Source organism: Phalacrocorax carbo, chromosome 5 (genome assembly GCF_963921805.1).
Source record: "Phalacrocorax carbo chromosome 5, bPhaCar2.1, whole genome shotgun sequence".
Classification (NCBI taxonomy): domain Eukaryota; kingdom Metazoa; phylum Chordata; class Aves; order Suliformes; family Phalacrocoracidae; genus Phalacrocorax; species Phalacrocorax carbo.
The window spans coordinates 51,220,654-51,290,886 of record NC_087517.1 but is presented as its reverse complement, the minus strand read 5'-3'; the positions used below and the strand labels follow the sequence as shown (position 1 = coordinate 51,290,886).

Below are 70,233 nucleotides of genomic sequence, written 5' to 3'. Positions count from 1 at the left end.
GCATCAGTCAGTATGATTTAAAGTAGTAACAGAAGCATTCCCACCAGCCTCCCTGAAACGTGTCTTCTTTCCTCAAGACACTTCTGCAAGAGGTGGTCTACATCCAGGTTGAATCCATCTGCTCTTCATCAGCCACTTTACATAAAGTCCCATAGGTCAAGGCTCGCATTGAAGTAAAAGTTGCTCAAGTTGTTTCTTCTTTAGCTTCCGATTTGACTGAGAAGACTTAAAAATACAAATCCCAGCATACTATTTCAGAGCTGCTGGAGCTGGCCTGAAGAAAGGCAGCCAGACAGCCTGAGTGCCCAAGACCTGCACTGCACATCCTACAACCACTCTGCATGCAAGTCGGAGTGCATTAAAATAAAAGTTACCTTCAGGGAGCTCTCCACTTATGATGTATATTTAACATCTGGAAAAAGAAACAATACTGTCTCAGCACATAGCCTGCAACGTATGTATTTAAAAAGTAATAAGCAGCATGATGAAATCATATTTTAGGAGGGAATAAAAAAATAATGAAGACTTGAGTGGCTCAGAGCTAATTCATCACTCAAGCAATAATCTTGCTCAGTTAGTGCCGGTGGTAAGACCTTTGGACACATTCTGTTATCAGTGTGAAGGTACTTTCTTTCTGAATAAAGCTTTAGTAAGTGAATAGTCTATGCAAATCAGTTGACAGATTAGTTTATACCGTATTCCACCGGTGGTCACACTGCACAAAAAGTTTGAGATTAATCTTCTGTAAGTGATGAGAGCCAAAGAATAAGTAAATATGTCCCACAGAGATTCAAAATTTCACCCACTTTTAAAATTATTATATACAAGGCAGTGTCAATTGTTGCAAAGATGGGACATTATTTAAAAAGTCCTCTCTCTCACTGCAAACTTAGTTTTGCTTTAGTGTTGCTCTAATTAACCTTTCCTGCCACATGTACAACCTTCTCACCCTGCACAAATACTGCCCTTAACCTAGCCTTGCTGCCTTTATCTGGGGCTTAAGGCTCTTGCCTTAAGCCTCCCACCTTGTTATGAGGAAGCTGGGTAAGTCACCTGAATACTGGTCTCTCTCCTGCACCTTCCCCAATTTCTCCTGCATGCCCAAAGGTCTTGCAGGCTCTCTCCATTCACTAGGATAACAACATTGGAGTGCAGCTCAGTTTTCTGAGACACTAAAAGATGCAGTGTCGCCCTGCACAGGTGAGCACAGTCTTAGGTCAAGTTTACAACAGTGCTGCTCATTCACAGGCTATTCTAACCCATGGACTCAGGACTAAGTGACACTCCAAAGCTGCAGAGAAGAAAAACTCTACATTTTTGGTCTTCAAAGTATTTTTAGTATCCACCATTTAGAAGCATTTCCAGAGTCCAGCTAAGAAAAGGACAATAAAACCAGACTTTTTTTTTCCACCTACTGCTACATTTCTTTTATGAGCCCTTTGAAATCCAAACTTCTATGCAGGATGAAAATACATCAAATATGGCATTTCTGAGTTTCAAAGTGCCTTGTCGTCCCCAAACAATTTCCAGTCCATTTTATTAGATAATTAAGCTGATTGAAGCAAGAGATTCCATGGCTCGAAAAGCCATGTGAAGAGTCATTTTCAACACTGGGATGTTTCTGATTTCCAATGTGTTGTTCACATGGGATACATTTTATAAAGAGAGATGAAGTCTAGCCGAACTCATAGGAAAATACTGAACAGTGAAAGATGGCGCAAGAGCTGATTTAGTAACAAACACTCCCAAAATTTTAGCAAGGACAGGAAACTACCAGTGGAAAGGACTTTGCAAAATCAATTTAGGCTACTAATGAGATTGCATTATAACTGTTCTGCTGGGTCAAGGCAGATGTCCAGCTAGCTACTGTAGTCAGAAACAGATGTTTAAAAAAACAGAAGCAGAGGTAGTCCGAAGAGATCCTTCCCCTGACATACTGTTTTAATTTCTGTCAATCAGCTGCTCAGTAACTTCCCAAGCCAAAAGGTGCATTGTATTCGACAACCAGGGAGATGTATAGGTAAGCAATTATTTGTCATGTCTCAAGACGTGACAAATAGTCATCCAACGACTAAAGAAACCACAGGAATTTGATCCAGAAACAGTTTTTAAAAAGGAGAAAGTTCATTTTTGCATCTTATTTGTTTAAATTGTGGAAGACACTGGCATAGGTTGTTGTGGAGGCTAAAATTATAAATGAGATCAAAAGCAGTTAGATAGAATTATGGAGGATTCATCCATCTGTCCACCATTCTTTAATTTATAGCTTTCTTTTGCATCATCTTCTTTTTCATCTCCCCTTCTAGCTGAAAGGTCTCATTTATTTTGTCTGTTTTCTATTTCTCATCTTTGTTGTATTTCATGGAAACAATTTCAGTACTGCCATTTACCCTCCAGGGTGATCAGAACTGCATGTAAGATTCAAGATATGGCCACAGAGACAGTACATGAATTTATACTGTTTTGAATACCCCTTCTTAGAGGTTTTAATATTGTTTGTCTTTTGACTAGCTGCAACATGATATTTTCATAGGACTATCAGAGTAGCTTAATGCTCTTTCCCAAGTAGTGATAATTTACCCAAAGCCCTTCATTCTACATATGTTTCTTTCCCCTATGTTCACCACTTTGAACTTGGGTGGATACTCTATTCAAATAAAATAAAAACACACCCAAGCACTATTTATGTTAGTAACATGAAAAAAAAAAAAAAGAAACCAAAGTAGTATTAGAACTACACTCTAAAAAATTAAATTAAAACTCAAGATGCAAAAAATTTAAGACAAACAGATGTGTTATGCTATTCTTCAAATACTGCTTCCTGATGTGAGACACTACAATCAAAGGAATGAGTGCTTTCTGAAATATTTTTTTTTCTTAAAAAAAAAATATCTAAAAATCAGATAATGTTTCTTTGAACTGGCCAGGGTCCACAATCTTTTCCTTTTAATAGAGATACATTAGCCTTTATTATATCTGCTATGGCAAATCTGGTCTTCTGATTTGTATTATAGCAAGTTCCTGTGGCCCTACTGATATAAAATAGGTTTTGCTCCCAATTGTTTTTCAAGCCAACGTATGGACCTACAGAAGGTATAAAAACATTAATCATTTTACTAACAAAATTATACAGATGTACCTAAATTAATTTCTGTGAAAACCTCATGAATTTTCTGATTTAAAAAATAGCCTCTTCCTAATTCCTCCCAAATAAATATCAAGCTATTCCCATTAGTGACAAATGTGGCAATCCCAGATTAAATTAAATTTTATACTACTTCAAACTTAGTTAAAGAAACCACGTTTTTTAAATCTATGTCCCCTAAGGAGCTTCAGCTAGATAAGCACATGCATCATCATCATAATCAATAACAACATCACTCCAGTCCAGGGCTAAACTCACATCTGGTCTCACCCTGAATCTGAATCCTGCTTTCATATAGGATCAGGTCCCTCAAGTTGTGTAGGAACAGGCTGATGGCATCCCAGGCCACGAGCAGAGACTGTTCTCTCTTCTGCTGATGGTAGCGTATGATTAAACTAACGAACTGAACTGCCCATACGTGGATGTATCCACATATCAATCTCTTGAGAGGTCAGACCTACAGGAGCATAGTAATTCTCAGTGTTAAAGCCAAGGGAGAGAACACAAAGGCCAGAAACGTCCCTCTCCCCACCCTCAACAAAGCCTGTTAATGAGAGAAACTCTGAGATCTGACATGCCCAAATGCTCCATTTTTAATCCAAGTTCTTTCAGGCAAATTCAAATCAGACAAAATAACACAAAGCAGAGAAATAAAATTAAATGGGAGAGTAATATAAACAAAGTTCTGAAACATTTTCAGTCTTTTGTACATGTGAAATTACTTTACCTTTGCTTCCAATGCCACTGCCGTTCTGCGTCTTTCATTTCCCATCCCTCTCCTACAGAGATTTTCTTTTACTAATCACAGCCATTCATCTCCATTTATCTTGAATGACGCAGATGCTCATAGTGCAACTTCTTAAACATTTGATTGCGCCATATCCTGCTAAAACAACAGTAGGCACACAATCTTTAAGAGAAAAAAATACAAACCCAAAACAAACCCAGAGACTCTGAGCATTCCCCAAGGAATAAATAAGAGTACTTTATCCACTGTAGCAGCAGACGTCCATGCTCAATAGGTCTTAACAGCGTAACAGGACGTGAAGCAGCACAGCCTAGAAGAGCTTAATGAAAGTATAACTGAAAACAGTTTCCCAAGAAGATCATGAGAAGGTGAAGGATTTGGTACAAAAAAAAGTTATTTACTAAACAATCATTTACTCAAAGAACAGTCATTTCCTAGGCTGTAGGGGTAAGTTGAGCCTGTGTTAGAGAAAACACTGCCATCAGGCTAGCACAGGGTAAAAGGCTGAAGTCACTATTAAATAAATTTTCACTGTATCACTCATCAGAAAATTTTGCCTTGTAAAAGCAGTCAGAATGGAAAATAATAGGTAAACAGGAACATTTATATCAGGAAACAATGACTATAGAAGATGGGTGTAGAGCCAGAATAGCGCAGGCCTCACCAACAGGCCAAAGGGAGAGCTTAAGTTATCCAATGAAATAATACTGTCTGCTAAAAAGTATGGGTGAGTATTGCAAGTCTCTTGCCTATAGCAGGTCCATCCCCAAACCATTATCTCTACCACAAAGGGGCAGTAAATCAGACAGGGACCATACGTAAGCCCCTTTCTGCAAGAAGCTGAACAAAGCTTAAAGCCACTGGCAAATCTCTTCAGTCATTCAAGAGAAGCTGAGGAGACCTGTGGAGGAGCCACGTTCTCTCAACATCTCAGGGATGCTTCTACAACTTGCAAGTGCCCAGGAGTATTTATTAGAAGCATTTTTCTCCTTAGAGCTCTACCAACACATAAGATTTAAACACATCATTAAACATACCAGATTTATTATCAACACCAATGTAAACTGAGACCTTCAGGTGCTTCCACCTCCGGGTAGTTCTTGCTACAGAACTGCACACTCTTGGGGCCTTAAAGCCCCAGGACGCTTTAGATGTGTACCACACCAGTCACCGTGGTCACCAGAAAGGCCTTTTTTAAAGGGCCTTAAACGTACACGTGCAAATATTGGGTAACACGGAGGGAATCACCCCTCCGCCAGTCCCCACGCACACAAAGCCGCCCCCAGGCTGCCGCCCCTGCCCTCTCCCTCCCTCCTACGGACGAGAAGCAGAACGCCTCCTCCCCACGGGCCTAGTGGCGGGGGTAGGCCGGCTCCTACCTGTAGGCCGGGCTGGGCCAGGGGCGCTAAGCCGCGCCCAGGCTGGCCGTCGCCAGGCAACCGCCGCCGCCACCGCGCGCCGCCTCGGCACCTGACCCAGCGCTCCAGGCTCCGCCCGCGGCCCACGAGTCTCCGCCCCCGGGACCCGATGCTCCGCCCGACGCGCCGACGCTCCGCCCACTGCCGCGCCCGCATCCGTGCAGCTCGGGGATCATTCGGAGGCAGGAAGGGATCCTGGCTGGAGAAAGCAGAGAAGCATGCTTGCGGGGGGAAGAGTGGGAATGTAAACAGCAGGAGCAAAGTGGGGGGAGCACGGCATTAAGGCCAGGGACGGGATGGGAGATGCAGTGGGACCCTGCACATGGGATTTGGGTGACCACGCAGCTGAATAAGTTGGGGTCACAGTAAGAGGTGGGTTGAGGGCATCTCATTCCCAGCAGCATCTGAAACCTTCTTTGCGGCCTGATGGATAACTAATAACACCATCATGCACAAAGGTGATTCCACACATGCCTGCGGTTAGCCTGTGTACAGGGAACAGCTTCCCTGAGGCAATCACACCATCAGCTCAAGTGGTGAGTGGCTGTGTTGAGGACACAAAAACATGACTTGTGATGCATAACAAGGCTGGTTTCACCAAATCATTTTGCATTAAAAAAAAAAACCAAAAAACCAAGAAACAATAGATTAAAAGACTGACTTTCCAGCCCAGAGTGGTCAAAAGATTAGACATGGCAGAATTAAGTTTGTCATAAGCTGGATCCAATGGATGTGGTTCAGCTTTTGCTGGGGACACAATCAAACATCTCTGTTGGTGCAGGATTGTGACTCTGGTGCAGCTCTGTGAGCAGCAGTGTGCTATTCTTTCCCTATTCACCATCTCTTGGGTGGAGATTGCCATGGCATCATCATATTCCTTTTTTGCTATTCAACCCTGATAAGAATAAAGAATGCTTGTTAATTTTGGGGAGCGGGGGAGGGGGTGGTTCTGGGGCATCAGAAAATCACAGTGCTGTCAGTGCCAAGTGCACACCTAGGGCACAGAAAGGCTGGAATCCAGCATGAACTTCCTGTGATTTAACAAGTTACCGTGCATCTGCAGAGCTATCTTAACTGACCATGCTAATAGCCCTTCCACTCCCTAAACCAGACATGTTTGCTTTCCCTTAATATGATTTATTTTAAAAAGCAAGGGACTAAAGCACAATGCAGTCAGTTTTCACAGCTCCACTGAGAGGCAGTAATTCATTAAACCAGGTTAATTCAGTCATCCAGACTCATCTGTCCATAAATTAAATTTGTCTGTTCGAACACACGCATTACCTGATCTTTTAGACTCATCACAATACATTTACTCAGAACATTGCTCTTACCATTCTCATTCACACTTAGGAGGGATGAACATTTCCACACTGTTGATAAAGAATTCATAAAGCAGGCACCTAGGAAAATGCAATCACACCCTTGATGGTCCTGCATGAAAAGCCTGCTTTTTGAGGGGTTTTCTTTCAGGATGGTACTTAGTGTTGTTTCTCTTGGGGGCAGGAAGGTTGAAGGTCTGGAGGGAAGATGGAGAGTCCTGCCTGCCATTTAGAAGAGGCTGGTGTTTTGAATACCCTAGTTGCATGCTCTTACTCCCTCACACCTCCAATACATACTGTACCTTTGTGAGGTTGTTGGAGAGCAACAGCTGCTGGCGGATTGCATCAGCATTTCCTCTGCAACAACATTAAATTTACTCTAGGGTTTGGAAAATACTATCTTAGACCATAGGTCAGGAAATGTGTTGACTCCCTCTTGCAGGGTCTCACGGTCAATTAACGTCAGAGAAAATCACCAGGGGCCTGATTTTCCAAGGTGATGAGTGCACTCAGCTCCACCTGGTGTCATTGCAGTCCAGCTGCCCATCTTCACAGGAAGGAAGGCAACGGGCCTTGACGTGCTCCAGGAAGGTAGTGTGATTCAGTGAAAACAACACTGAATCAAGCATCTGCCCCTTGAATTTTATTCCGAACTCTGCCATTTATCCTCCAGGTAATGAGCCCAAGTCACCATGACTCAGTTTCCCCCTACACCTCTTCTTGGGACACACTTCCTGAAGGTTATCTATGGAGTAAGTGTACCATGTATGCACACCTCTGCATGGTAGTTTACTTCTTTTCCTTTTGCTGGTAATAATCGTGTTATGGTCAAGTCAGCCTGAACTATTTGAAACCAGTCAAAGAAGAAATGCATCTTTCCATCACTGAGCAAGAGAAAAATCTGGCACAATTTCAGGGTAGACAGGAGCTTTATGTCTGCACTGTTCAGAGTTTCTGTAATTGTGCTGGCACCATTCCCAGAGCTGAGCTAAGGTCACTGAGAAACCTGTAAATTAATGTCTGTGGAGCGGATGTGATCTCTATCCAGGAATCACGGTGTACTTTCGTGAAGCTTTATAGGAGAGAAAAGTTATGTTTCTGTTCTGCCAAAGAATATTTAAAATTTCTTAATATTGACAGTCAACATACGCTGCACCTACTCGGAGATGCTGGACATCGTTCTGATCTACCATCACAGTAACTCCACAAAACAGGTTAGTCTGGATTAATTATATTGGTGCTACCCAAATTAACAGGAATCATGTAAAACTTTCTCTGAAAACCAAGCCTAGATGGACATGCTTTTCCTTTGGGGTCTTATCTTACAAAGAAGATATTCATCCATCCTCCTGGTTTTATCCAGGCACAGGCAAGATCCAGTCACCCCAGTCACTAATTAATATTATTGATTAATAGCTAATTGCTGTTGCCATTTGCATTATTAACATTTAGGAATTCCACTGTACTACAACCGACAGGACCAGAAGGGGCTTTCTGGTCAGAGGAACCAGTTTTCTGCTACATCATAGTCATTTAGATACCTGTCAGTCTCTTCCTCCTCCTTCTGAAAGATTGGTCCAAAGCCTCTCTCTGAAGATCACTGACCTTCTAATTTATAGGCTAAAATTATTTATTGCCAAGTTATACCTACTTGTTCTTTTGCCAAATTATTTTTCAGCTTAAAATAACTCTTCACCTCTGATGTTTGCTTTCCTAATATATTTATAGGGTCCACTGTCATCTCTTCTCAACATTTATTTTGCTAAGTCATACAAGCCAAGCTCAAAACCTCCTGTCATTAAAGACAGCGTCACAATTCTTTTTATCATCTTGGTTTTTCTTTTCCAGCTTTTCTTTCTTGAAGATGGGTGACCAGAACAGTATAATTTACTCCAGATGTCTTGTGCAGTAGAATAAACACTCTACTTTCTGTACTGTAAATGTCTGGTACATCCTGGGGTCACGTTATTTAGGTCATATCAAATTGGTTGCTCATAATCATTGGCTATTAAGGTGGGGTTCCTCTCTTTCTTTGTCGTCCCAGTTGCAAACGCAAGTGGAATGCAAGTCCCCGCTGTAGTAAAAGGTTTTTGCAAGCACGTGACCCTGCACTGTGTACCACTACATTTTATTCTATTCCTATTACCCCATCCTGTTCCTCCTGTCTTCCTTGGATGATACCCCTTAATCATTAGCAAATGTCATTAGCATGCTTCTGTCTTTTCCAAATGGCACTAGCAGAAACTAAGATGAGTATTGTCCATAAGAACCTCCACAACAAACCATCTTTCAGGCTGATAGTTCGCCTTGCAGCACGATCTCTTCTCCCTATTAGCCAACCCCATAATCACCTTTTTGTCTTGTGAGAATCACTTTTCCAGCATAACTACCAACTTCTGTTGGGACCCAGTCCTGAAGGCTGTCCGAAAATCCCAAACCAGTAGTAATTTTTTCATCTAGAAGATTAGTCCTTTTACAGAGGTAAGTATAATCCACTTTGGTTAAACTCTTGCCACATTTTTCCATGTCTTTCTTGCCTCTCAGCTTCTTCAGAACTGGCGTGCATTTGCAGTGTGAGAATTTTGTTTAAGATGTTCTTTCATTACAGCAAGGCAGAAATTACTCAGTCCCCAAGTAGAGTGTATTAAACTCCTGATATTTTGCTTTCCCCCTGGATAACTTCCATTTCTGTGCAGTTTTCATTAGCCATTCTACCACCGCCACAGTGTTATACATCTCTATTGAAAGCAGAGGAACAGGAATTACTTTAGATGTAAGTCCACACCTAGATGATCTTCAGGCTTGCCCCATTTGGGTTTGATTTTCAACTATTCTTAATCTTTACACAAAAACGTGTCAATAGAGCTAATGCTACCAGAAGAATACCATGCATGGTAAAAAATGTGCCCCTGGAAGCTTATTATTCCAAGTAAATAATACAACACAAGGATATTCATCCCCACTTTATACAATGAGACAAAAATCAAAACTAATCTGAGATTAAGTGAGGAATTCATACCATGGTACTGCCACGCCCTTCCAGACTGCTGTTCTGCTGGAAAAACTCTCCCATCTGCTTGTACTGCATGATAAGCAGAACACTGACTACCTTTGGCAATTCCTCTATCAGTTAAGAACTAGCAACTACCATGGCATTTTCAAAAAAATCAGCTCAGGTCTGCAGAAAGAGCTCTGGGTGAAGTCTTGACTATAACATTAACTTCATGATTTCAGGTGCTTGAAGTCATTGCGTTCACAAGGCGGTGTACGAACAGTTTTGACCACAGCAGGTGTTTACAACTTCATTCGCAGAAGCGATGAATGAGGCCAGGAGGGAGTAAGAACTGATCCAGAGATCCAGAGGATGACAGGAGTCTGTGAAATTATTTTGCTGTCACTGCACCTGGCATGAAAAGAAAGGGCAATGAGAGGATTCAGTTAAAAAACATCTCTGACTCACTGAATCCAGGCATTTGTTTTTGCTCCTTTTCACAGGCTTATGTGAATTCATAAACTGCAATCTGAAAGGAAAGCTTTGTCAGGCAACATATGGCATTTTGTACAAAGCTGTATCGTTTCAAGCTGAATTAGATCTAGAAAAACTTTTGCTAACAGTGTTTGTAGAGTATTTTAACTCATGCTGAAAATGATGGGCAAATATGATGGGTGATTATAGTTTTTCTTTATCCTCGCTTCTGTGAACAAGTAAACCAAACTACTGATGTCACCAAAGTCGTACAGAAAGCATGTGTCATGTCTGAAGATGACCATGCACTCCAGAGGTCCTAAGCTAGATCCTGAGTGACAAAGCCTGTCTCCTCTCACTGCTGCACACTTGCTCAAGGAAAATGAACCCCGTCCTTGGCTTGGTAGAGTTTCGAGGTACATTTTCAGGGTACTAGGAGGGAATAAAAACAGCAAACGGGACCTTCTCATGGTGAAGAGTCTCTTAGAGAAAAGGAAAGCTTAAGACAGGTTTCAGGTATGTTGGGATATCTCATTAGCTTAAGCCCTGATCAGATTCAGTTCTGCTGTGAGGTAAGAACTCCAGTGGAATCCCACTTACTTTAAAGCAATAACCAGAGGGCTCTTTCCTTCCTTTGTACTATGGCTTTAGAAAGTAAAGTTTTGGTTCATGCAAAATTATTCTACCCAGAAGTGATTGCATTACAGTGCAGTCAAGAATATTGATTGGGATGAAAGACATCAAGTAGCAAAGGTGAGATAGGGCAGTCTACTGAGCCACTGAGCCAGGATTTTCTAATTCTAGAAGGGCTTATCTCCTAATTCTGCCTTAATTTTAAGGAAGAGTTGTAAATCAATGAACAAATAAATACATGTAAGATTTCTCTCCCTTCCCATTTTTACAGGGAAAAGGGAAACAAAAGCTTTCTTATCTGAAATAATATCGAAAGCCAGAAAAGCATGCTTGTACTCCCTTGTTTATACCATTCCTGACTCAAGATGAATCAATGGTAACTTGAAATGCCTGTTTATAAAATAAAGATTGTTGTTTTGTGTCTGTCTTCAAGACCTTTCTCAGTTTCTTTTGGGTCACACTGTTTCCAGGTTTTGGAAAGCTCAAGGATGGTATCTGCACACACCTGCTCTTCCATGGTATGCACCCTGTCCCACTGTACAGGAGAAATCTAAAGCCACCCTACAGATGGTTGTTTTTACTAAAGAACTGGTACATACAAAACCCAACGTTGTTACAACTGTAGTACTGCTATAGAGGTTTCACTCGGTGTAGGTGCATCCTAGCACTTGGTGTGGTAGAAATCCTCAGCAAGAGAAGGTCATGCTGAGAGGGCTTAAAAATGGCAGGCTTAAAAAAAATAAAACAAATAGCATTGGCTGCGGGATTAATGCCCCTGGGACACAGATGGCCTCTTGCAGATGCGATTTATAATTCACACCTGGTCTACATTGTTGGTGGTCCTTGCACCACTTCTGGGACAAATTGCATAGTCAATGGTTGAGTTACAACTTTGTTTTCAACATTAAACTAAGAGAAAAAATGAATTGATGTTGGAAAGGAGTTAAGGTCAACAACTGTTCCACCATAGTTTTTCAGGAGCATCACTTGTTCTTTGCAGTGTAAAGAAACCTGTGGCCTCACCTGCACTTTTAGGTCTGTATTGCCAAGCAGACGTTAGGTGTGAAATTCATCTAGCTGTCTTCAGGCAGGGGAACCAGCAGCTTTGCAATGTGTACCTGCTTTTTGTACCAATGCAAAGCCACCACAAAATGTTACCAAATCAGAAAGGTGTCAATTTATATTGACTTCCCAACAGCGTAAGTGACAATATACGGTGTGAAGCAGTGGAGAAATTGAGACTTTTAAAAAAATTAATCAGGGCAAAGCACCAGTTTGCATGCCATTACACCACTAGTTCGCATGCACTTTGCACAGTTCTAAGCTTACTCTGAATGCAACTCATGTACACCAAGGCTTTCAGCCATCAGTGCAACAGCACCACTGCGAGCCATGCTATAGACACCAGCTCTGGCAAAAGTGCTTCACAAATTCCTGTCCTACAGGGGAAGAAATAAGGAGGCTGGGGCACAGTCTGCAGTAGTGGAGGGAGGAGGTAAGCAGGTAGATAAGGGGCCAGGCAGTTCTGCAGACTGGAGCAAATGCTTCATACCCTGTACATCCTGATGCACACCTATGTAATCCTAGAGCCAGTATCTATAGCCTAGAAGACATGGCAAGTGCCTCGTCCCTTCCTGGTGCTTCCAGGGGTGTTCCATCTCCATGGTCTACTCAGTGATTTGTGCTTGCTTCTAGCTCAGCATCAGTGAATGAGCTGAGCAAAGGCAAAAATGGCCCTATTGGCTCTGTCAAAGGAACCCTTGACCCCACACATCTGCTTCTGCTGCATGCAGCCTGGATCCAAGTCAGCAAATACTACACAGGAGTGAAAAGTGATGCAACACACCACCATCCTGTACTGGGATTTTCCCCAGAATTTAAGGGGCTCAGGATGTCTTTTCCATGGATAGCCTCTTTGGAAAGCCTTGGGAATCATCTGTATTTGGGTCATCGTCATGTGTAACTTCCTCCAGACTACTAGAAGGAATCCTATCCTCATCGAGAGGGAAGGATATTTCTCTGTCCTGAAAGTGACAGGAGAGACCTGATTTCCAAATAGTCTCCTTCCAGCCCTGGCTCTGATTTTGCAAAATATGTGCTTAGAAAAAGGGCTATGTACATTGTTATTCCAGCAGCTAAGTTAGGTTAGTGATGGGAGAAGACTGATTATTGTATGCTTCTGTACCTTTTATGCACTGTCTAGAAGTTTCAGTAAAACTCAGCTCTGTTACCTAACACAGTATGCTGGGTGAGACCAAGACAAATGCTCAGATAGTATTTCAGAGCACTGAAAACCATAAAACACACCCCAGTCCACACAAATCTGACTTGCTTGACAGTTCGTTTTCAAGGCTGGATCTGTCAGCAGCCCCACTAGCCGGTGAAAGCGTGTGGCAGTGAACATGGCATGCTGTCTGCTACAAGGGACTCTAGCTGTGCTTGTAGATCATCTCTTTGGCCATGAAAACCTGCACTTTATCACTGCATGCTTGCACTTCTGGCTATGCACTCCATCCCAGTACCCTCTTTTCTTGAAACACCTTAGAAGAGACTCTGGGGTAAACCCTTATAGTGTTTTAATAGAAACTCCTAGTGCCTGAGCCAAGTGGTGTGCATTTGGCTGAGCAAATCCCTCCAGCAGAAGACAGAACTACAGGATGGGAATCCTCTCGTGACCACAATCTACTGTTATCTGTAGGAGTCATGATGCTCCTGTGGTACTATGACTCATCTCCACTCACTTCCCACAGTCTGAGGAAAGACCTTATATTTCCAGACTCACCCACCATGGTTAGCAATGAAGATGGACCTTTGACAATCTGTTTCACTTTGGATATGAACTTTTGGAAAACACAAAGGGGGCAAATCCAATGCTTGGATTTGTACCTGGCCTTTTCTAATACAATGGGATGTGGAGATTTGATCAGTTTAAAAGTACTGCTGTAATGAGATGAGCAGAATTTCATGCATTGCATTAGCATTGCACAAACACAACTCTGTGCAGTGCTTCATTCTTGCTGCTTTGTAGTGGAGGCCAATGTAGACAGATATGTCTAAAATACTACCAAGCAGTGTGGCGAAATGGGTGTCCCCCCCCAACAACTCCCAACACATCACCGCTGCCAGAACCTGTCTTCCTTGGAGTGCACACAAGCCTCCCCTGTCCTGCCCTACACTGGTCACTCCCTATGCTATGCTGTGGATATGCTAACACAAGGACATTCGTTAACAGAAGATTTGCAGTAATCTTGTGTATCAAACACTGGCAGCTGGCTCATTTCTAAGCTATTGGTTGATTACTCCATGCAGTAGCAGAGCAGGTTACAAGTAAACCTAGTGTTAAAAATACATTTCCTTCTCATTCTCTTTAAATGTCAGTGGTAACACAAGTGTGCAGCACTCAATTATGTATTCAGTGATTACCAGCTAGCTCCTGGATTGTGGAAGGCAGATTTTCCAGGTGCAGTTCACAACTTTCTTTTCTAGAGAACTGAGCAGCTGGATGTATGCCTACAGCTGTTTGCATAGGACAGTTCTTTCTCCTTTGAGATGTGTTGCCCCACAACACATCCAGCCCTTGGCAACCTGGAGTGTAAATATAAAAACTGGGGGGAAATAAAAAACTAACCAAACCATGGGTGTGATCCCAAACCTACTGAAGTTAAAGGAAGTGATTTTAGACCACATTCACCATCTAGCCTACAAAGAGGTGCTGAACTAACTTTAAGCTATTGGGCTTTCCAAAACTACTACCTCCACAAATACCATATTTATAAAATGTTTAGTGTTGACTGACAAACATTATGATAATTCCCGGTCAGTGAGCATTAAAATAAAATCCGTGTTCCAGCAGTGTGCTCGGCTGCAGCAAGAGTTCAGTGACACTGTGCCTGCTGCATGCAACAAGTACATTGTCTTAAAACGTAGAGTGAAAAACCCTGTTTGTCACAGAGTCAACATCCCAGCAAGGGCAGATCCCATACCAAACCACACACCTTTTTGTTTGTGATTGCATGCTTGAATTGCTTCCTCATCGTTTATACAGTAGCTATCTAGGAAATACGTTCACGGAGTACCCTAGCACTTGCAAGCACAACTTTGTGGTACGCCCATTTTTTAACCAAGATGTTATGCAAGCATCTTAGTTGCTGAGAAACAGAGGTCCCTGGGATCATCCTATCCTGCTGATAAGTCTGGAAGCCTTCCTGCTGTGTGGCCAAGTCCCAGATACATGGGAACCAGGACTGCTTCTTCTGGAGGTGGAACAGGTAGGGCCAGGGAGCAGAGGGGATTTGGTGCTTGGGGGCTCAAATAGCTGATCAAGATAGCCAGTGGCTAGGACTAATGACAAAGCTCTGTCTGCATGAGGAGAAAAAGGAGAGAAAATAAATAAAAAGCAGGAATTAATCTGAGGAATATTTCAACCATGGTCCCTGAAATGCCATACATCAGGAAAGATCTTAGGGTAGGAAATGTCTCCAACTTGGACACAGCAACATCTGAGTACCTTTCATCCAGCAAATTCGTAATGCTGTTTATGCAGGAATTTATATCATCTTCCTTGCTGCAGCAAAATATCTCCTTAAGCCTGACATTTTAAAATACCTCTGCAGATGGACAGGTGACCCAGTACAAACATGCAGACCTCAGCCTGGCCCTTTGATAGGTGCTGTCATATTGCAGTACAGCTTGTGAAATCAACAGCTATGATATGCTTCTGGAAAAAAGCATGCCACCCAGAGGGTAGATCTGCTTGCATATTCACTGCACTTGGCGTTACAGCTTATGTTACCATCTAGACTATCTACGGGTATCAACCCATCCACGGATGGAGCTGCTCAAGGGTCTGGGAAAGCCCTGAGGAACTGTGGGCTCGGGATGGGGTGTGCTGCTCAGTGCTGTACCAAAGCCAGCTGAACAACGCCTCAGAACAAGGTGCAATTTTTGTGTCAACAACAGGATTGTTAATATGAACATCAGCAGTCTTTAGATCAAATCCCTTTCTTGGAGCGACACAAGGGGAGTAAGGAGGTATTTTTTGTTGTACCTAATGCTGATGTCCCCTGCTCCGGACTGCAGCATACAGATAGTGGGAAGTGCATGCAGACAGAAAGGTCTCTGCTCTCTAAGCCTGCCTGGCTCCTTGCCTGAGCTTCAAATACAGCCTGCGAGGGTTTGACTTGAGACAATTTGATGGATACTGTGTGGGTGCTGGAGGCAAGAGAAGCCAAGAAAATGAGGGATCTGTCTGTCAGATGATCTATTTCCTCAGATTTTTAATGCAAACCCTTCATTTCTGTAAATATACTCTGCATGCTGCTACAGATAGGGTATGGTTGTAAGTGTGATACTGTGAGAGAAGAGTGCAATACATGAACCAAAACTGAAGATTTTTTCATCTACGGACCACATTCCTTATACATGGTAATAACATCCATGTTATAAATCCATTTATTTCTGCAAACAAGTCACAAATTACATGTCAGCATAGTAATCCCCATTTATCCCATTCTTTGACCTCCCCTGCAATACCCCTATGGAGTCTTCTCTACTTGCACTGCTTTTAACTCTACCAAGTACCTTAAGCCCTCTGAATTTTGCTTATCGATTGCCAACAACTGCAGTGATTAAACAGAAGCCTGACCCATCCCCATTAATAAAAGCTCACCACTTGCCTTTTCTGCAAATCAGATTTCAATATCACTCCTCTCCTCTTCCCTCTTGTCTGGCTGTGACCGAAAAAGATATGCAGGACCATTTGCCAAGGTTAATTTTTAATAGTCTCCTCACTGCTGCAGCGAATGAAGTCATTTATTATCCAGCAGGCAGCATGCTAACACGCTAGGCTGTAACAAATGCTAAAGGAGGTGACTCAGGCATAAGCAATCAGGCGGAGTTTTACATTCCCACCTGCCGGATGGCTCAGCACAAAGGGCTGAGCACAGTGTTTCGGTTCACCCTACTTTACCCTATGTTTGCACCTTCATCCAAGGGACACCTGGATTCAAGCCATGCAGCCATCGAGGTTTATGTGCATCGTAGTCATGTGCGACACTTAATGTAAACAGAATCTGTGTGGCCAGCCCTCCCCTCTGCCTGGGCAGCCTTTTCCTCTAACGAAGGAGGTTAATATTCCTCCTAGGCAGTCACCCCTGCTGTGGGAATGTGTCAACCCAGGCAGTTTGGCCCAAAATAATGCTTTGTGATCTCAGGCAGACTGGAGCTCAGCCTACCCACCTGTAAAACAGGTTTAATGGTAGTTGGCTTTTTTCTAGAAAAGCTAGGAGGATCCCTTCATGTCTGAGATCTCTAGATGAGAACTACTCAGTGGCACAGAACATTTTAAAAGAGCAGCTGGAAATCAGGGCCTGACCAGGCTGGCAGCCTCGTGAGCAGGTAAAGATGACTACAGAAACTGCACTGATCTCATCTCATTACCCAAGATCCTCAGAAAGGCTAGGATGCAGATGATTCACAAACCAGAAAGTGCTTCTGAATTACTTATTAAGTAGGATTCATGTTGATTTTACTGCTCTGGGGCGCAGAGGATTGGGCTGCAGAATCTCTTTTGCCATCTCTTCAGAGTGAAGTTAGTGGTAATGTAGAGTCCTCTCACCCATGTATCTACCACCGTTGTATATTTGCCTCGATGGAGTAATCCAAAGGCCACTGAAGAAGTCCATGAATCTTTCCCATATCTGCAGTAAGCTTTGGATCAGACCTCGGTAAACCAGCGAGAATGTGCTGCTGAACATGCTATAACAAGTTCACTGGCATGTGCTGATCACTGCAGGAGGGCTGGTATAAGTGTGCTCCTGAAAACGAGGAATATCTTGACTAAAGAGGCAGCAGTTTCCTGCTTAGTCCTCACTGGAGCACACCAGTGCTGCTTAAATGGGGGAACAGAGCAGCTCTGAACCCATTGTCTCCCCCGTGCGCTATCCCAGAGAGGCTAGAGGGAGGATATTGTATTACTCTTAATTTACTTTGTGATCGTGTAAGTCCCCCAAATCCCACTGCCAGTAAGCTCTGATGATTAAACAGCTTACTGAAAGGAAACTATAGCTAACACCTTCTACCCTTATGAAAGCATATTGCTAACGAGGACTGGGAAATCACTCAGTGTTAATATGACATCTGTAGATTAACATTAGCTTACTCATGTTTTCATAGTCACTGGCTGAAATTCCATCAATCACTTGGATTCACGTAACACGTAACACTTCTGATGGGGGTGTTTTGGTACATTAACCTCAGTATTTCCCCAACTGAGTTTGCTGACTGGAAGCCGATAAGGCAAAGTCAAGAGTCTGAGGCCAGAGAAGAAATTTGCGACATGTTGATCTGGACATCGCAACTTAGGAATCTTGCAGGAGGTTTGACCAGAAATGATTAGCATTGGCCCCCGAAAGCCATCAGACAGTATCTGGCTGATTTGCACACACATACACACTCTTACATTCCTGCTGAGCTCCTGAAAAGTTACCTAGAACCACATAAGGGCCCTTCACCAGTCCTGCAGAATGCAAGTGCCTGCAGGTCCTCTTCTGCATTTCACATTCCATGATGGAGAAGCAGCAGAAGAAAGAGGATGACTGAACTGCAGACAAAAAATGATGCTGGTGGTCCACTTTACGACTTCAACATGGGAAAGATCTTTAATAAGGTAGGAGGGGACTGCCAGCAAAAAGAGAATCTGTGTGAAACAGATGTAGAAGTAACCTGGAGAGATCAACTATCTCACCTCTCTGACTGAAGGGATGATTTCTACCCCTGTGCTGCTCTTGAAGGCGTTTGCATTGGAGGACTATGCCCTCACCATTAGTAGGGTCTCTCAGGACGGCCTAGATAGGATAGTGACACAAGAGCATAACCTAACTGTTCAGGAGATCTTTCAATATCTAGCCTGAATCTCACTTGATGTGGGAATACTGCTACCACCATAAGCTCACAGGGAGCTCTGTAACTCAGGATCTGATGGCAAGCAGCTGCACTGCAGGGGAGTCTACCTTTACTATAAATAACAGGAAGGCTGAGATCACCAATGGACTTTGTTACTACAGCAGTGCAGATTTTAGGTAATCACTGAAAGGGCTGGAAACGCTCCACAGGGGCATCAGGAGAAGGCTGCCAGAGGGGAAAACAGCTGTCTGTAATGGAAAGGGACCAGATAAGCAAGCTCTGCTAAGGTTGGGTGCAGGAGTAGAGCATACACTGGAGACTCAAGAACACCAAGAAGCAGAGATATGGTGGGAAGGCTGGTAGCTACATTTTATGTGAGTACTGCTCTGCATGAGTTTTACTTGCTCGCAAAGGTGGGAACCAATCATTGAATCATAGAATACCTCAAGCTGGAAGGGACCCATAAGGATCATCGAGTCCAACTGTCCAGGGCAGCTCCTTAGAGAAGGAAAAACAGAATTCAGTGAAGGACTTGACAGGAGGAAGAAAAGGCTCAGCAGCTTGAGTTTGATGATGAGAAGAAGGGCTGCGTGGCAGGGATAGAGACAACATGCAGCCAGTATATTAAAAAGCAATCAAAGGAAAAGAAACCAGTAGTTTAACTAGATAAACACAAATGTCTTCAATTCTATCTAATTCTACCATGTGTGCATGCCTGAATCATGCTGTGCAACACTGCTTTGAAATTTCTGCGAGAAACAGATGTAGTTAGCAATTGTTCCTCGATGCCGACAGGAAGAAAATCAGCATTAGCTGATGAAGAAGAAGATTCTTTTAAAAAGAATATGAATAATCTTAGTGTCTGCTCCAGGAGAACACGTGGGATGGTCTGAGATTTCAGTACAAACTCATCTGGTACAGAGAGGCCTTGAACCACGCAGATATATCTGTTGCACATCAGCGAATGCAGAAATGACACAGAGTGCAAGGCATCCCTTAGCAACTCATCTGGATTCCACTAGTGGAAAACTGGCTCCTGCCAGCAAAAGTGACACAGATGACCCAGAGCATGGTAAGTGATCCAAACCATCCCATAAAGAAACTGGTAGCGTGCAAGCTGCGAAGTGTTCAAACTTTCCTGTAGATTTTGAGAATTAAAATCACACAGGCCTAAATATCACGAGGGCTTGTTAACAAAAAATAAGGTAACAAAAAATAAGTTAAGAAGCCCTCGCGATATTTAGGCCTGTGTGATTTACAACTTCCAAAGACCTGAGGTGCTGCTATATGAAGACAAAGGCAAAAACCTCCTTCAGACTGCAGTGTTCTGAGATCAGGCTCCAAAGGAATGATTTACATTCCATTTAAGCTGACAGCTAACAAAAGCTCCTGTACATATGCCAGGAAAACACTGCCAGGAAAATCAGTGTGGCTCCCAACTTGCAGATTTCTGCATTATCAGAACTCCTACCCTAGGCGACCCTTGCTGATCTGCACTGGCAGGCTCAGCAGAGAGTGGAAGGAGACACACAACCTTACCAACCCTGGTCACTTTTGGCCAGGTGGGGGCATTTAATGATGAAGGAATCAGTGTAATTTCTAAGTAACTCAGGCTCTAGACTCACCATGTGATCAGCTCTAACTCGTGGGAAAAATCATGAAAAGTCAAAAACAACACTTAAGTGAACACCCACAGGAGCAAATGGGACACTTTCTGTAGAGGGCAGTGTGCTTCAGATCAGACTGAAGCTAGCAGGCAGTTGTAGAAAGCAACACTGTAAATAGAGTCTGAGATATCTAACCTGTATCTCATCTGTTCCCAGCTCCCAGCACAACCTGAAGTCCAAACATCCCACCATCCACTCACGTGAGGGCTTCATGCTACTAACTAGTGCGTATCATGAACAGAGAGATATGATTGTTGTTCATTCCTATGGTGTCTCTACAAGGAGGCTGGCTCAGTGGAAATGACCAGCCTTTGAATTACATCTTTTTTTGTGTGTGTGTTTGGGTTGTGTTTTTTTTTTCCTTTTAATAGAAAAAAGGAATCTGCAGTTGTCTATATTTTTAAACTGTGGAACACAGACCTTCTTCCACTTCCAAGCTGTCATTACAAAGCCCTTCCCTTCTGTGATTCCAGAGCATCTTGTCTCTGCAAGTTTCTATTTTCAGTTCATAATTGATCAAATCCAACTGGTAGCAGAATTCACTTCAGTTAACAGGAATCTTTCCTCTCTCTAGCTTTGGTGGAGCTTGGGCCAGGCACCTGGCAAGGCGCTGCCTGCTTTCCTTGCTTATTTCAAAAAGAAAATCCATTATGAGAAAGATCCTGTCCTGGATCGGATAATCTTCCAGGGCTGATGATTTTGTTCTGCCCACCCAGAATCTCCTGCAACGTTTCAAATGGTTTGGTTCAAAGAGGCCTGAGCACTCTATTTAGGAGAATTTAATACAAACTTAATGCCATTATTTTGGGATTAAAAACAAAGCAGTCCCACTCACTGGTTGGGTCATCTACAGCAATGTGATTTTTTGGGAGATGATATAGAAGATTTTTTTTTTGATTGATTGAGGATTGATTAATTAATTCAGGGTTTTGTTTTGTTAGTTGATTTCTGCATGAGATCTCTCTAGTTTAGTTCAGTGTCTGTCTTATAAAACCCTTTGAAACCAGGACTGACCAGTCTTCTTTTTCCTCTGTGTGGTCTCTCAGTTGGACTACCGCTTCCAAGTCTTAGGCATCTCTGAGAGTCCCAGGCCCTTGCGATGATGGTATATGCTTGCATAATTTCAGAGCTGCGATGTCTCTTGTGGCTATGTCTCTCTTGGTGCGATCTGTGGTAAGGATTAGCCCACAGACTTTTCCCAGTCTCTAGGAGACTGTGTTAAATTATAATGCTGAATAGTTTTATCATGGTTTCTTTGAGATTACTTTCATTTATCTCGTGGTTCCTTCATGCTGCAGAAGGCTCAGGTTTTCCCCATAGTGTTTTTATAGTCAGTCACTCACAGTGTAACAATTCATTGTCAGGAGTAAACTCCAGCCTTGCATCCCCACATAGATTTATTTGATACATTAAGAGCTTCTCTCAAAGGCTGCTTTCCAAGTCATGCTACAGTTGGGACTTGTGTTCTAGCAGTATTACCTCTACAGCCTCACCAGAAAGCTAGAAGGATTGTCCATGAGGCACAACAATTTTACCTGTAAATTCAACTAAGCCCCCAGACAGCTCAGAAGGCTGGCTACTGTTTCTCAAGCCTGATACTACTATATCAACAGCCTAAACTTTAAATGGGAGACAGTGTTTTTGAAATAGAAAGAGGGAGAACACACTTCATTCCATCACACATATGGAGCTGTGCTACTTTCAGCTTATATCAGTAGTCTAGGGATTAACAAACTTTCAGTTTTCCCTTCACTTTTCAAGACTATCCTGCAGAAGGCATCCTTTCCAGATCAGGAGTAAAGCTAACATTTTGTGTACACCCTAGACCCACTCCAGATTTACAAATGAGCCTATCTTAAGCACAGGGTAGTTCCACTGGCTTCTGTGACTACTTGCACAATACCAGTTTTCAAAATTGTCCTCCTCTAAGCTAACAAAGCTCAGTTTTGCCTTCTTCCCACAGCAATAATTATGAGTGTTTCCCCTCTCTGCCCTTAGCCAATCCCCTTTGCCATTTCTGAATTCTCTCACTAGCATAAGCTGTGTAATAATGAGTCTGCCCTTCCAAGAAGCATTCCTGTAAAGAGAATGGGTTTGAAGACAGACTCTGCGAGCCTTTTCCATCCTCTGTCCCAGGTAACGCCAAAATGTTCCCACATCTGCAGAAATTTACTCCACTTCAAAAAAAAAAAAAAAAAAGGAGGGCGTAGGGGGAAGAATGGAGACTGTCAGAGAATGGAAGCCAAATTAATTTCAGAAGAAATTGGTTCATCCCTTACTGGCATCTGCAGAGTTGCATCAGCTTGCTGCGGAAAAGGATTTGGCCCTGTATTTCTGAGAATCCAGCCTTGTTTCAATTCTTCTGAACACTTCTTTCTTTCCCTGACTGCACTTCAGTTTTGATCCAAGTATCAGACAGGCCCACGAGGCAGCTGACTTGCACTAAATCTAACATAAACTTCTACTGACAGGTTCTGCTACCTAGATGATGCATAGCCCGCCAGTGAATACAAAGAATAAGGTCTCAGCTTCTTTCCTTGCTATAGCAACAAAGCACCTTGTGACGATAATTTTTTTCCTGTTTCATAAGCTGGTTGCCATGGCAAGTTACTTGTGTTGCATTGTCAGATACCAAAAGGAAATAATTTATGTTCTCTAGAAAACTCAAAATTTTAAAAGTTGATTGTGTATTATTAGTTTGCTTTCTGCCATGACACCACTCATCCTCTAAGTTCCCATACACCGCAGTATGGGAAAAGTCCTTGCAGGTTTCCTGAGTCTGGTGTGTCTGCAGGAGGAATAAATTTAAAAATCATGAAGAATATGGTGCTGTGGGGAAGAAAAACTCATGGGGTTCTCTGCTTTTCTCAGCGTGCTCTCAGAGACAATGTTAAGGAGTGATACAGTCTTCCTTCCAAACACTTCAAGAAAGTTTTAGTTACACAGAAAACGTATCCACCCACAAAAACGGACTAGTGAGTGCAGGGAGAGCTCAAAAGTCATGGCAAGAACCAGGAAGCAGTCTGCATAATTAAAAGTCAGGTGAACTTGTAGGTATGGTGAAGTAACAGGAGACTCAGAACAATAAAAGTAACTGACAACACTAATCTACCCTGTGTGTCTGCTGGGAATTAATATACCCTTCAGTATATAAAAAGTATATGTCATATATCTGGATGTATTCAAGCACGTATCCTTGTGAAAGCTAAAAAAATTCTGTTATTTACTTTGTTGATTATTTTGATGATTACAAGAAGAACTTTTCATGTTCTTTTTTGGTTTTTTTTAGGGAGGAAGAAAGAACAATTCAACTTGGCCATTGCCAGAGTTATTTCTACTAGAAACAACTCTAAAAGAGATTAACATTTCAAAAACATTGGGGATAGCCCTTATCCATAGCTGATGAGCAAGTTCAGTTGATAACTCAGCTCTGACCTAAGTTTGTATGTCACACAGTGGAGAGCTAAGCTCACGCCTTGTCTGTGAATCCCCTCTTACAGAGGTTAAAGAGGGAATGAATACAATATCAAGGAGTTATTTTTTGGGTCACAGCACCTTCAAAAATCAGTGATGTACCTTCCCACACTGAATTTAGAGTGGTGTTGCAAAAGGCATGATGGGATAAGCATATCCATGAGATATGGCCCCCCACCTGCAACCTACATACAGTATATATTTATACACTAGGTAATACAATATGTACAGATCATGAAAAACTGAAGGCATGGGAATGATGGAACAGCTTTTCAACCCCACTGCAGATTTTGTTTTGGCTGCATTACTGCACCAGTAAGGATCTTCTGAAATTCTCTCCATTTCCTTTTGTTGCACTGCATGCCAGTAGGACCAGTATTTGACCAGTCTTCCTCTCCTGTCGAGCAAGGCTTGCAATAGTTAATAGCACTGCAGGATTTCTGAGGAGCTGCACACTTCTCTTCACCTGTCTTGAGGTTTGCCATAGAGCACAGGAGCTGCACTCATGCCTGGTGGGTAGCTGGAGGAGTTTGTTGCCAGTCCAGCTGGTGACACCATGGGATGAGTTGGCAGAGTAGTCAGTAGACTGCTTCTTGCAGTGGCATTTGCACTGCTGTTGCTGTGGCACTGCACATTCCATGTTTTAAAAAAAGGGTTGTGTCTTCCAGAGGCCTCAGACAGGCCAGACGTTTTCCTAGAATTAAATTCCACTTTAGAGAAAGGAAGGAATAATCTGTCCAGGCAGAATGACTTTTTACAAACAGAAAGGGCTATCACCTCAGCAAGTGCAAATCTGCCCAGCTTTGCCAAAAGCAATGGAGCTATGCTGCTTTGCAACAACTGAGGATCTTGTTCGAATATTTTGCTTTTTTTTACCCAACAATAGAAAGTGGGAGAAGACTTCTTTAAGCTATATCACTCTCTGCATCCTCACAAGTTTGTGCCATCACCCCTATGTGATTGTGTGGTTATGACTCACCAATAGGTGATTATGCCTCTGTCTTCCAGCAGTCTGAAAACAACAAGTGGTCTTCAGGTATCTTACATCCTGATGTGATCTGGCACTGAAGAATCAGCAAGAAAGGGGCAGTTTCAGTCCCATCTTCTGGTGTTTCTTGGTTCTTGTAGGTCTCTGAGAAGCCCAAGAAAAATGAATCTGAGGTTCACCCATAGCTGTGTCTATTACACTACCTATGTGGTCTTGCTCCCTGGTAAGTTCTGCTGGGCCACCTCCGTACTGAAAAATATGAGCCTGCTTTCAGGGTGCTTCAAAAAACAAGATTTCTGCATGCTCCAGTACCCTGCCCGCTTGCCAGAAATGGCTAAAACAAGATGAGACAGGTAGCGCAGAGAGGCGGCGCACCGTGCGTACGTGTGTCTGCCTGTGCAGAAACCCATCACCTTTGTGTGTGCTGCTGCTCCTGCTGTTGGCTTGCTCAGGAGAGATGCTGTGTTTCTGTGAGCTGCAGTCTTTGCTTCTGCAGAGAACTGAGAGGTTGTTCAGAATCAGGAGGGCTTGTTAGAAGCAAGCACAGAGTTCCAAGGTAGGTTAAAGCTTCAACATTTTTGTTTGGACCTGCCTGTTTGCATGCCGGCTTTTAGAAAGTGCTCTGGCAGGTTTGTTTGTGCTGGTGCAACACGTCTGTGAGACCTGAAAAAACCTGCACAACTCTGTCAGCGGGTACCCTCAGAACTCACCTGATCTACTTTCGCTACAAGCTCTGCAGGGCATGAGCTTTCTTTTTTTATGTGTCAAGTGTAGTATCTAGAACAATGGCTTCTAGATCCATTTTCAGATTACTAGATACTTTTCTAATGGAGACAATAAATCGTGGCAATGTGCTTGAAATGCACATCAGCCCAGTACCAGGAATGCATACTTTATTCGGCATCATATTCTGCATCAAAGCTTGATTGCTTCTGCATGCTCCTGGATAACAAGGTGACTGTGCAATCCACTATCCACTTTCCAAAGTAATAGGGTGCCTAATAGTAGGAAATGTCTGGTAACATAGGCATACTGGGACAGGAGTGGAAGTGCTGCGTTGACAGACCTGAATTCTTGGAATGAAGCTTGAGCCCATCAAGGTTTACTAGCTCCGATTTAGTGGTCCTCCTTGTGGCACCCAAATGGCATCAGAGCCCCTTGATACACTCGGATCTTTGCCTGTAATTGCAGTAATTCTGTTCATGCGTTGTGTAGCTCTGCTGCTAAGCCTAATTGGACCCCAGCTGTCCTATACAGAGCAGTTGCAGGTGTCTTGTAGCCTGTCTAAATCGCTCCTGAGTACTTTGGAGTCGTCTGTTTCTCTAGGCATTTCCAGGGGCTGGATATAAGCACCCGTTGAGCTGGGTTTAGCCCATGGCTTATCAACTAGGGACTGTGGCTGCTAATAAACGCTACATTTCAGCAGTCTCTGATCTTCCTTCCCCAAAACGCGCTGTTTGCCGGGCCTTCGCGGGGAGCTGAGAAACGCAGCTCAGCCCAGAGCTGTACCTGCGGCTCTGGGCCTTGCCTGGAGTGCGAGGGCAGGGCGCGGGCTCTCCCTGCCGCCTTACCCGGAGGGCCGTGCCCTTCGGCAGCAGTTCTCTTCCCGCGACCGGCCGGGGTCACGCAAGCGGCGGCTCGGCAGGCCCCGGGACAACCAGGAGGCTGACAGGATCTCCCGCCCCGCACGCCGTGTCCGGGCAGCGCCTGCTGCCAGCCCACTTGCTACCGGGAGAGCCGCGGCGCCTCCCGGTCCCCGCTGGCGGGCCGAGCACCCCTGCAGCCGCGCGGAAGGGCGAGCTGAGGGGAGAGCGCGGGCGGTGTTTGCAGCGCGGCGGCCGCCAGGCCTTCCCCTCACCCCGGGCGCGGGGAACTCTTCAGGAGGGGCCGCCGCGGGGCGGGAGGCAGAGGCACAGCCCCGGGGGTGGGGGTGGGGGATACGGGACCCACGACGACGAGATCGCGGCAGCTCCCGGGGGAAGGGGCGCGCGGGGGCGGCACACGGGGGCTAGGCAGCGGCCCACCACCCCCACTCCCCTCACAGCCGCCCACCGCCACCGCCCCATGGACCGCCCCGCGGCCAGGCCGCGACTGGCAGGCGGGCGGGTGGCGTCTGATTGACAGGCGCCGCGGCCCACCCGGAGGGCGGTGGCGGCGGGGGCCGCCTATCAGGGGCGGCAGGCGGCCGTTGAGTGGCGGGTGGGCGGGGCTTGGGGGGCCCTGGGTGTGTGCCGCGGCCGCCGGCGGGGCGCGCTCCCGCCTGGCTCCGCTGCGCTCCGTGCCGCTCCCCCCGCACGCACATTGTCCGGGCGCGGCGGCGGCAGGAGCGCCCGGCGCCCGGTGCCAATGCGGGGCGGGCGCGGCACACCGGGGGCGCCTCCACCACCGCGGTGGAAACTTCACCTCGCCGCCGGGCCGACGCGCGGCTGAAGCCCCTGGTGGGGCCGGGCCGGGCCGGGCGGGGAGAAGCGGAGTAGCGGCGGGGGGACGACGACGCGCACGCCTGCTCTTGATTTTTCTCCGTTGGAAGAAAAAACATATTAAAATATTATTATTATTATCCCGCTTTAAACTTCCGCGCCCCGCTCTCCAGGGCGCGCATCCCGCCTGGCGGGGTGGACAAGCCGGTGAGTGACCGCCGGGGACGGGGCTGGCGGGGTAACACGACGCCCCGTCGGGGTTTGGGCGGCGGGGGGCAGCACCCCCTGGTTTGGCGGGGACGGGCCGGCAGCACCGCCACCACCTGTTAGCGGGGCCGCTGCACCCCCCTGGGAAGTTTGTACCCCCGCTGTGCTGAGGCCGCCGCCCGCCGTGCCCCGGGGGAGGCGGCGGTGGGGAGGGAGGTACCCCCGGCCCGGTGGGCGGCGGCAATGCCCGGGGATGTTTGGGGGCGGCGGCGCGGGTCCACCTGCTCGCCTGGCCCCGCCATGACTCTGCTGCCTGGGCGCTGCTGGCCGGCCCCAGCCCTGGACAGGCCGCCGAGGTCGGGGGCGAGTGGGGTACCACCGAGCCACAGCCTCCGCGCCCCTTTTGCCTTCTATCCCCTCTGCACCCCCTTTGTCCACCATCCCCTACCCTCCTCTTCCTGCACCCCATTTGCACTATTCCTGCCCTTTTCCATGCCCACCCCCAAGCTGCAGACCCCTTTCCTTCCACCCCCCCTTGTCTTCCTGCTCCCCTCCATGTCCACAAGCTGCAGTCCTCTCCGCCCCCTCTTCCTCCTTCTCCTTGCACCTCCAGATTGCAGCCCCCTGCACCTACCTTCCTTCATCCTGTTGCATCCCCCACACCGCCCCTGATGCTCCCAAGGGGGAGCACTGGACACCCCACCCTTTGCCAAAGCAGGTGCCTGCTGGCCTCTTGGCTGCCCCACATCACAGCGGCATCCCCTGGGTGAGACCAGCTTCACATCAGTGCCAGGCATCAGCAGGCCAGGGGTGAGGCACGGAGGGGGTGTGCAGGTGGTAGAGGTGCAGGTACATGCATCTGAGAGCAAGTGAGCGAGGTCCCCCGTTCCTGTGTGCGTGCGGCTCTGCGGAGCTGGCGGCACCTCCCTTCCTCCCAGGGACGCTCGCTGCCGGGGCTCTGCGGCGTGCAGAGGCTGCTTGTGCCCTGCCTGCCGTGCAAGGGCGTCACAGGGCCCAGGGGTTCAACCCCTTAGCCCCAAGTGGGAGCAGGTGCATCTGGTGGCTTCCTTGGCCCATATGGGTCCTGGCCGGGGATTCATTTTAATTGCCTCGAGCAGTGGAGTATGCCTGGAGACAAAAGAGCCGATGAGAAATCGGAGAAGACTGGCAAACTCTGAAGCAGCTGGAGAAACGCTTAGGACAGCTGGAAGCAGGAGGCTGGTGCAGCAGGAATGGCTTGACCCAAGTCAAGCCATCAACTATTTCAAGGACCTAAGTCACGTCTCTTCAGCCTGTGCCGTTCAAAGTTGCTCCTGGGTAGGTCACTGAGATGGAGAAGGGGGTGCAAACTCCTGGTGAGGCTTTGTTGCGACGTACCTCAGTCTTGTTGGCACAGGTAGGTTGTGCAGGTTAGAGCAGGACCTGGTTTTGAATGGAGAAAAGCACATGAGGCTTTGTGCGGGTTCAGCTAAAGAGCTGTTGGAGGGTTGTCTGGTGGATGTTGGTGGATGTTGGTGGATATTGGTTTCTCCTGGTCAGATTAGTAATGTGTTTATCTTCGCAGAGCTCCAGAGTAATTTGATTTTGCAGCTGGTGATTTGCTTGATTTTCCCAAATGTTTGTAACACAGCCATGACTTTGAATCTATGTGTGTCCCCTCTGCCTGTCTGGTTGTTTCCTTCTCCTCATTAAGTGTTTTCCCTGCATGATTAATAACGTGCCAACTGCTTCATTTCAGCACTGGGGAGGCCAATGCTGATTGAAGTCCCTGTTCAGTCTCCTCGGTGGGTCTGGAGACTGGTGGGTGTTTTCACTGCAGGAAAGTCTGCTTTGGGGTGGGAGCTGTCAGCATGTCTCTGTTTTTGTCTCCGTGAACTTCTTATTTCTTTTAATTAAAAAGAGATGAAATACACATAGTAATACCCTCCATGTTTACATAAAAATGATCTTGTAATTAGCAATAATTATCTCAGTTCGGGATATCGTTGTAATGTTTAAACAGGACTTCTGACCCGAGGGAGACTTTTCTGTCCCCAAGGAGTTATCCTTGGTGTGGTTCTTTCCTGTGGCAAGTTTGGTTCTTGGCCGCTGTTAGTGGTAAAGGTAGAGCAGCGGTGGGAGTAACCTTGGGTTTCTCTGATGTCAGCCTAGAAGGTGATAGCAGCGGTTTCCTCGTAGAGTCTGGTGCCGCTTCATGGGGCTCCCTGGCAGACCTGCCACCAAGCGTGTGGAGATGGTCTGCCTTGGTGACTTTCACCTTGTGGACTGAGGTATCTCAAGGGGACTCCTTTGATGTTGTGTTGGGCCAGAGAGGGGGGGAAAAAACAGGCTGAAAAATTGCCATTTGACCTTTTTTTTTCCCCCCTAGTTTTACTAGGGAGGTTTGGAAAAGGCTGGTCCACATGGGCATCTTTTACCTAACTTCCCTTCCCTTTAAGAGGAGAAAAGCTCAGCTCACAAACATAAACGTTTGCTTCCAGGCTGGAGAGGGCACCCACTGCCACCCCTCCTGTTGGTACACCCCAAATTTACCTTCCTGCTAGGCTGCCCTTGGAGCTCCCCAGATTTTCTTGGAGTAAAACAGCTTTGTGGAGTAAAAAAGTTGAATATGGGAGAAATATTCAACAAAATAAAAGCTAAGACAAAAAGTACCGCTTGTAGAGAGGTGTTCCTTGTGGGAGGGTGATGAAGGGAAGAGGTAGAAATGTCTTGTGGCCTGTCTTTCAAGACGTGTGTTGCTGCTGCACTTTTTGTTGGCCTAGGAAAAGCAAAGTGATTGTGCTCTGAGCACGCTTTATCTAATTGCATTTTATTATCAGCTTTCTATTTTAACATTTTTGAAGTGTAAACTTACAACCAGAGCTTATTAAGCAGCCGATAAAAATGTTGAACGTATTTGAATTTTACCTGTATTGATCTAATAATATATTTATGAAATGATGTTTGATCAGCTCTATAGCTGGTTGAAGACCACAAAAGACTATTAATCAAATAAATTATTTGACAAATACAGGCAAGATTAAACAAATGATCTATTTGCCAACTGCCGTTCAACTGCTCTGCCATGGCACGTTCCTCTTTCTCTTATCTTTCCCTTCCAGTTTTCATTCCCCTTTTTCATGGTTTATCTTTTCCTGAACCATCCTCAGTGTCTGTTTAATTTATTTTTTACTTTCCCTACATTATTCTTTATATCTTTAGTGTCATGGTTTTCCTTTCATTCTTTCTTCTGCTTCTTTTTTCAGCCACTCTTTCTGTGCTTTTTGAGTCTAAATTAGCCAATTTCCCTCTTTTTCTCCAACTTCCTGGTGGAGATTTTTATTGAACGCTTCATAGCCAGCTCAACTAAACCTGATATGTGTTTAAACCCGTAAAAACATAAAACTAAACTCAAACTGTGAGTGAGTATGAAGGTGGTTGCTCGGTGGTAAGGCTTCTCTGCCTCTCCCTGGGTTTTCTGGCTGTTGCAGGAGGGGTGTTCCTACAATTCTGGAGGTTTTCCCAGCTCTCACTTTTGCTTGTGCTCTCCTTATACCTTTTTTTAAAGTGAATTTGACTTCATATCCTAAGAAAACAACTAGGATCAAATGGCAGACCTCGTGTTGTTCATTGCTTGTCTATCTGTATGCAACCTGCTTCCATCTGCTGCCTGACCAAGCCCAGCCTCCCCACTGGGCAGTCCTGCTTTCCTCCTGGCCTCATCCTTCCTCCTCTCTGGGGTTATGGCCAGGAGGTATCTTTCAGTAGGGCAAAAGTAATGAGTGGTCCGAAGGTTTTCTGGCTTACCTGTTACTTTTGGAGTCTGTATGAGTGTTAGGTTGATGAGGGTAAGTAGAAAGAGGCGAACAAGTTATTGCGCATGACTGAGCAGTCACAATATTCAACTTAGATCTAGTATTCAAAGATTAAAGTCTCCGAAAAATGAAAGTGCTGTTACAGAGCAGACTTGTTTTTTTTCCTCTGGATGAAATCTTCGGGGGGAGATATTCTCAAAAACAATGAAAGGAACAGAAAACTTTCTTTTTCAGGGGAAGAAATTTGCTGTGCCTTGCAAATAAAGCTCAGGCAGTCCAGAGAATGTGATGGGAGTTCTCAGAGTGTGTGATTTGCTTCTGTTGATGGTTGCAGTGATATTGCTGCAGTGAATGAGCTAAGCCGTGTGTGTCATAGCTGTCTGCTTTAAGTACTGGGAGTTACGTGATGATGTCTGCCAAACCTGTAAGGGAAGGTCTCTGCTGTACTGGAGTTAACAGTTACACTGTTCCTCTATGTTTTATGAAATGTTTTGGATAATGCTCGGGTACAGTGACACAGCGAGCAATCCAGGCGGCATGTCATTGCGCAGCAAAATTGATTGGGAAGGATGGGGCCAAGAGGAATATTCTTTTGCAGTTAATTATTTACTGCAGGGAGAGAGGGAAACTGATGATGTTTGGTTTATAATTACAGATATCCAGAGGAAAATGCTTCAAGGTGATCCCTTTTATTCTGTGTGTTGCCACCTATTTCTTGGTGTCTCTATCACATGAGACCAGTACTGTTTAATGACTGGTTCAGTAAAAGCAGTACTTCATTATCAACTTCTCACTGCTGGAATATGGTTTTATAGCTTGCTGTGTGTGATGCAAAATGGCCTAAATGCCTACAGAGGGAATAATCTTTCCATGCTTGCTGTCTTAATGCATGAGCTGCCTGTGGTGCCCATCTGATGGCAGTGGGGCCTCTTGGAACAGCTCACCTCTGCTGAAAGGTGGCTTTGTAGTTAAAGTGCCAGACTGTGAACCTGGGAGTCCTGACCCCCTCTCTGGTCTTGGCTGAGCTCGTTGCCTTATCTCCCTGGGCTCTTGTCTTCTTCAGGAGTGATACTGACCCAGCAGATATCCAGCCTATCTGCTAAAAGGGTAGGATGCCCTGGGTGAGGGGCGCTCTGATAACGCAGAGGCAGCACAGGTACTTGCATAATACAGAGCTGTGGGCCAAACTGTAAGTGGGTTTTTGCTTTACATAGCTAAACCCGTTACAGATCAGACTGCTGATATGTAAGTTAAATTCAAGAGCTGGTGGAGCTGAGTTTAGATATGCATGGGTGGGAGCAATAACTTGATGAATACAAAAAAGAGAGATTGCTGCAATGTCTCTGGGAAGATGCCCATATGTCTTCTGCTTGTTTAGCATCACTGAGAAAACAGCAGACAGGGAGAAGCTGTGGCCTGTGAAATGAAGAGGATGTCATCCTCTTATTGGGAGGAGGAGAGGAGCAAGGTCTAAAAAGCCAAGGGGTAGGAGCAAAATGAGGGATGCAGGTGCACACAGTGGGGTCTGCTCTGGGCTGCCCTGTTCTCACTGGGTAGGGCTTTGCAGGAAAAGTGGGGAGGAGATCTGTGGAAGAAGGCGTTGTGGAGGCTACAGTTGTGCAAGGTGGAGCATCAGCTATCCTGCAGGTCCCGGCTGAATCAGAGTATGGCTGGTTAGCAGCAGGAGTGCATAGGATTGCATCCCCTGAGAAAAGCAGACTAGTGAAAAATCTCAAAGGAGAGTCTAGCTAGCAAGTGCTTGTGCCCCAGCAAGTTGGGAGGCTTGCTGAGAAGTGAGCTCCATTCCTGAGCAGTTTGTTGGGGTAACAGGCTTCCATTGTGTAGGCTTACTCCAGTATCAGTCCTGAGTCTGCTCTGAGGCTCCACACTCTCTTCAGCAGTTCTGTGGCTTCCATCCAGCTCTGTTCAGCCTGCTCGAAACCAAGTGTATAGAATAAGCTTGAATGTATGAAACTGGAGTCTGCAATTGATGCATTTTGTTCCTTGTTCTACCCTAGCTCTAGCCAGAGTAGTCTCCTGGTGTGGCACTAGCTCCTATATTTCTGTACTGACCATAGCATCCATGCTCCTTCTCTGCAGCTGGCTTTGCTGGAGCAAGAATGAGATGTCAGGGAGCTTAGCGTTACTTGAGGGACTAGAATTCATCCTCCAGAAAAAGGAGAAGGCCAGGCTTGAGAAACCAGGCTTTGTTTTGTATGGTAAACAGATAAAACAGTAGTTGAGTATGATAAGTAGATAAAACATGACTGTTTCTTGGAAATAAATATGGGACAGACCCCAGCTTGTATGTGTGCTAATTCTGTAACTAACTTTTCCATTGTCTCCTTGGATCTGTGTCTGATGCAACGACTTGTTTCAGGTCCCGCCGTGTTAGGCTCCTGCTGTGAACAGCACAACTCTCCGTTCTAGCGTGCAGACCCAGTGAATGCTGGTGAAAGCAGGAGGTACCTCTTGCCTGTGTGTGTGCGTGCATACCCCTTGCCTCCCCAACTTGTGTGCAGAGGCTGAATATATAACCTTATATTATAACTTTGGTCATGCAAGGTTTCTCCCAATCTTGGTTCCCCCAGTCTTTTCCTGATTTGCATGATACCATACAAGGCCAGGCAGCTTTTTCTGGAGGGCTTGTCCCACTTCCTGCACAGGCAGCCTTGGGCAAGTGGTCTGCTCCGTGACCTGCTTCAACAGGTGTGTACTGGCTTCTTGCTCTGCTTGCTGTGGGAGGGAGTATCGAGGGTAAGTGCTGGGGGCTAGGCAGGGGGAGGACATTGCTGTGCTGCAGTGGTGTGACCTCCCATCTGGCAGTCAGCGCAGCCGCTGATGGATGCGGTAGTACATGCAAATCCCTGCTCCACTTTCTGCTGAATTGTTCTGCTGGGGGATGCAGTGGCTGTGACTTGTACTGAAGTCTGTGAAGGTTGGATCTGCTCTCTACTCCTGGGAGTACAGATGTACGTCCTCCGTCCTGCTGTATTCAGTTGCAGCTGACAGCTTTATGGCTATTCTGGTGGCCCCCATGAATTTCCAAGCATCAAGGTATTTGTTCTCAGAACATATATGTGCTGGAAAGAAATGACCACCATGACCATGGTGAAGGTGGGAAACGGAGGCCTGAAAGAGTCAGACCTAGATCTGGAAAAGTGCTTCTTCTCCTGCTTTTCCACAGAAGCAAGGAGGCTGCGTGCTGGTGTGGCTCGTAGTCACAGGGTCATGCTGGGTCTGTGGTGGAGCAAGGAGGTGGATGGCTGAGGGTGGAAATCTCTTGGCTGATCCCTGTGTAATATGCCTCTGGTACAGGTGGTACAACTGTACCATGGTTCCTTGTGCAGAAGGGACGAAAGCCATGTTATTCACTCCAGAAAGCCACTGCAGAGGCAACATCAGGACATATTTCTGAGAGTGGCTGGCAAAGTTGACACAGATATGTTGTCTACTGCTATATCAGTTCTGTGTTCCCATCCCTGCCATATACCCAGTATCGAAGGATCAGTGGCTGAAGACATCAGGCACCTAACAAGAGATATTTACAAGTGTGAGAGGCATTGTCTTCAGAAAATACTGTCCCTTTATGTATCTCAGTTGGTCATTCAGAGACTGCAGTCATTCCGTGAACTCTGGTAGCATTGAGCAAGACTCAAGGAAAGCAAGAAGGCAGAGAGACTGTACAGGGAGGTAGGGCTGAGTAGAGTGCAGCCTGGATTCGATGTGCAGATGATGATCGACATGGGGCTCTTGAGCAGACATGGTGATGGAGGCAGTCAATTGATGTTGGTCTGGGTGGTCCACCCTCTGCCAACCGTGCTGACTTGTGATAGGTGGCTGAGGATGAAGGGTGCTTTGGAGCACACAAGTTTTTTAAACCACTGACAGTGGTTATTTACAGCTTTATGTGGGCATATCACTGCAGCCTAACTTTGGCCTCCAATAGATTGGTTTGCTATCACACCCACCACAAACCACAGAAACTTAGGGCTGATCCTAGGTGGAGTATAGTCAGAAGCCCACCTCAGTCCTGCTGTGGGGCAGACCATGCCTGCAGCCCTTCAGTGAGGGTCTAACAAGGTGATACCTCAGTGGGGTGAGAGCAGTTCTCTCTGTTTTGTAGCAGGCACAAGGAGGGTACAAATAGGAGGGAAAATGGCCTTTCTTGTCTGATTACAGAAACCGCTGTCATGTTTTTTTTCTTGATCATTTCCTATCTTCCATCCAAGGCAAGACTTTGGGCAGTTGTCCTGCAACGAGGAAAGCTAGGACTTTCAGACCCTGAATAACATTTGCTTCATAATTAGTCATCTGATCCCTACAACTACTGCACCTGATTATCAGGGGCCAGACAAGATGTCCTGGCTCCACATTCCTTCCACGATGAACGTGTTAATCTGTATGGGTAGGACAGAATTCTTCCTCTTCCATCAGTTTACACCTTTGCTGTTCCTCTTCTGCAGGGTACCTCCCAAGCAGCCACCCTCTTCCAACCAGGCTGGGCTGTTCCTCATATCTGCTTGAAGATTAAAAACTGTATTCCAAGTGCCAAGTTCTGGCTGTGGAAAATTAGTTAATCCGTGAGTTTCTCCTTCTTGCTCCTTCCCAGCATTTTGCTGGTAGATATGTTCATTCTTCCTGCTCATGGGTAACATGACCCTACCTGAAGTATCTACTAGTGTCTATAGCCAGGACAGACACTGAGTGGGGAAAGGAGAGGCATTATTACAACCTCTTGTTTTACAGATGGGGAACTGAGGAATGGAAATCCATGTTAAGAGAAGTCTGGAGAAGAGTTGAGAACAGAAATTGTTGTCCTAATCCAGTGCTTTGACTGCAGGATCAGCTTCCCCCTTCCTTTGGTAACTGATGAGTGTCAAAAGAGTCAGCACCCAACTGTTGTGTTGCTAATCTAGTTTTTCTAATGAAATGCTTTCTCATCACAATGAACCCTGAGAAGGTGGCATTTTGTTTCCTTTTATCACTTCAAGCAAGGTTGTCTTGTCTGTTGGTTTAATATTTTTGGTATCTGGCCTTAAAAGTCATGTGAGTGGAGGGCTGGAGTAGCTGTCCTTTCCATGTAAGTCCTCCAGGCTGTAAGTGGAGTTTGTGTCTGCAGAAATTGATCGATATCTTCTGTAAAACTGAGTGTCTTGGCATGTTGTGAGTTGGAAAAACAGTAAGAAAATTTGGGCAATTGAGAAGAGGTGTTGTCACCCTCTGGATGGGGGTTGATTTAAAAACCAGAGGGCTATAGGATCTTGATTTGTGTTGGTGGCAGATGATTGCAAAATGAGCCATCTCCCTTTTTGTCACCTGCGGCAAGGCGCTTTTTGTGAAAAGATCTAAAAAATCAAGATGTAGTAACTGACCACGTCTTTAAGGATTAAAAAAAACTTACCAGTGAGAAAAAAAAAAGGAGGTAGATTTCTTCAAGAAGTAAAAAAAGCCTCTACTTTTTCTCAAAGCAGTTTCCAAGGCACCTAATCTAATCTTTCCAAAACAATTCTCTGGCAGCCAGGACTCACATATTTTTAAAAAACAGTGTAGAAAGGAATGTATTGTGACAGTTTGATTTGATGCTGAAATATGGTCACCTCTGGGGTAATTCAGAGCAACCATGGAGTGGATGGTAAACCCATTCAGGATGGGAGGTGGGTAAGGGGAAGCTGCTCAGATGAAACTGCCAATGGAAGATGCCCATCCAGAATTATATTCCTGGAATTTAGGTTCATCTTCTACTCCTTTGACTCTTAACAGAACTGTAGCCTGTTCACGTCTTCTGAATCGGGCAGTCGTTGCTGAATCCTTGTACATGTCCTTAGTGTAGCAGCGAGAGAGGTTTTGGTGGTGATTCTCCTAGGCAGGTGGTAGCAAGACCCTCTGGTACTGGCCAGTTTTAGAGATTAAATGGATGCGGAAGAAAAGATGGAGGATTACAGCATGTCAGGTACAGGTCACTGTACCTTCTAGTCCCTGGTTGAGGATTTCTGAAGGCCCAGGGCAGTTAGCTGGATGTTCTAGCCACCAATCCATGGGTGCAAACTGAGCTGTGTCAAGCTGGTGTGTAATCTCTACCATTTTGAAGAGAAAACAAGGCAACTGCAGGATGCTCTTGAGAAGGCAAAGGAAAGCCTGCCTGAGTTCGAGGAAAACATACAATTTGAAAAGAAACAGATACAGAGGTGCCTCTGTAGCCCTGTTTAGGGTCCTCAAGAGCAGCATTGTCTAAGTGTGCTGCTTGTGAAGAGGTGGGAAGCTGTGTGCCTAGCAGAGGGCTGGGCTTTTTCAGGGCATGCTAAGTATATGGGTTTTGGTAAGCCTTGCAACAGAGTTATGAGGTCTTGTTCAAATTCTGCTGAAGTTGGTTGAACTATGACTGCAGTGACTATGGGCTGGCAGGCAGCATAGCATCTCTCAGGTCAGCTCAGGTTTTCAACTCCTTTATTTTAAAGTCAGCATCTAGAATGAGTTTATTCAATTCACAGCTTGGAGAATCATAGAATCATTAAGGTTGGAAAAGACCTCTAGGATCATCAAGTCTGTCAGCCCAACACTACCATGTCTCCTAAACCATGCCCTGAAGTGCTGTGTCTACATGTCTTCTAAATACCTCCAGAGATGGTGACTTCACCACCTCTCTGGGCAGCCTGTTCCAGTGCCTGACCACTCCTTCAGTGAAGAAAATTTTCCTAATATCCAATCTAAATGTTTCCTGACTCAGCTTGAGGCAGTTTCCTCTTGTTCTATCACTAGTATCACTTGGGAGAAGAGACCAACATCCACCTCACTACAATCTCCTTTCAGGTAGCTGTAGCAAGGGATAAGGTCTCCCCTCAGCTTCCTCTTCTCCAGTCTAAACCCCAGTTCCCTCAGCCTCTCTTCATAAGACCTGCTCTCCAGACCCTTCACCAGCTTTGTTGCTCTTCTTTGGACGCACTCCAGCAACTCTCCAGAAACTTCAGAATAAATCCCAGGGGAGAAGAAGGGGGAAAACACTACCCTCCCCACCCCCCCCCAGAACATATAAAATAATTGAACAGCTTATCCTGTGGAACTGGGATGTAACTGGCAGCTGATGCGTGGAGGTGGACAACCCCCAGTCACACTTTCTCAGCATGGCTTGCCCTGCAGGGGCAATGGGAGCAAGTACCTCTTGGGATTAGGATGCAAAGGGATAATGTTTAAAAACTGAGGCAGGAGCCTGCAAACTCGGTAAAATGCTGTGGTGGAAGGAAAAGCTCTGCCACCAGTAAATCACCCTTTGAGGAAGCTAATTTGAATTTCTTGTTTTCTTCTGAACCGTTCAGTTCAGTCCGACTGCAGGTAAATGTCATGCAGTCTCTTCCATGCTTTCTTTTTTTTTTCCCCTATTTGATTTGAGGGTCCTTTGTAACAACTTATTCTTCATTCATCCTGTTGTCAGGGAAGTTATTCTGCCTGCAATCTGTGTCTGAGCTTAATTTTCTTTTCTGTAGCACGAGGGCTGATGGCCTTCACAAGTCTTAGAATGACTCCTCAATCTCTCCCCTGGCCAGCCTAGCAGCACAACAGCTCCATTTAGTGTGCACTGTCTGCTTTGGCTTCCTGCCCCTAGACTCATTATTTTGCATTTGTCTGCATCAAGCTCCAGTGTTGCCTGCCTCAAAGGATCGTATATCAGAAGTCATAAAAAAGAGAAGAATCCTTAAGGTTGGTCTGTAAATTCCAAGTCTCTCCACTAGAAAAAATGTGTGGTCTGATCCTTTCCTCTCCCATGTCCTTGCCCCAGCCCTGCTGTGCACATGCATCCCTGCCTGTCCTTGTGCATCTCTTGATGGGCCTGAAGTGAGCCTTGCAAGCTCTCCAGGCAATGCTGTTCTCACAGCACAAAGTGTTTTGTGCCTGGGACATTTCCTTTTCTTCTGCTGACACAGAAGCAGGTCAAGACCTGCAGCTCTGCCTTCTCTTCAGCCAGCCCCCAACCTGACTTGCATCCACGTGAAATATTGTTACAGGGAAAATATTGTGAAGTTTTCTCAGTGGTAGATACTTCAGGGCATGGGCCTCTCATCTCCCACTTGAAGTGTAGCGTTACTTTTGGGCCTTGGGGACTGGAAGTGCTTTCATGTTAGGTGCAGCGTGAGATAGTCCCACTCTGAAAAGCGTGTGAGCTAAGCGCAAGATGGGGAATGTCAGGGTGTAATCCACCTGTCCAGATGTTGATATCTAACTTCCTAGCCACTTACCCTCAGCCCCCCCTATGTAGAGAGTGGAGGAAACAAGCACTTTCATCCTAATGCAGATAGATACCTGAAGATGATCAGATAGGTTGTGCCTGTCTCTTCTCATTGATGATAAAAAGGCTCTGGATGATGGGCTGTCATGGATACATCTGTGTTGTAGGTGAGATGAATCCCACCTTGACTAGCTACATTGAGCAGGTTGGGGTAGCACAAAAAGAGAGCAAGACAGTATTGAACGTAGTCTGTCCTTGTCTTAGCTGTGTGCTGTCTCATTTGGTAAACCTATGCCTCTTCCTTTGCTCAAGAAGGTCAACACTTTGTTTTGGTTCCTTGCTGCCAAAAGCTAGAGGGATGTCATGCAGACAGAAACTGGAAGACAGTTAAACACTTCTCAGAGGTGCTCCTAGCAAAGGTGTTAGGACAGAGGTCCAAGCCTGTACCAGCTCTGGACCAAGTGGCATTTTAACCAAGTGAAGGCAGAAAGTATAGGTAGGAATGGGGCAGTTTTGCCCCTGTTTCATCCTTTCGTACTGAGACCAAGCAGTTGCTAGCATATAGCATAGGTCAGGGGTTATCTGGATACTTCTCAGGAGCTCCTGACCTCGTGCGTGTGCCTGAATAGCAGTCCTGTTGTATTGCACGGGGTAAAGATGTGAGACCTCTCTATTCGGAGCTGAGACAAGGGCATGGGAACTTCAGATTGTGAATTAACAGATAATAGCAGCTGGAGCCCTGTGATGCCTCTGCGAGGGCTGCACATCTGGGTGTTCCAGGCTTGGTGGATAAAAACCTTTCTGTTAGGGGAAGAAAAGCTTTTTCCTTACACTGCGGAAATGCCATAATGGGGCTTTGGGGGTCGTGGAGCCATTTTCTGTAGTTCGGTATCCCTTCTGAGCTGAACCTTCATGGTTGCTCTGAAGACCCTGGCATGGTCTGCAGGAAGCAGGCTGGAGGAGAACCAGAGCTGTTCTTGAAAGCCCTGGAAAAACAAAGCTGATCTGGCTGGAAGGAGTAAAGCCTGGTAGCCTGGGGAGGATTTTCTTGACTGACTGAGTTTCCCCTTTGATTGGGAGCACTTGTTCCATCATGCCTTTTGCTGGGGAAGAATTAGCCCAGTGGCAGAAATGTGATGCACCAGGCATTTCAGGAGCAAAAAACCTGTCTGCAGCAAGAGCCTGCAGAGCCTGAACTCAGCCTTTGAGTCCCTGTGCTGGCAGCTGGTTGCATTGCCTGCTCGGCAGGGCCTTGAGGGTGCCATTCTGGGCTCTTTACCCTCTATCTTGTGCCTGTGTAGGCAGCATTAAATCCTAGGACCCCGAAGAAAACCAGAGTCAGTTTTGTAACACACTTTTCGTCACTGAAGCTCCTGCTATAATTACTACCAGTTCAGACACCCATAAAGTGGTGGTTTGCTCTGGAGAGTCTCTGCAAGTCTACTGTGTGCACTACAGTTGCTTCAAGCTTTGCAATACCAGGGAATTTATTAGGGGATATATTTCTGGCTGACCGTAGGTGGAAAGCATACATACCATGCTACAGGAAAAAAGTGAAACCCCCCTTATATTCCATTATATCGTGTATTCTCCTCACTTCACAATGCATCTGATCTCTCCCTGCTCTCTTTCCTGGCTACACGTGTCCACCACGAGCTTTTTTTTTTCCAGCTCATGTTTCTGGGGGACATGGAGAGCAGGGGAGAGCCTATGAAAACCTTCAGGAGGCTTTTAAATCAGGAAGGAAGGTATATCAGGGCCTTGTAGTTAAACCCCACAGCATATGTTTTGCTCTGATACTTTCCTTGTTGTCCTTCCCCTCTGAACTTTGGTACACTGAATAGCGTCTCTGTTTGAAGAGCATCCCAGCAGAGAGGCATCTGCAACAGCATCAGGTCCTTGCAGCTTCTCGGCACTTCTACTGCACATAGCCTCTTGCTGGGTCAACAAGTGGCACTGAACACCGAGTGTGTGCCTGCCCCTTTTTCCTGCTCACGCAAGGTAATTCCTTCTGTTACTCCTTCCATGCAGCAAAAACAAGTCAGAAAGGGAGAAATGTTAATGCAGGGTTTTGGTTTGCAAAATGATACCTGCAGTGCCTTGCTGTACTCTGTTATGTGCAAAACCCTGAGCCCCATCCGCAGGAGCAGTATTGTGCTAGTACCGGCTTTTTGCTTCAATCAGCCTGCTGCTGCTTGGATGCATTCTGGCAAAACAGTGCTTTTTACTGGTTAATTTTTGCCACTGATGGTACTCTCACTGCCTTGTCAACAGGAGATGGTTCATAGGTCTCTGGGAGGTGTGTAGCAGTGTTGTTTGGCTGTTTGCTCTCCTGGTTAAGCAGGCACAAGTACAGATCTTTGAAAGCTGGTGGGAGAAACCAAGATCCATCAGTCTTTTTCACAAAGGTTTTGTAACTGTATGACCTTCCAAACTAATTTCCCTAATTCCCTAATAACACATATGTGTAACTAAATCTAGGCAGACAAGGCTATAACAACCCTTAGGCATGGGAAATCATGTAATATAATGAAGTTAAATATCGTGTCCAGGGCAGAGGTAACCTTGTTGTACCAAGAACTTCCTTAGGATTTTACTTTTAGGATGGGAGGATGACTTCCATTGCAGGGGACCCCAGTTCCCTCCTGTACTCCACCGGCGGCTGCTTTGGTTTGATTCAGCTCTGCAAATACCGTCTAGTGGCTTCAAACTGCATATGAAGTTGGCTGGTATTATTTCCCCTGTGCAGGCTAGAGTGAGGGAGAGAAAATTAAAGCAACTTGTCTTAGCCTGAGTCAGCATCACGGAGTTGCCAGCGTGTCTTTGTAGAGCCTAGTGAAAGGTCTTATCTGGCTTGATATTTTGCTGGTTGCACAATTTGCACATCCCATAGATGCAAATATTTTCCTGGGGTTGGCCCTGGTTGCCCAAGGAGGGTGTTTGTTCAGATTCTCACACTTTGCAATTAATATAAGCTTCTCAACTCTGAGTGAGAGAAAGAAACAGAACTAGTGTTAGGTGGGGTTTTTTTCTTCCCCCCCCCTTCTCCCTGTTGCTGTTCCTTACCAGCTGGCTACTTTGAAACGAGCACATTGTGGTTTTTTTCCCTTAAGAAGCATCATGTCACTGCAAATTCAGCTTCGGAGAGGTTGTGGGAGCTTTTGTCTGCTGGCATGGTAGCTGCTGCGGGCAAGGCACAGACAGTGTCTAGTGCTGTGGGTACCCAGCCTGTGAGCTCGGTCTAGTCGAAGTGGATGCTAGCCCAGCTGAACGGCATGGTGGTTCTTCTCTGGTGCATTCTCACACTTGCTCGGCAGTGGCTGCGAGATGCTAGACCTGACTTGCTCCTTTGTATCGTTGCCCAGATCATACAAGAGCAGCAAAGTTCATACCATGGGATGCTGTCAAAGGAATCTGAACCTGGTGCGTTGCAAAATAAATACCTTTTCTCCACCTTGTACAGCTATCTCAAGAAGGCTGTATGAAGTGTGCTTGTCACAGCTGTGCCGGGCACCAACAGAGCTCACGGAGATATTAATGCATGTTATCTCCTGAGCTACTGGATGAAAATTGGCTCCTTTAGAGGGTAATTTCCCTCCATTTTAGTACAGGTTCAAAAAAAGGTATCTAGTTTAGACCTGGAGAGCACACTTCATCTTTAGGTACAGCAGCAAAACTTTTGAGTAAGCCTCATGAAGTCTGTGGTTCATTGTGCTTTCCAGAGTACTCTCTGAACTTGCTGCCTTTTTTTTTTTTTTTTGTGCTCTTCAAGAGCAGAAATTCCTTTGATGCTGTAGAATAAAAGAAGCACTTGCTTAACATGGCATAGAGGGGTTGTCACCCTATAAAACTCAACCTGGGCCATCAGCTGTGTGTTTCACAGTGGTCTTGGCTGGTCACATCGGTGTCTTCAGACCTTGCAGCCATGCCTTTTGTGGGGGGTGGGGGGCCTGAGTGGTGGGAGGAAAGGCCAAATACATGAATTCTTGAATCTAATCAGGGTTTTGACTGTTATTTTAAGCTTGGGTAAGAAATATTAACTTCAAGTACACTCTTGTTCAGTGCAGGTCTTACAGTCTCTCTGTCCTATCTTAACTGTGCAGGTGAAAGGCAAAAATCATTATATGAGGTAATAAAATATTTGTTATCAGTAGGCGTTTGACTCCTGATCCTAGACCCTAATCAGCCTCTGATGGAGAGAATAAATTTAGAATGAGATGACCTTTAACCCAAGTTTTTAAGGATGGATTGTGAGGGTACATTGACAAACTCCGGCTTTCAAAGGTCAATACTTTCCTTACTGTTAGAGTATGAATTTTCCTCTTGTGATAATATACCCACTCTCTACAAAACACTGCAGCATCTCTTTTTGCTTAAGTAGTGTTTCAGGCTAAAGTTGGCTGGTTTGACACGCAAGCTAGTAGTTTTAAATGGGCTTTCTCTGTTTTTAATGCTTTTAACAAACATTTGATTAATTTTTTTTAAATTTCAGTTTTTTCAGTTGAAGTTCCTGTTCGGGAACAATGAGAGCTATTTAGGAACCATACTCACTACACTGTGCCGTGGCCTTGAAGGTTCATTGTAGGGACGCACATTGTCCTCAGGGAGTTGCTTTCTGAAAATAAGAGGATTTAAGGGGTAAATGAAGCTGCGGTTTATTTCTAGATTGGCGTGAATGATGTCCCAGACTGAGAAACTGCTGTGCGTGCCTTAGGAGCCCTAAGAAACAGCACTAGTAAGCTCTGCTGCTGTCAGATGAAGCAGGGAGGCTTTACAAGCACATCACCCTTCTTAAAAATCTCACCAGTGGCTTGTCCCTCCTCCAGGCTCCTGCGAAAGCATGTGATCACGTTTGAGATTTCAAAATAGTGGCAAGACTGTAAAAATTCAGAGTTCAAGCTTAATGTCTGAATTTAGCTTTCTAAGGAAGGACAATTTCATCCTACTGAGGATTTGAGGAGAAATGGACCCATAAAATAGAGCCCCTGACTGCAGATAGTTTGGTTCTCTGCTCCCTTTAAGAGAAAAAAAAACCACCACCAAAACTCTGAATGAGCTGCTTGTACTTTCTGTAGTTGTTCCTAGTGACTCTTTCCTCAGGGGGGATCATTTCCATATCTTATGAGTAATTTCTGAGTCCAACTCAAAGCTCACAAGACAGATCGTGTCGTGACAAGAGCTAGGAAGTTTGCATCATCTGATTAGTCTGGATCATCTTTTAACAGTGCTGGTTCGTGTCACCTGTCCATTTTCTTACTTTTTCCTAACCGCTGAGGGGGGAAGAAATAAAAAAAAAAACCCAAACAGCCTTGAGACAGCATTAGGCAAATACTCTTGCAGTCTTGAATGGTCAGCAAAGGCACTGTGGACAAATTTTGTGGGTGTGGGTGAGCAGAATTGGAGAGGAACCCCAGACCACACATAAGACCAGACTCCTACCCCTGGAACAGCGACTTTATAGCTGATGCAATTCATATTTATAGTAGCAGACCAAAAAAAGCCTGAAGGTGTGAAAAAGGGTGCAGCCACCAGTCTGAGCAAGCACATACATTGTGGTCTTTTGGTGCATGTCCCATCTCTATGTCCCACCAGCCCTTCCTGGAGCACCTTTAGTGGTATTTGCAGTAGCCCGAAAGATAGTTGTATGAGGGTTTTGGTGCCCTGAGGTCCAGTTTTCACCCCCCTTCCAGAAAGCATGGCTTAAGTATCAGAGCTTCAGTTCTCATTCGGTTGTGGGGGCAGATGCTGAACACAGTGGTAACCAATAGAATAAAAGGTCAGGACCAGTTTGCTGGGGGGTGATGGCAAAGGGTGATAGCATGAAATGCTCGCAGCATTCGGTGATTTGCAGAGTGATGTAGGTCATGTAACACATCTTCCCAACCCCCACCCCCAGTCTAATAGCATATAGAAAAATATAATAATTTTTACTTGTAATAATGAATTATATTATTATACGCTGGGGGATTGAAGGCAGATGCCTGGATTTTTCCCAGTGGGCTGAAGGGAGGTTCAGGTTTGGTTTTGTTTTATTTATTTATTTATTTTTTAAACCAAAGCCAAAGAACCATGAGTCAGCTTGATCTTTGCTGTAGCAGTTCCTCTGCTGTGGTCCCCAGGCATTGTCTAACAGACACCTGCACCTCCACTAGGATGGATGAACCCAGAGACTGCTGTATAACCCATGCAGGCTTATTTTTGTCACCCCACCCTTGAAGAAACACTGTAGGGAGTCTCTGCATGTCCTTAGGAGTCAGTGGTAGGGTAAAGGAGGGGATGCTTTCTTCTTTCCTCTCTTAGGGAGAGAGTCCTGGGAAGACACTGTGTTGCTGATCTCAGGAGCACGTTCTCTGTGCCAGGGCCCACTAGCACCACGTGCAATTCCTCATAGCAGCCAGATCTCCAGGGAGGAGGAAACAACTCAGTTGCCTCTTTCCTCTTTCTGTTTTATGGTTGCTGACGTTTATAGCTGCTCTACAGGCACTCTCTGCCTCCCTGGCTGAATGAAAGTGTATTTTTAACCCTTCCTTTCCCAGGAAATGTCAGTCTACCTTGCTACTGTCTCAGATGCTGAGAAGGATAAATACTGTAATGGGGCTAAGGTTGAAAATTAAAATAGACTAAGTGAGATCCTCAACCAGTGTTGACTGTCTTGGCTTTAGTGGTTTCACTGCAGGGATGCTATTTTTTACCCTTTCCTTAAGGTGATCCTTCAAGGTCAGATCTCAGTTTTGGGACTCATGCATTTGGTTCTGACTCTTCAACTTGGGCTGTCCTCTCCCTTCCTTTGGGAAACTAAAAAAAAAAAAAAAATCTTACACCTTATCCATACGACACATGTGCAGTGCCTTAGGCCTGTCAGGAGAAGTCAGCTTTGAAGTTCTAAGTTTGTCTTTTGTGGTTATGTTTTTTTCAGGCCAAATACAGAACTGTTTGCACGAGTCTTATAAAGACCCAGAATAAATCCAGTGAATGCCAATGAACATTTCTGCACTGTGTGTTTCCCCACTGTTGTGCTTAGGCACAGAGTTGTGCTTGGGCAGCGGGACCAGAAAGTCTGAGAGGCTAGTGGGAGATGGCTGGACACTGGGAAAGAAAATAGGAAGCCGTATACACAAGCCTGGTAAAAAGAAGTGATGTTTATAGCTTGGGGACCTCATTGCTGCAAGTTGTTAGGGAGGTCAGTGCCTTCAGAAAATAAGGATTTGAGTGTTGTATGGACAGTAGGGACAACCAGAGTTAAAAAGAAAGAAATTCTCCAAAGTGGAAACTTTGGTGTAGGAGGCCCCTTCTTTGTAGAACATCTGGCAGGATGAGACCCTGCTCTGGGACCAAAGATGGTTTCCACTGGAAAGAGCAAATGAAGGTTTTGGGCTCTGTGAGGATCCCCTACAACATCTTTCATGTCTGGCTGTTGCTTCTGGCTGTTGCTGCCCTAATGAAGTTACATTGCAGTAATCACAGTGCATTACAGTTCAGAGTTCAAAAGTCTCCTTTTCCCCCTGTCCTTCCCCTCCCTCTTCCCCCACCCCCTTTTCACCCTCTATCTTCCCCTCTCTTTTCTCCCCCTCTCTTTTTTTCTCTCCCCATCCTCTTTCCTCCCCGCCCCCCCTATTTTCCCCTGTGCATGACTTTTCTTACTGCTGCATGGGGTTTGCCTGGGGAGTTGGCTGTGCAAAGGTTTATCTGTGATGGAGGTGCATTGCCATGCCTGACAAAATGATACTTTATGTAGTTAGGCACCTGTGGGCCCATGTTTTACTTTCCCCAAGCTGTGACTCTTCAAGCTCATGCTGCAGATGTTTTGGACTTTACTTTGCATAGTCTCTTTCTTTGTGTACTCTCAGGAGAAACCAGGTGCTGAAGAACAGGGAGAAATCTTGTCTCTGGGTGTTTTAAGCACCAGCTATCTCTGGTCTCCAGGTGCCTGCAAGGGTGGTACCAACTGTGGGCAGGTGCTGGTCTCTCGCTGACTTCTACTAAAGACATTCTGACTCTAAGGACTTGAAGGTTTTCTTCTTTCTCTTTGCAGTTGGGAGCTCATGTCCAAGCTCCCTTGCATCTTTGTCTGTTCACTTCATGAACATTCTGGCTGTTTTTCCCCAGTGAGCTGTCATCCCTGAAGCTCAGGGCATGCTGTGCTTCCTGTCCGTGCCTCTTTCAAACAAGCAAATCTTGTTAATGTGACTGCAGGGAGCACTTGCCAGTGCTGTCATGCTGGTCCAAATGAGGATCAGAGCCCTGTGTTGCCCTTTTCTCCATCAGTTTTTGATCTGTGTGGTGGAACACCTAAGCTGAGTTAAAGAGGTAGGGCAGGGTCTCTGGAGCTTGGTGGCCACATCAAGTGCAGCACCAAGGCCAGGTCTGGATCTGCTTATTGCCTCTAGCAGGGACGTCTTGAGGGAGTGGGGATTCAGCTGAGGGATTTCAAGAAGGCATAGGTACACCTAACAAGAAGGCATAGGTACACCTAACATTTAGGCATTATCAAAGGGTCCTCAACTGCTCTGCTGCTCTCAGAGTCTTTGCCTATTTGTTAATCAGCTTGTCAGGCTTCATTGTTGAGGTGGAGCCACATGTCACACAGGCTTGGTGTCTTGCTTTTCTGTGGTTTCTTTTCAGCCCTAATATGCCTGTGGATGCTGGCTGCGAGCCCACCCAAATCCTGCATGTGTCCTCGTTGCTGTGGGCTCCCAAGGAAACTCTGGAAGGAAACCCCCCCCTGCTTCTGCTGATTGTGCAGGTCTGCCAGCAGATGCTGGAGACCGTGATGGAGGTGGCAGAGTAGGCATTGTCCTCCTGTCTCCTGCATAATCAACCACAGCCATTGATGAGAAGTACAGTCTTGTGGCAAAAGCTCAAATATAGGGGAGCAGAAATCCCCAGCTTTACCGTAAGTTTTCTGTGTGACCATCAACAAGTCAATTGTTGTGGGTTCCTCATTGCAGGGTGGAGTTACTATTTCCTTGATGTGCTACGCCATGTGTTCTGGTGGGGTGGGATATATGAACCTGTGTGGAGGTTACCTGGAGTTGAAGGAGTATGTCTTGCATCTATGCTGTGATGCTTGCAAGGATGGGTCCCTGTGCAGTGTCCATTTGTTGCTCCACATCCAAAAGAGGGAGATTTCTCCTTTTTCAGTGTGGAGAGCTGTAATCAGTACATCTTCAGTCTTTTTCGCAGCAGGTCTGTGCTGTGACAGTGATGCATTTAAATAACCCACCCACAGCAATATTGCTTGGATTTTTTAAAAATCCAGACTGCTGCAGAAGGGAGGGACATGAGCATCCCATTAACAAGCCTATTATGGCTGAGACTTACCACAAGTAGCAAAGTGAGGTTTGCGTAATCCAGGACCCAAACTTAACAAAGTCTACTGATCCAAACTTAAATCTCGTGCCTGAACTTCTGGACCTCTCTGTTTCTGTCAGTGGTGTGTGATGGTTGCTCAGTATTGCACACACAATGCATTAGTTGGCTATGCCTGGCTTCAGACCTTGTTGTGATGAATTCATTCCCCTTGGCTGTTGAAGGGCTGGGTTTGGAGGTCTTCTCCAGACCTCTCTGCTAGCCATGCTCAGTGTCCCCATCCTTCTAGGTTGCAGCTGGCTGGTGCTGCAGCTGCTGGGTCTGTAAATCAGTAGCATGCTCCTGAATATGTGCTGCATAATGACTGGTGCATATTCATGCTTGTGACAGTATTGTGTCACCCTGCTAATAATGTGTCCCGGTGAGAAGGCGAGCAGGGACGGGGTCCCAGCAGCAGTGCCTGTTAGCTTCCTTTTATCTCCTCTTTGCGCTGCCTCCTTGTCATTGGCTCCCTAAGATGCCCCGTCACTTGCTTTTGTAATTTTCCCCAGCTCTTCTCCCAGATTTGCTAAAGCAAGCCTTGCAGGTTTGCTTTTTGCTGTGGTACCTTCTTCCCCTTCATCCCTGCTCTGCTAATAAATAAGGGGGTGTGCCTGCAAAGGCACTGCAAGGGCTAAATGAATGCAGGAGGATGATCGTTATATTTGATCTCATAAATTAAATGGCTTGCTAATAAAGAAGGCACTCTGGAAGTATCTGATTTTGGCTGTTTGGGGTCACTCAAGCTGTTCCTTTGAGCTCTGTCTTTGAACGAACTGTATGAGCAGCTTTTTATCTGTTTCCCATTGGGAATGGAAAGGCAAGAAGGAAACTCAGTCTTCTTCCCTCATCCCAAGATGGACTGTCCCTCACCCACAACTAGCCTGCAGAGACGACACTATTGTACTTGTGCTGCTCTACCCCCTGTCTTGGAAAAATGAGGGGGGAAAAAAAGATGCTGTACCACTTTTCCCTGGAAAAGATAAATTTTCAGAGGATATGATAAGCGACCTGTGATACACCACATGTGAGAGGATGGATGGGGGTTGACGCTGCTTTTTCCCTTCCAGTACCAGATCTTAGGTGCTGTCCAGGGAAGCTGCTGGAGCCAAGTTGGGTACTAACCAAAGGGCACCCCAAGATACGCCTGTCTGAGTCCAACCCGGCCAGAGCTGGCTGCCCCTGCAGAGGGATCCCTCTCACTCCTCCTCTGTTTCTTCTTCTAGGGGGACTTGAGCCGTCCCCAGACAAGAGGACCCTATTTCTCTGCCGTTAGCCATCCAGAGGGTGAGTGCCACATAAGCAGGAGCAGACGGTGCTCCTGCTGTCCCAGGATACTCCCTTGTCTGCTTTTCTGCTCTGGCCAACAGCTTCTGCCTCTTCTCACCCAATTGCAGTGCCACTGGCTTGCTATCTGGATGTTTCTGCTGCAGGAGCTGTAGTGCAACAGGACATGTGCTATGTGCGCCATTTCATTCCTGGAGAGCAGAGCTCACTTGTAATTACTATTGTAATATTATTTTGCTCCAAAACCTGGCCTTTTTAAAAGTCTGTTAAATGTTAAAAGAAAAAAATTAAAAAACTAAAAGCATTATCAAAAATATTCTTGGAACTTCCCAGCTGCAAATGCCCTGTTTCCTTATCCATTTATTTGCTGTGAAAATACATATGTGTTAGGATTTAAAGCAAGCAGGAAGCTGAACAGCCAGACCTATTTCCATTGCAAATTCTTCTCACTGAAAATGGCTTGGATGCATTTCCTGAAACCAGATTCGTAATTTTTCCCTGTCAGCAGTTGTTTGGGAGGAACAGGGAAGGATGGGGAGGGAGAGGAGAACGGAAATCTCACAGGGGGAATGCATTGCTTGACTATAGGGTATGTTTCTTTGGCTTGATACGCATCTCTGGTGCTCAGGTTGGGACTGGTCCTTTTCTTAAGTGATGTACAAGGCTACCTTATGCCAGTGGCTTCCCCATTTCTTGTAGCTGTGCTTCAGGTGGGGAAAACAGCAGCGGTGCTCAGCCTGCCCCTCTGACCCCAGCCCTACTTGTATCTCCCATTGCTTATCTGTGCATCAGAGCATCTGCCCCTCTGCCAGCCGCCTGTGTCTGTGACCCAGTTGTGATTTCATTAGGATAATTGGAGAACAGGGTGCCTCTTATAGCACTCTGGGCTTTCCTGCTTGATGTACCCCACCTCCCCAACCATCTCTGCCCAGGGAAGCAAGGCTGAGGGGGAGCTGCCAGTTCTGACAGCCTGACACAAAGACCCAGCAGGAGACCAGCACCTTTCCCATGCAAAACCTCTACTGAGAGCTTTTTGTCTCATGTGAAGATGCCGAATGAGAAGTCATGTTGCCTGAATTTAGTTCCTGGCTTTACCACCCATTGATGACTTTGGGCCAGTCCCTTGGCTTGTTTACATCCCCTTGCCTGTCTGTACAACTAGGAGGATGGTGTTTTTGTTCATGGATGGTCACCACCCCCAGCTCTAGCACTGGGTGCTCCACCTCTTGCATCTCAGTGGTGAGATCTGAATTTGTCCCTTCTCATGCTGGTGTAGCAGAGAGCCAGGTGACTGCAACCTGCCATAGCATGATGGTAGGTCCCAGGAGAGGTTGAGTCTTTCCCCAGCAACTTGCCTGGGGCTGCTGCTTTTGTGACCAAGAGGACCAGGCAGAAAACATCAGATACCTTAGGAAACCATCCTGGAGACAGCATCTCTTGTAATCCCACCCCATTACTGGGCAGCATTTTCACCAAAGCCTCATGTTCTCTGTCCCTGTTAATAGCTGTAATTACAGAGATCCACTTAACACTGGTGCTATGTTTTTGTCTGGTCCAAGTCTCTACTTCATTCCACCTTATATCTTGTGGGAAAATCAATACAATTTGGTACTGAGTCTAGCAAGTCAAGAGATTGCCCAGAGCCTGGTTTCGTGGTTGCCTACCACACATTTTAGCAGTTATTGTCTATAATGTGGGTCTTGTTTTAAATTTTCCTGAGTACCTGTCCATCTCTTTGTATGCTAAAGGTACATCACGCTGCCTTTCACCCATCCCGTTTATGTTTGTAGATGGGATTTTAATGCAAAGGAAGGTTAAAAGCTGCCTCTTCTCTTGAGCTCCACCCTGGCCTCTCCATTGCACGGAGTATGTTCTTAATTTGTTTTTCTGAAAGAGGCTGGGAGGCTTGGGAGAATTCACTCTTCAGGGGTGAGGTGGAGAGCTGCCAGTCCAGGCAGGGAAGCGTCTGCCTCTGAACCACCTGCTCGGCCCTGGAAGGCTGGAGAGGAGATGAAAGCAGAGGAGCCCTGGCAGTCTGCAGTCTTCTGCACCTCAGCAGTGAGAGCTTTTCCTCCCCCACACTGCTTTCCCACATGTGTTGGCAGAGTCAACACTAGGTCCTAAGTCCTGACTGCAAGATAATAACTCAGTTTTTATCTAATTGTCCACTGTGGTCCCAGCTTGCTTCATGGTGTGTTTATGCCTTCACACATCTGCCTTTACCAGGCATTCAGACAAAACTCCAGCTCCTCTTTCCTTACGCAGGCTACTCTTGCTCATCTAGAATCTCAAACAGCACTTGTGTTAGGTCATAAATCACGGGCATAATTTAAAAACTGTCTTTGATTTCTTCAAACTGCTCTCCCTGCCAGATGCAGACAACTGGTGTTTTCAGCTAGTGACTTGGATGCTAGCCCAGGTGGTCTCTCCCATCTGCATGTGACTTTCTAAGGGTCTGTGTTCAGCAGTGGGGTAGGACATATCATTTGCTTGCCTGTTCCCTTCAGTCCTTTCCCGGCAGCTGGTAAGCTGCAGAGCAGCATGCTTGCTTTCTTTGGAAGTTAGCATGGAAGGTTCGTTCTTCTGCAGAGGCTATGGTGGGACAGTTCCTTGCCTTCAGGGAGAAGGGTAGAGTGGTGGTGGTGGGAGGTGAAGATCCCACCGTGATTTGCAAGCATGTCTCAGCACCTGCCAGCATTCCCTGCCAGCGTGCTGCTCCCCATGCCATAATTCATGATGCTGGAGACATGGGCATAAGCAGTACTGAGTTTATAAGCTCCTGAGATAAGGGGCCTGCTAATCTTTCTTTGGAGTATAGTAATTTTGGTGGCCTGTATTGGCTGGGGGGGCAGTTCCTTCATCCAGAGGGAAAGCTCTTGAGTAGCTGGTTTGTTCTTTGTGTTTATTACGTTACTGACTTGTGTAGGTTGTTTGCTGGTTTGGGTGGTTTATGCATAGCTGCCTACCAGTTGTTTTTCTTATAGTAAGCTGGCAACAAAGAACTTTAAGAATATTTATTATTTGAGGGGGGAAGCCAGAAGAGTGTAGCCGGACCCACTTACTGCTAACAGCTGGTGATTGCACAGCTTTGTCTTTAAGTCAAGTGTCAGACTGCTGAAGCAGGAGCAAGGGAACAGAAAACAGGCAGCAGCTTTGGTGAGGATGGTACTATCTTGTTTTCCTTTGTCCTTCCATCTCTTCTGGAGAGGGAAGACAAGGAGGTACTTCACAAGCCCTTTGTGGTTGGGTACTCTCTGGCAGAGGGACTGTGTTGCCAGAGGTGCTTCAAATGGAAACTGTGAAGACTGGGCCTGATGCAAGGACCTGCCCATGCCTGTTCAAGACCTTGTGCAAAGCCATGGCTTGCATCTTGCTGCTGGGACATGTTTATGGATGCTGTGGAGAGGCAATCCCTCTCTTGCAGACCTGCCTGTGCCTCGACCCTGCCTGCAGTTTTCTGCTATTCTTCCTCCGAGATTTCTCCCTGAATGTGTGCCTGTGTTTTGAGCCTCCTACATGATGTCATTCCTTACCCCTTTTTTTCCACTGGAGCAATATTTTTTTGTGCTCAGTCTCTTGGGACAGGCTGCCTCTTCCTTCAGATCTTGAAGAGCTGGCAGAGGATGGAAGAAGCCACTCTGTTCCTCTTAGGGTTTTTTCTTTTTTCCCCTAATAGAAGACATTTATTATCTCCAAGTCTTTTCTCCAAAGCAGGGCCATCATTTTATTCCATCTTTGGCATCCCTCTCTCTTTTTTTTCATCTGTGGGCTGTGTTGCCTGAATCTGCAGGTACTCAGCCAGGAAACCAACAAGCACGTTGGGTTAGATTTGTAGCCCACTTGTTAGCTTAAAAGGAATAAGTAAATTAAAATGAAGCATTGGCTAGGCTGTGATTTGTAACAGAGCATCAGCTTGCCAGCCTTGTTTCCCCGATCTCTTTCAGGCTGGGCAGGTCATGGAGAACATCAGCATTTTGACCCTTGAGTGAAAACGAAAGGTGGCATTTCACACTGCTGGAGAGGTTCCTTCAGTCCCTCCAGAGGCTGTATTTTGTGACGCTGGTGGCAGACTTGTGCATGAGCAAATGGAGGTGCCTGGACGGTCACTGGGGTGAGCCAGCAAGGTTCGCCTTGTCAGTGTTCTAAAATCACTAAGTAGGATTCCTGACTTATGGGCATGGTGGACTGCCGGTAAAAGGCTGAGATGAGAGTTGTTCTCCTAAAGGACTGCAGACCACTTCTGCCTGCAGAACATCTGTGCTGAAGGGAAATAAAATCAAGCACTGTGACATTTGTGATCAAGGGCTCCTTGATTCCTGTGGACAGGGCTTTTGGAGGAAAGAGTGACCAATCTAAGATGTGTCCATAGAGGTTTGCAGAGGTGAAACTGACTTCTGATGCCTTTAAATGCAGAGACTCCCAATGGACAAGTAGAGGGTAAATGTTCAGTAATGAACAGTTGTAAAAATTCTGTTGTGGTTGGCCTCAGTATGCCAGTGCCACACAAAAAATCTTTCTGTTGGCTTGTTCGGTTGTCTTGGTATCTGTCCTGGGGGAGAAACAAGGCAACTGGAAGAAAGGGAGGACACAGAGAAAGTTCCTTCAGTGATTCTGTTGGAAGAGTATCAGAGCCTCCCTCATGGTGAATGTGTCGGAAACCCACTGCAAATCCCTTTCACTTGACACCTAAGCTTTTCTTGAAACTTGGTGGTGTGATGGGATGTACTGAAGGGGCCAAGCCCCTCGAGTTCCTCACCTCTGCTTCTGCTGAGTGAGTTTCTGGAGGTTTCACAGTCAGGTCCCCAAAACCACCTCTCCCCCTGCAGAAGAAGCTCTGTGCTGGAGAAGAGGGATCGTGAAGAATGTTAGGTTCTTCTTTGTGGGGCATAGCTGAGTCTCTGGGAGCACCTGTAACCCTGATGCCTACACCTGCTTTAGGTCTTAGTCCTGTGAAAGCTTGCACCAAGCATCTCAGCCCTCACTACCAGAGGCAAAGCCTCCATGTTGCCTGGCATGAGCAGGCAAGGGAGAAGATAAGATGTGCTTTCTGCCCTTGCCTATGCCCTCATCCTGCAAGATAAAGGTAGGGTGCTGGTGCCCAGCGGGGCTGGGCGCTTGCTCTCCTGGCTTCCTGCACAAGGCTGGCAGATGTTTCTTGTTTGCTGGAGCTGTGTGGTTCTGGCTACTGGGCTGGGAGCAGCTGCTGCTGCCAGGCGGAAGCACTCGGCGAGGCTTTCCTAGACAGCTTTGAACAGGAGCCAGGAGCCCTCTCACTACGGGAGAAAATCCACGAGGTCAGGAAATACAGCAGCAGCAGCTCCGGCTCCACACTGGGGCTGTTGGCTTGGCACACGGATCCCAGCCCTCCTCTTCCCAGACAGTGCTCCTAACGGCTTTCCTCCTCACTGTCTCGCTCAGCTATTTGATAGCCCTGTGTGGCTTTTGGGGGGGTGCAACCATTGAGTACTGCAGAGGTGATAAACTTGGATAGGCAGGGAAAACACTAGACAGCGACCTGGGTCGGGCTTTCAGATCTTGAAGAGCTTGCAGATGATGGAAGAAGCACTGTTCCTGCTTAGCGTGGGATTGGGAGGCTGTGCTTTTGTGTTTCCCACTGTTATTTTGTGGTCAGCTCTGTCATGGCTCTGCGCTGGCTGCTGAGAAATACAAACTCTTGTTGATCCTCCTGTGGAAATCTTCATGTCAGGAGAAGCTTTCACAACAACAAACAGGCTGTAAACCTTCATCCAGTGTGTCCCCAAACTGAGCATGCAAAACTTGGGGTGTGTGTTACAATTGCTCAGGCAGGAGCCCCACTCTCTCTTGCCTACCTCTGTTTTTTAGGAGCCAGAAACATTGTCTTTGGGATGGCTGTTCCTTGAACCAGCCCATGTGGTGGTGGTGATGTTCATGTTCATTGAGGAACAGTCACCCCTGTGTCAAAACCTGTGCATGCATTGATGAGCAGTCTTGCTCTTCAAGTGTTCAGGAGCAAAGAGTGTGATGGGGAGCTATGTGATAGTGTTGGTAAGGTCAGCTTAGGCGTAAGGTCAGCTGCCCAACTCTGTAACAAAGCTTGGCCGTATGTAAATCCCTGCTTTCCCTGCGGCCTTTGGCCAGGCTCCATCTCCTGTGGCATTTACACGAGCTGTGATGAGTGGCTGGGTCCGCACACTCCCTGTGAAGAGCTTGCATTGTGGATCCTTTGGGAAAGGAAGCAAGCTTGTCTGAACATTGATTTTAGCACATATTAATTCAGGTGGCTGTCATGCCTAGAGCTGTCCATCATTCCCCATACTCTTCCTCTACATTAGGACATGTTTTGCAGTAATGGTATGAAACAGTCGGGTGGGCTGGACTCACCATCCTCTGCAAGCTGCAGGATCTGTCTTGCCATTGCTGGGGCAAGGATGGTGTGCAAAGCGTTGATGGGTTAGCTGAGGCACCAGCACCTTCTAGGTACAGCGTAAATGAGCAAATACCAACATTGCAGAGTTCTTGTATGTAAATTGTCCATGTGCTGTCCATGAGTGGTGGGGAGCAAATATCCTTTTTGTCCCCCTCATTCCCCCCGCCTTTTGGGTGGGTGTAGAGCTGGGAGACATGGGTCTATGTTTCTCTGGAGGAGTCAGAGCTCAAAGCTCTGGGCTGGAGTGGTAACGTGCAGGGCTTGCTGGTGTATGTATGGTTGCCCCTCCGCTGTGCAGTGGAGCTCAGTGGCTCAACTGGGGTCCAGAGCATGGGAAGAGCCTTAAGCTGTCCTGGGTGGCTGCCTCGGTACCCACCTCCTGCTGCAGTGTGGACAGGGAGGTTGGTGTGGCTGTGTGGGCTGGGGGCCTTCTGAAGGGATAGGCCAAGCAGTGCCTTCCACTGGGGTGGTCCTGAGGAAGGACCGCCTCCTTGAGGACTCAAGTCTTATCCTCCCCATATTGAGCCTGGGCTTTTCTCACTGCTGTAGCAAGTCCCATAGACCTGAGTGGTTGTACAGTTCCCCTTGAACATCATCGTGGCAGCTGCTCTGTCATCAGCACCAGATGCAGAGCAAGGTCCATCATAGCCACTGCAGGCCTTTATTTGCAGCTGCTGTGTGTTTTGCTAGAGGTTGCAGATCTCCCTGCTCTGTATGAAAGATTGGAGCTCGTTGCAGAGTTTCTTCAGACCTTCAAGACCCTTCTGAGTTCAGCTGTGAAGCTGTTCTGCAGGAGTGATCCCCTTCTGGCCAGCAGTGTTGGCAGAGATGGTCAGTCAGTGTTTACTCCTCAGTCCCCATTTCAGCCCATCACCATCCCTCATGGTAACTGTCTCTTCCCATCCGAGAGAGATGACAAGCCTGGGGTGGGGATCTCTCATGTCCCTGAGAAGCAGTGTATATGAGAAGTTCATATATGTGAGGGCGTTCATTAATGGAGCAGAGCAATGTGTACACGATCAATTAGTGTGATTGCTTAGATTGTGTCTGTAGCCTTGCTTTCAACCTGCACCTCTTCCTTGGCTATTTCTTCTTGGATGTTTCTGGGAAGCAGTGGCACTTCTGGATGTGGACCTAGGCTATCACATTATTTGCACCTAATTTTCCCCATTATCACTACTATTCCACTGTTTAACAACCTCTAGCTTCTCCAGCAGTGAAGAACAGCACAGTAACCAGAGGTCCTGCTTGGCATCATGTTTGTGCTCTGGTTGCTCTTTTGCACCCCCTCCCTTGCCCTTCTTCAGGATCCTGGATGCTGAGAAGGGCATGAGTTTTGTTTGCCTTCCTGCTACCGAGACAGCAGCTCAGAAAAGGGTTTTGGCAAGAGGCGGTTGTGTCTGACTGCTCCCAGCTCAAGTGGGTGATTGAATTGTCTGAGTGGTTTAAGGTTGCAGTCAGGTTGGGATTGAAGGCAGGAAGTTCTGGCCTCCTTTCCATTAGATCTTTGCTGCGTTAACTTTGCATCAGATGCAGACTGGGTCTGGAGTGGCCTTTGTTGGCACAGTTTGTACCAGCTATCAGGATTTTGGGAAGGGGCCTGGTGAGCCCGGGGAGGAGGGTGGAGTGATCTGACTGTCCAGGGAGGGGCATGGGGGTGTAATCCCCGTGCAGTGGTGTTGCAGGCTGCATCCAATGGTGACCGACCAGCGGAACTGTGAGCTCATCTTCCCGCTACCACTGCGTTTCGGGTGGCTTCCCCAGAGCTCACACATGATGGCTGCGGATGAGTGTCTGACCCTGAGGTGACTTTCAGTGGGCCGGGGTTGCAGTCCAATGAGGGTGGATTTCTATTTAAACCTTCAGGGTTTTGTAATCTTCCTGAGTTGAAGTTCCTCTTTCTCAGTGGAGTTGGAGCAGAAATTCAAGGGAGGAGGTGGTGGGGTGTGTGTGTGTTGTGAATTTCCTCCTACTGAAAGGCCATGGCAAGTACAGGATGCTGCAGAAGGGTGGTTTGCTTGTCCCGACCCTAATCATTCCTGGTTAGCAACATCTTTTGCTCCCCTGTGGGGCATGCCAGCTTCATCTTGTGAAAGCAGCGGTGCCCCTTCTTCAGCCCTCCTCCCTCTTTCGATGGCCAGCGCATCCTCCATTGTTAGTTGGAGGATGGGCAGAGGGTGTGGATGTGCCACCCTCTCAAAGCTGCACTGCTGTTTGAGGTTTAACACGGCCTTGAGAATGAAGACATGGAGGTAACAGTGTATTTGGGGGGACAGGGACTTCTTCCCTGCTCCTGTGGGCACTGACATCCAAACCACATTGGCCAAGGCTTTCAAATCTATCTAAAGATTTTAGCTGCCCATCTTGAGATAAGGCAAATTGGAGACAGTGCTGAGCACTTCAGGAAAACCAGACCTCTTAAATTGGTTACTTTAGAGTTTACTTTTGATTTACACAGCCTGTACTCTGTTTTCTTATCAGTAACACTCCTTTACCTCTTGAGGTTTGCTCAGGGAATGTGTGAAGTTTGCATCCAGACCATCAGGCTAAAGGATTGCAGCATACCACAGGGTCAACATAGTTTTGTATTCAATTTGATGACTTACTAGTGGGGAGTATTAGGTTAAATAGCTCTGGATGCTGCAGTTCCATGCTGTACTTTTGGACCAAATTTCATGGTTTTAGGTGAGGCTATCTCATGTTTGAGATCCCAGAGCATCGGACTATAAAAGCAAAAGAAAACCAGTGGATCCTAGAGGCACGGTATGGGGTGACACTGAAATAAGTGTAATTTTCTCTGGCCAGATTCCCAGGGTAGTAAGTGTGATGGGTGGGAAGACGGTAAGAAAGTCCTTGACCCTTGGGGTTCACAGGCCATCCCCATTTCCAGGCCAGGCTCACCAGGGTGGTACATGTGCAAGCTTGAGATGAGAGACCAGGGTGGTCCTGGAGCAGAATACCCTGCGGTGGCAGTTTGACAATGCTACATTAGAAGCATGTTGCATCCCTGATGGTGACTTGCTGGTTTTCACCCCAAGGAGTGAGGGGTGGCTCTTTGCCATCCAGAATAGCAGTGAAGTGGGTTTACCTTGTCCCATCCTCAATCCCTACTGAAGTCAAGCAACTTAAAAAACAAAACAAAACAAAACAAAAACCATTAAAACCTTAAGAGGCGTGTCCCTTCACCTCTGCCTTGCAGAATTAGGTGTCTCTGTGTTACAGCATGCTGGGTCCCAGCCTTGGTGCCTCTACCTCACAGCATTTAGGTGCTCCCGGGACGTGCAGGCAACACCAGGAACACTCAATACCCAAGGAATGAGGCTATGCTTTGTAAATTTCTGCAGATTTCCCAGCAGAAAAGGGGGGCTGACTGCTCAGCCCTGCTGCAGAGCAGGTGGGAGAGGGGAGGGACCCCTCTCCTAACGTGGTGGCCATGTTTCTCCTTGCAGGTGGTGGTGCTCCTGGAAGTCCTGAGCTGGGGTCGGCTGGAAGATGACTGAATATAAGCTGGTGGTGGTGGGAGCTGGTGGTGTTGGGAAGAGTGCATTGACGATACAGCTCATTCAGAACCACTTCGTTGATGAGTATGACCCCACGATAGAGGTAAGCACCTCTGGGCATGGGGTCTGTCTGTCTGCTATCTTCTTCCTCTTCTTCACCTTGCCTCCAACCCAGAGCATGCTTGGCTTGGTCCCAAGTCTGAACTTTAGTAGGGATGTTCCTCTGCTTTGCAGTGCTATTCTGAGTCGCTACGCACGTGTTTGGAGGTTGCAGTAACTGACTTGTGCCTCCTGCAGAAGGACAGCAGTGTCTGCTGGAGAGAGTGAGGGAGGCAGCAGAAGTGGGCAGGGGTTAAGAGGCAGCACAAAAGTCCTCCTTTCTGATGAGGTAACAGTGTAGGGAGGGGTTAAAGGCTTGGGATTGAAGAGCCATTTTGTGCCTGTGCTTCCATTTGTCCTCCTGTGAAATCGGAGTGAATATATTGACTTCTCATGCAGGAAGTGTTGAGATTTACTGATGAAATGGGTTTTATCAGAGCTCGATCGTATTATGTATGTCCTGCAGTCTGAGCAAGAATTGCCGAGCAGCTGAAATATTGTGGCTCCCAGAGTGCTGCCTCTGCTCCATCGTGAGGCGTATGGGTCTCATAGCCAGTGTGGATGGTAGCACTGGCCACTGGGCTGTCTAACTGAGCACCCTGCCTGGAGAAGTAGGCAGGGAGCCTGGGCTCCACCACCTGTGCAGAGAGGGGGGTCCAGTCTTCAATATCCATTACACTTTTTTTTTACTTTTTAAAAACATATTCCATTCTTTGACTGCTTTCACCATTGCTAGCCAGATGCTAATTATCCTCTGCATGATTTACACCTTTGTTTGGGGGAGATGTGGGCTGCTCTGCATGAGGAGTAGGTCTACCCTGGGAAGGCAAATTACAGCTCTGTCATGTGTCTTGGACAATAACCTTCCTGTCTGCAGTCCTAAAGGATTCTCTACCAGATGTGTATAAATGCAGCTGTTGTTCCTGCAGTTATTATTATCATAATGGCTAAAGGTCCCCAGCTGGGATCAGAAATCTATTCTGGTAGGTGCTGTATGTGTAGTCCCACCCAAAATGCTTACAACTTAAATAAGTAAGACAAGACTTGGTGGAAAGGCAGAATTAGTCTTACAGTCCTACAGACAGGGAGGAGAGAAAGCACTTAAAAGCTCTTATGTCATTTGGCCAAGGTCACCCAGAAAGTCTGCAGCAGAGACTGGAATTTAATTTAAGGGCTCCCAAGTCTCGGTGCTGCACCTTGTTTATGGATGCAGTTGTCTTCCTGCCCAGCTCCTTTCCTCTCACGTGCTCATCACCAGTAGCATCGTATGCTTTTCTTAGAAACCCATTCCAGGTTGTTTTCGGCAAAAGAGCTGCTGATGGAGAGCAACCTCTCTGGGGAGACATCTGTGTGGATGGGTCCTGTCTTGGACCTTGGGGGGGCAGAGGCAGCTCTGACCCAGTGGTGTGTTGGGTTTTGGCGTCTTTTTTTTTTTTTTTTGTCTCCAGCTGGCTGCACCCTGTATGTACCCTGCAGGGAATTTTCTTCATGTAAACAGGCAGTGGGGAATGTAAACCTTGCATGGCATTTCCCAGTACACCCTCCTCACCCTGCCTGCCTGCCTGCTCCTGCCATGCCTGTGCCCTGGCAGACACCTGCTCTCCTCCCCTGTTTCCCCCAGCCCCACTCTGCCCTTCTCCTCTTCCTAAAGCAGCCATGGGCTGCTCTTTACCCTTCTTTGCCCCTGGTGCTTTTCTCAGGGCACCATCTGGAAGGTCCCACCAGCCCTGGTACCTTTACAGCTCCCTTGGCTGTGCCCCGCACCGCGGCCATCTTCTCATTCCATGGTGTCTCCTTTTAATTCTGCTTTGTTTTTTGGGGGATTTAGGACACACAGAGAGTTACCTGCCAGCCATTCTAATGTGACCAAAAAACCACCCTCCTGTGACTATGCTGCTTTAGATCATGCACAGGAGCTGACTCTCTTCAACTGGCTAACAAACAGCACAGCAATGCTAAAATGAGCAGGATAAAAGGGGAAAAAAAGAGTATATGTGCATAGAGCAAAGGCTTTAGCTGTTGCTTAAATGAATTGAGTGCAGGCTGTGAGTGAGCTGGCTAGCCTTACAAGCAGCTTGTTGATGACCTGAGCTGAGGTGTGGGATTGCTTCTCCACAGGCATGCTGTCTGCTGGTGACACCTTCTGTAACTGGGGACTCAGCAATTAATTGCGAACACGTGTGCTGAGAGGCTTGTTCTCTGGCCACAAGCCAGGGTACAGGGGTGGGAGGACATGCTGCTGGGCAGAGCAGGCACTGGGGTCCCCTTTGCCGGACCCTGCCAGGCACTGGGACCCCAGAGGTGGAACCAGTGCTCTTCTACCTTGCACCAAGGAGGCTCAAGATATATTATTGGTTAGAAATGGAAGCACATCCCTGCAGGGCACCCTGCCAGCTGCCTTCAGAGCGGTTGGCTGGATGCCAGCCCATCACTCCATGCTTATTCCCAGTGGGTCAGCAGTCCCCTTTTTGGGAAGGCATGTCCAAGAAGGTCATGGCAGAGCAGACCTAATCTCCTCTGGTTTTGTGGCCCTCTCAACAAGGTGAGGAACAAGTTCAGTTAGCCCCAGTAGATGATGATGATGTTGTAGTAATGAACCAAAGGGTGGAGGCCGCGTTGGCCCCATTCCCTTTCCGTGCCGCTGCTGGTCCTGTTGATGACCTTTGCTGTGTTGGCTGTTTGTCTGCAGACCTGCAGAGCTCATCTGATAACATTGTTGTGGTCATTGGAAGAGCAGCAGATGTTTGAATTAATTTTAAACTGCAGCCATAGCTTCTGTGAGTGGCTGCAAAGAACTGTCACGGTCATATTGCTGACTTGCACCTTTTTCATACCTTTGGTTTTGGCTTACTCCTCTTGCTGAGAGTTGAGAATGCCGCGCTGTACTCGGGGGACAGCTATTGGAGGAGGGATGAGTCTGTTCCTCTATGCAGGGGCTGCCCCAGCAGCATCCCTGCTGATGAGACCACCAGGGTGGGGAGGAGCAGTTCTTTGAGGAGGCTGCCTTGAAAATGAAACCTTTTGAGGGATGCCCTGAGTCATTTCCAGGCCTTCTCAAATCTGCGATAAGTTGCGATTGCCACTGCTGCAGGGAAAAAACCCAACTTCAGAGGACCTGACTGGATAGTGCTTACCTCTCATAGAGCCCTCTCGGCACTGACTGGTTGTGGGAAACATCCTCCTCACAGCGTGACATATATTTTTTCTTTTCCTCATGTTTGAAGGAGAGGTTTACCATCAAGCTCAGTTTGCAGCCTTACTGGTGGTATATCACCTCTGGTGCCTGGTCTGAGATGCATTGGAGGTGCTGGATTTCCAGGTGATCTTAAACACCTTCCAGCCCTGAAGATCGCAGGTAGTGGCTGGAAGCCTGGCTGGTTAGAGCTGCCTTTCCTGGGTGTCCCCGTCCAGCACCCAGGCAGGGCAGCAGCAGAAGGGATTAGTTGGGACTAAATAAAGCTTAGGAAAATAGTTGTCAAGGGCTGTGTGGTGTGGTAGAGACAAAGCTGCCCCTGGTCTGCCAGAGGCAGGGCTGGGAATGGGGAGAGCAAGCCAGGGGCTGTTTCTTCTGTGGCCCTGACAGAGAAGGGAAAACCTGCTCAGCTGCTTCCTTTTAATTTTTTTTCCTTCTTTTTCATGTTTTTACTTTCCCTCCCATTTTTGAAACAGATTGAGTTGGCTACTTAATGGGAGCTAAACCCAGGCAGAGCATGACCTGTCATCTTCCCAGGGATGCACTCGTTCCATCCCTTTGCTTGGCCAGATGCAAGCCCTCCCTTAACACATCCTCCTCCCTTTCTCTCTCCTGGCCTGCAGGATTCCTACAGAAAGCAGGTTGTCATTGATGGTGAGACCTGCTTGTTAGACATCTTGGATACCGCAGGGCAAGAGGAGTACAGTGCCATGAGAGACCAGTACATGAGAACGGGGGAAGGATTCCTCTGCGTCTTCGCCATCAACAACACCAAGTCCTTTGAAGATATTCACCAGTACAGGTCGGTGTCCTGGGAAGGGCCCCTTCCCTTTTGCTCTGTGCAAAGGGGATGCCTTGCTGCTGCACACTCCTGCCCTCCCTTTTCGATCAGGCCCTGTGGTGGAAGCACTGGCTGCCAGCAAAGACAATTAGCTCAAGTGGCCATTCCTCAGGGAAGAGATGGAGCAGACGGCTAATGTCAGTGACTCCAATAAAACCCATCCGAAGGGATTGCTTGTGGCCTTTGGGGACTCAGTAATGTAATGTTTAAGTGTTTATGGTGACTAAAGAGAGAGCTGATCCTCTATGACCCCCTCCCTTCCCTCCCTAATTAATGGAATTGTTTTGTTACTGTAATCGATCTCAGCAACTTCTGCTGGGCTCTGGGATCTGGGAGAGGAGGCTGGCAAGGGCAGGGAGGGCTGCTTGCCCCACTAGCAGCCATTGTGGCGAGGCTGTGGTCTGCCAGCCATACACACATGGGGAGAGGCAGTCCTGGCATGTTGGAGCTCTGTTTCAATGAGGGCAGAGGCGGGGCAGGAGAGTCAGAGCCCCAGTAAGGTGCCTTGCCCAAGAGGATGTACTGGAGAGCAGTGGCAGGGACCCCATCCTGGCATGGCCCTGCTTTGGCTGCACCCAGGTTACCCATCCTGCTTCTCTCCGCTGCTGCCATCACCCCTGCAAAGCTGGAGAGCCAAGGAGATGATCTGAATGCAGCAGGAGTTTTCCCTGGTTACCCTGATGCTAGCTTAGGGAGGGATCTCTCTGCTTTATGTCTTTTTTTTTTTTTTTTTTTTTTGGCTTGGCTGTGATGGGAGGCACTTGCAGAGGATGCAAGAGATGGCTCTGCCTGTTCCCACTCTGTCCACTGCCCACCAAGGGACTGTGTATCCCAGTCCCTCATCAGAAGCCCAGGTCCCAGATAATCCTGTAGCTCCGATTACAGGCACAGCCCTTTCTTGCTGTGTAGTCAGAGGCAGTGCTCCGAGCTGTTGAGATGTCTCAGTCTTTAGCTAGCAGATGTGTTCAGCATAATAACTATACAGTTGGACTAATTTGGCTTGTTTTAGCTGAACTGGAGGACAAAGGATGGGATTTTCCTAAAGCACCTGAGGGATTCAGTAGCATTCATCCTTGTGCCGGGGCTGGTGCCTGTGAATCACTCGCAGGATGGCTTGATTCCAAGCCCCGGTTTTAATCATGATGTAAATCATCGGCTTTCATCTCGTTTCGCCTGTGCTCTTTGTGTTTGCACTTTTAAAAGAATATTCCCCAGAGAAACGCTGGCTCTCCCTGGTTAGTAACCATTAGGAGGTATCGCTTTTCAGCTAAGTGTAGCCCATGCACTAAATTTAGTACTTGCGTTTGCTGATCAGGACGTTACACGGAACATTTAAGTGGCTTTATGGCATATTGTACATATAGTCAGACTTAATTTCTATGTTATACTACATTAAAAAACGGTGATTGGTGTTGTGTGTGTGTGAGATACATGTCCAGCTGCTTTTGGATGGAAATCTGAATTTGGTTAAAACGAAAAAACCAGCATTTAAATAATGCTTTTATTAGTTAAATAAAACCATGTTAAATGTTCTGGATGCATAAGCAAGAAAAAAAAAAAGCTGTTTTGCATCTGAAGTTAAATGATTTATTAAGCAAAGGAAGTTGTTATCTGTCAGGAGGGAATTGAATGGACTGTTTGTGGTCATAATGGCCTTTAAGAATTTTCAGAAGTGGTGGATCTCATCCTCGCCCACCTAGTTTTAAATTCGAGGTTGGAATGAAGAAGCGAGCATTACAGCTTTTTTGCTTCCCAGTTGGTTTCTCAACTTTGAGTGACCTGAACTAAACTGAAAGGAAGCAAATATTGCCTGTGCATCTGCAGAAAAGGTTATGGCTGCCAAAAGCTGGTTTATCAACTCAGCAAATTCTGATTGCAGGTGTTCTGGGATTTTTTATCCCATTCAGGGGGATTTCTTGATCTAAAATGTTGGAACTACAGGTAACTGCACAAGAATTTACTTTTATTTAGCTTAAACTGTCTTAAGCTCATGTCTTAATACAGATCGTAATAATTTCAAGTTGTGTTTTGTAAACAGTTGCATTTAAAGAGCAGAAGTGTGTTTAGTTTTCGTTTCCAGAAGTGCCCTAGCATTTTGCTGTTTACTCACTTAAGTGCTGTGGTCATTTCTGTTCTCCTGAAAGCCCAGCACAAGGCACTTGGCAGGAACAAAGCGTAGCTGTTAACTCTTTACGAACAAACTGGTGTGGAGTGTCCTGGAGCTGCCCCTGATGCCTTTTCTCCTTTTACTTTGGTACTTCTTACTCTTGCAGGGAGCAGATCAAGAGGGTGAAGGACTCGGATGATGTTCCCATGGTGCTGGTGGGAAATAAATGTGACCTACCAGCCAGGACAGTGGAGACTCGGCAAGCACAGGACCTGGCCCGGAGTTATGGGATCCCCTACATAGAAACGTCTGCCAAAACCAGACAGGTGGGAGGAGGGTTTTAAACAAAATCTTCTTTTTCTTCTCTTTTCTCCAGTGCTGTTCTGGAGAAGCAGGAACAGGCAGACACTGCCTTGCAGATAGATGGGTGCAAGGGCTTGGGTTAGTTGCTTCCTCAAGGCTAAATGCTTCATCAGGGCATTCCCCCTGCCCTGCCCAGGCTCAAGCCTCCAATCTGTAGAAGTGCAGAATTCATACTCTGTTAGCAGTGAAGGGAAGATGCCTTCTCAGGGCTTTCTCCAAGGCTCTGGAATAACCCCCGTAGTCACTGCAGGTCAGCTAAGCTCAGGGCACTTGACTAACCTCATCCACACTATATTTGGCAGACCTACAGGCAGAATATACCAGTGCTGGAAGGACTATGTGGGGCTCCCAAAGCACAAAGATGGAAATGGAGCCGCTGGCTGGTCCCTTCAGTGTGCTAGTGGTGGCTTTTCTCTTGGGTGGTAGACCTCATTCAGGCTGGTGAAAGCTGATGGATCTCAAGGACTTAAGCACTCCTTGGCCTCATGGTTGCTCATTCAATCTTGCTGTCTGTTCAGGGGCCACACTAAGATCCCTATTAGTCTTCCCAGCTTCGTTTATACCTTTAACTCTCCAATCTGCACTGCTAAAGACAGCACTAGGGACACCTAGCTGGGGAGCAGAGCTCTCTCTTCTCTCCACTGTCCCCTCTTTAAGTGAGCAGCTGCTTCAAGCGATGCTTTTCTTCCAGGGCGTTGAAGATGCCTTCTATACCTTGGTGCGAGAGATCCGTCAGCACAAGCTGCGCAAGCTGAATCCCCCAGATGAGAGCGGCCCTGGCTGCATGAACTGTAAATGTGTGATATCGTGACTGGTGAGTTTCAGAAGCAGGAGGTGGGGTGCAGTGGGGGTATATTGGAAGCAGGGCAGGGAGTGACAGCACATACACTTGTCTGCAAACAAATGCAGCAGAAACAGTTTCAGCAACAGGCCTTTTTTTTTTTAATGAAACACCTTTGTGACAGAAATGGAATTTTTCTGTCAAAACATAGGTAAGTCAAAATTCCCACTTTCTTGAGGAAGTGTGTAGGAGGAAAGGATTGTTTACTTTTTCCCATTATTTTGCGGAACAAAATTCTACAGAACTGAATAAAAAAAAAATGTGTTTTGTTGTGATTTCCCCGGGAAAGCTCCTTCCCATGCTGCCCCTCTGAAAGAGGAGTTAAACTGGTGTTGAATGTGTGTGGCACACTACATGTTCACCAGACTGGCCCTAGAAGAGTTCAGTTGAAGATCTGGGTGAGCGCATTGCCTCCTAATGCACTCGTGTATATTGCCTCATCCTAAAGCTTCAGAGCAGACCCGTCCCACTGTGAAAGTCCTGTGTCCCTCAGAAGAGTTTTCCGTATTAGATATATCCCCTGGGATATTTGGAACTGATGCAATGTTGAGAATTAGCCATAAGGGGGCTGTTTTGGTTTTATAAATTGTATGTGCTGGAGCCAGAAACAGTGTTTTTCAGATTGTCTGTTTTCACTTGCCTGTTTTTCTTCTGTTTCTATCCTTGTTTTTTGTGTGTGTTTTTTTTTTAAATGATGAGTTTATTTAAATCATTGCAATCCTGCTGGATAGCAGTGAGGGAGAGCTCCTATTGGTGTCCCAGTGTGAGCTGGGTGGCCTTAAGCCAAATGCCTGGGAACATCTGGCTGTGTAACCACCTCCTTCCATGGTAGAAGTAGACAGAGGGGCAATTGAGGATGAATGCACATGGGAGATGTACATCTAAGGACATCTAAGACTGGGGTATGGGAGAAAAGCCTGCTCAGGCATTGCCCTTAATGTCTTTTGGGGAGTCTTCCAAGCACCCAGACTGGCCCTTCTCCCCTTCACACAACTGGTGGAGTTCTCAGAAGCAGTGCATTTTGTCCGGAGATGCTGTTAAGAGGATCTCACTGAAGGTGGAGGTGGGCAGCTGGTTTTCCTCCGTTGCTTTTTGAGCCAAAGGCTGTGAGTGCAGCAGAGCTCTTCCCTGGAAAAAAAAAATGCTGGCAGCTTTTGCTTCCTATGAGCAAAAAACCACCTCAGCACCCCACCCCTGCACTCCCAGCTGAGGCGCACAAGTTCTCCTGGGGCCCGAGCCGAATGCTGTGCCCAGCACTTATCACTGCTAAGGGAGGTTTTCCAGATGTTCAGGTCCTCCAGATGTTCAGGAGCATTTCCTCCGGATGTGAGGTCTGGGCTCATTTCCTGCTCTGGCTCACAGCTGACGGCATGGGTTTGGTGGACGCTGCTGCTCCCCTACACTGACTGCCAGGAACCCGGTCCCTGTCACAGCCCAGTGCCCAGCACCAGCGTGGGCAGTGCTTTAGTGCTTTCAAAAAAAGGGGGAAGAAGGGGTGGGAAGGAGTCTCTTGGAAACACTCTCCTCTGTTAAGAGCGTGCCCTGTGAGTTGCCCACATTTTTATTATACTCAGGCAGAAACTGGAAACCAGACATCCCAGCTTATTGTAGCTGTAGTGGCCAAGAGCAGAGAGGGAGGAACATCAGGGCACAAAAGGAGAAGCAAGACAAGGACGCACAGGGCTTTGGGGAGAAGAAGGGTGGGTGTGTGGCCAGGGAGTGAGGGAGATTTGGCTGCATTTGCTCTGGACTCACTTTGTGGTTCCCATCATCCCTGGAGAAGGATCTTGCCAGACAGTGCCCCTTCCCATAACAAGGTTTGGGCAGAGGCAGAAGGTCTGGTGAGATGCCCAAGGCTCACCCATCACTCCACAGACCATTTGCTTGTTCCCTTCAGCACACATGGAGATGCTTTGGTGAGCCAGGTCCAGACCTCCAAGACTTGTGTAGCCCTTCTGTTTCCTTCTGTGGGCAATAGCAGAGTGATCCCAAAACGTGAGGGGTGGGTAATGGAAATAGCCACCGCTGGTTCTGACAGCAAATGGGTGCTAATGAGTGTCCTCTTCTGGTTTCAGCTGACTGGACCGTGTCTTGGAGAGGTTCCCACTGTGCAGACCGCAAGGAAAGAGGTGAAGCAAAGGAAGAAGCAAACAGATTCAGGGGAGGAGTATAGGGGGAGGGGGAGAGGAAGAGGAGGAGGAAGAGGAAAAGAGGAGTATGAGCCCCCTCCAAGGACTATCTCGCACTTCACACAAGCCTGCGGCAAACGACTTTTTTCTTTTTTTTCTTTCCCCATCCCCTCCTCCTTTGGCCTCCTCCCACCCTGGCAACTGTACAAAGCCACAGATTGAATCACAGTAAATTATTATTTGATGGTCTCGACAAACCGTCTTGATGGCTGTGTCCTCCTTCCAGAGCTGCTGGAGCTCTGTGAGGATCACTGGTGGAACGGCGGGGAGGGAAGGGCACTGTTTGCTTTCCATGGGCCAAGGCCATGCTGTAGACTGTGAAGGCGATTGGGGTGGGGTATCTTTCAGGGAAAGAGCTGTTTTTGTCTTGTCTCTAGCAAGTCATCGTCATGTCTCTGTCCCCCCCAGCCCACCTGAAACTCTTTGTTGGCCCCAAGTTTTGGTGGGGTGGAAGAACGCAACCAGTCCCAGCCTGTCCTCGGTGCGGCCTAGTCCTTGTGGGATTTTTTTTTTATGGCCTCAGATGCATGATGCCTGGAAGGGAAGAAGCACTGGGGCGGAGATCTGAGAGCTGGGTTGACCTCAGCTGGTGCCAGTTTGTTGCTTCCTTGATGTTTTTTTTTTTTCCAGGCAGCTCATTCTGGCACAGCA

At 46.7% G+C, this 70,233-nt stretch overlaps 1 protein-coding gene and 2 long non-coding RNA genes across 8 annotated transcripts in view; 2 read left to right on the top strand and 1 right to left on the bottom strand.

The window, feature by feature from the left end:
• LOC135313460 (uncharacterized) overlaps positions 1-16,668 on the bottom strand; it is a 17,264-nt gene extending 596 nt beyond the window's left edge. Inside the window, exons 1-7 of one of the 4 annotated variants that reach the window (XR_010373102.1) lie at positions 16,408-16,666; positions 8,985-10,036; positions 5,973-6,206; positions 3,868-5,510; positions 3,416-3,602; positions 375-412; positions 1-225 (exon numbers count right to left, since the gene is read on the bottom strand). The exon at positions 1-225 is cut by the window's left edge and continues 596 nt beyond it. This is a non-coding gene — a long non-coding RNA (uncharacterized LOC135313460). Of the gene's footprint in view, positions 413-3,415; positions 3,603-3,867; positions 5,511-5,972; positions 6,207-8,984; positions 10,037-16,407 lie in introns of all 4 variants that reach the window. The other 3 variants (XR_010373104.1, XR_010373103.1, XR_010373101.1) reach the window with 3 other exon arrangements.
• A 2,155-nt stretch (positions 16,669-18,823) lies between these two features.
• On the top strand, positions 18,824-20,640 carry LOC135313459 (uncharacterized). Its single transcript, XR_010373100.1, has 2 exons — positions 18,824-19,706; positions 20,458-20,640. It is a non-coding gene; the product is annotated as an uncharacterized LOC135313459 (long non-coding RNA).
• Positions 20,641-26,977: 6,337 nt separating this feature from the next.
• On the top strand, positions 26,978-69,779 carry HRAS (HRas proto-oncogene, GTPase). Of its 3 annotated transcripts, XM_064452413.1 has the most exons (7): positions 26,978-27,390; positions 49,980-50,040; positions 59,899-60,052; positions 63,865-64,043; positions 66,356-66,515; positions 67,244-67,366; positions 69,469-69,779. In XM_064452413.1, exons 3-6 carry the CDS (start codon positions 59,942-59,944, stop codon positions 67,361-67,363), a joined length of 570 nt encoding a protein of 189 aa, XP_064308483.1. In that variant the 5' UTR covers positions 26,978-27,390; positions 49,980-50,040; positions 59,899-59,941; the 3' UTR covers positions 67,364-67,366; positions 69,469-69,779. The 3 variants fall into 3 exon arrangements, with proteins under 3 accessions (XP_064308483.1, XP_064308482.1, XP_064308485.1); XM_064452412.1 differs by lacking the exon at positions 49,980-50,040; XM_064452415.1 differs by lacking the exons at positions 26,978-27,390; positions 49,980-50,040 and adding an exon at positions 58,975-59,020.
• The last annotated feature ends 454 nt before the right edge of the window (positions 69,780-70,233 follow it).

What these genes read in the sequence shown, in the direction of transcription:
- HRAS (XM_064452412.1), top strand. Translation starts at nt 59,942, where the DNA reads ATGACTGAATATAAGCTGGTGGTGGTGGGAGCTGGTGGTGTTGGGAAG. An exon ending in AGTATGACCCCACGATAGAG is followed by an intron (nt 60,053 to 63,864) that starts GTAAGCACCTCT and finishes CCTGGCCTGCAG; the next exon opens with GATTCCTACAGAAAGCAGGT. An exon ending in CGTCTGCCAAAACCAGACAG is followed by an intron (nt 66,516 to 67,243) that starts GTGGGAGGAGGG and finishes CTTTTCTTCCAG; the next exon opens with GGCGTTGAAGATGCCTTCTA.